This window comes from Carassius gibelio, chromosome B12, assembly GCF_023724105.1.
Source record: "Carassius gibelio isolate Cgi1373 ecotype wild population from Czech Republic chromosome B12, carGib1.2-hapl.c, whole genome shotgun sequence".
Taxonomy (NCBI): Eukaryota; Metazoa; Chordata; class Actinopteri; order Cypriniformes; family Cyprinidae; genus Carassius; species Carassius gibelio.
Window position 1 is genome coordinate 4888590 of NC_068407.1, and position 72089 is coordinate 4960678.

The window sequence follows — 72089 nt, forward strand, 5'->3', positions numbered from 1 at the left end:
GGTTCATTTAATAGGTCATCGGGTTCATACAGTGGACATACGTTTATGTTTGTCTAACCCCATGATGTCTGGTATTTATGGAATGCTCTCCATCGTGACTGCATTGTCAGTAAACAGGTATTTTACTTGGATACAGGGTGTTAAAACACACCCCTAGACACAAACACACATTCTTATCATGAGCCAAAAACTCATGCAATGTCTGGTCTGAGCCATAACTGATCATGTGATCAATATGAATGATGCTTAATCAACTCTTAAACTGACAGACAACGTCCATTATGCCAATAATGCCATACCAACCAGAACATGTAACCCTGGGTTTAGCAAGCAGGGACATTAATCAACTCGAACAAATAGGTCATCTCCTGCTATGCTGAGGGCTTTGAGCCAGCACACCTCTACACGTCTCATCTAAACACACTGTGACATGAGCTCCAGAGATTTCCAGGTGTTCACCACCCATGACATCACTGTTTAAACCACAAAAGGAACTTTGAGATGGCAGAAGAGAAAAGAAAGCAGGAAAAAAGAACTTTGTCAAGAAAGATGGCAAAGAGTAATTAAGAGATTGAGTAAATACGTCTACAGACAAAGAAGGGGGCAAGGCTTATCTTAAAAATAAGGGAACTTTGTCATGGTATTAATTAACCAATTTTAATTAAAGCATACTGTTTACAAAAATATATCACTGCTAGATATTAACTATGCATTAACTATGCATTAACAATGAGGATGGAAAAAGTAGTAGTTTTTTTTCATGTTAAATATTGATGCATTTAAATTCATATACTCTATAATTAAAAAGTTTGGGGTCAGTAAGTTTTAAAATAATAATAATTTGAGAAAGAATGCATTAAAAATGTATCAAAGTATTTCTATTTTAAATAAATCATCTGTTCTTTTAAACTTTCTATACATCAATAAAAATAAAAAGTAACAGTTCCCACAAAAATTTCAAATAGCACAAAAGATTTCAACATTGCTAAGATTTTCTGTTTGTTTGTTTTTTCTTGAGCACCAAATAAGCTTATAAGAATGATTTCTGCAGGATCATGTGACACTGAAGACTGGAGTAATGGCTGCCAAAAATTCAGCTTTGCCATCACATGAATACATCACATTTTAACATATATTCACATCTGGTTTGATTTTGCACTCTTATTAACTAAAATTTTATTTTCATTGACTAAAATTAGATGCCCGTAAAGTAAAAGTAAAATTGATGAATATAGAAGAGAAGGAAGGAGAAAGAACACAATCAGCCAACAAAGTTTTATGTGAACATGCAAGAAACAATGAATTTGCTCCCCAAAGCCACCCTGTGCATATACCCAAACTTTCCCAAAATCCAGTGCTCGATCTGTCAGCCAAAGGCTTATTAAAATGTCACTGACCCTTAAACTGCATATTTATGCTGTGTTAACTGAGCTGATGCCAGAGAACTGCACACAGACTTATTGTCACTGAGCCTGGTTGAGTCAGACAGACTGTGGCAGTCAGAGATAAGCTTTATTGCACAATGTGTGCACAGGGTCCATTTGATTGATGCTTCTCCATTATTATTACACCAGTGCAAGGTAATACATTCTTGGGTGTCATAAAAGCCAGGGTCTAAATTAGTTGTGTCAAATTGTGGTGGGGGCCCCGTCTTTCCTATCGCGCCATCGAAATGAGGTGGCACTGACACGGCGATGATGGGGGGAACGAGGGCAACGTCAAACAGTGCTCAAAACACAGCTCACAGGATTTTTCTCATTAAATACTAGATATTTTCCCTCTCTTTCTATCTGTCTGTCTTTGTAGATCGGTGAATGTTTGCTGCCCGTGCTGTCAAAAAAAGACAGCGAAAGCAATTTGGAATGGGGGGTTCCACAGAAAAAAGCTCACTACTGCTAATCTCTAAAGACAACCAAGTATTCAACAAGAGGCTCACACTGGTGCTCAAGCTATCCTCCCTTCAAATTCCCAAGCAAACAAATGTGTAAATCATCCTGGATAATTAGTGTGTTCAAAGGGAAGGAGTCCATTCCCTGTCCCAGCTCTCCCTTTCTGTGCTCATTAGAAAAGATGCGGGAGGATGTTCCGGCTGGCCAGAGTCCTATTTTATCACCTGTTCGTCCCAGGGGTGGTAACATGAGCAGTCAGGTTACTGTACAGTTCTGTACAAGAGAGGGAGGCTCTTTCAATGGAAGCACAGGGAAAAAGGAATGCTTGCCATTTGAATCTTAAGAGAGGACAGGAAGGAAATAGAGGTGTGTGTATAGTTGTGTGTCAGAGTGAAAGACAGTGACAGAAACAGATATACGAAAGTGTGGGAGAGGTTTGGCTTTATGCCATATATTGTCATATTGATGTGTATGTCTGCTAGGTATGAGGAGGTTTTGGATATAAATGGGGACTGAAAAAGGCGCCATACATAATTACTGTGTATGTCCAGATGCTCCATTAATTTAATTCTCTGATCCCGTGATTTGGACACTTTGGATGGCTCACCTACTGTATGTATTACACAGGAAAAACTGTAAGAGAGAAGAACGAGAAAAACTACTAGTCAAAGCACTAGTCTGCAAAGCATTAAACAATTAAATGTACCATGTTTTACCATGTATATATTAATATGATTAGGGCTTCTTCAACTTAAATTCCATAGAAAATGGTAAGCATAGTCATGTTCTTTTTCTATGAATTGTTTCCTTATGATACAAAAGTGCATAAAAATGTTGAATTTGTTTTATAACCAATTATAACCAAATGACGAAAGCAGGACATCTGACCTGTTTAGAGAAAAAACAAACACTGCTTGATCTGTAAACACCTGTTAAAATCACTATATATTAATAAAGAAAAACACATACAAACATGCACAATCAGAGAACAAGAACAAAAAATTATCAAAAACAGAAACATCTGTTACAAAAATATAATAAGAAAAATAATAATATTAATAAAGCTTTAAATTGATCTTTTCTTTCTGGCTAGACTTAAAGAAACCAAATATTTATCTCTGCATACCTAAAGCATAATATTATGCAAATATTTTAACCCTGCCTAGCTCTTTTTAAAGGCCTATACATTAAATACACTGGTTAATAACTTAGATAAAATAAACATATGTTTTAATGATTTTGAGAGTGAACGAGGAACAAACTATTTGTCTCCCATTACTATTTTTAAACACAGATATCTTATCAGTCCGACCACACTCAAACACACAACCTATACCTCCTTTCTTGTGTAATGTGTGCCTTCAAATGCTTTATCAACCACCCCAGACCCCACCCAGAGTCCCTAAGTAGAGTCTGACGCCTTTGAGTCTTTGCCAGACTGTAATTTCTCGCTTAAAAACAATGCTCAATGAGACCAACAGGTCAGCACAATTTTTGCAGAGTATCAATTACACCGCTGTGTTAAAGCAAACCAAACAGAAAAGAAAAAAAAAAACTGTCTCCATCAGCGCCTCCCTTAACATACCACTTTAGAGACTAATAGAGCTATTCAGGCACTTGTGAAAACCTTTAAACGTGCTGGAGGCGTCTGATGTTGCACTCAAGTGTATTCTTAAATGGAGTCGCTCCTTTTGCAGTTGGGAACTTTTCTTCAATTACACTTTTTACTTTAGGGCTTCTAATTAGGATACTTTACAGTCTTTTTAGTAAAACGTTAGTCTTTTTAGAAAAATTTAATATTATAATACAATAAATGAGACAGACAAGCATAACCAACCATTTTAATTCAGTTTGGTTGCCCTTAAGAGACAAGCAAGACAAAAGCCAAAAGAGCAGCAACATGCACCATGTTGCTAACTCGTTCAACCTCTCCCCAGATGCAAAATCACTCTAATTTGTCATCACTCTTTGATTACGCAGTGTGGCTAACAAGGTAGGCTATCTGTCACACTCTGGCAAATATTAACAAGTCATGGATGGCAAAAATTTAATTATACAGTTTGGATCTTGTAAAAAATTCTAACTGTTTAAATGAGAGCTCTGCTTATGTCCTGGTTAATAGCATTAGGCTAGAAGCTGACATTAACAAATAGTCTTCATTACATATTTTCAGAGTGACCGGGTCAGATCTTCCTGCATGTAAGTATCAGTGGGAAATTAAGGATGAAAAATGCTACAGTATTTGATTGCAAATGATAACTGATTATCTATCAAAAACTAGCATACAAATATCCTTTTGCTCTCACTCAGTTAAAAATAAATAAATAAATAAATATTTTATTACATTCTGTATTTTAGTTTGATTGCTAGGAATCTGGCTTTCAGGCTTGATTAGAAAGCAGTCTGAGCTCCATTTTTCTCCTTTTTGAGTTTTCCCACACTTTTCTTACCCTCTTTTTTGACATGTATGACATCTATTTGAGGTACTGTTACATCCAGCTGTCGTGACTGTCAAAGGCTCATGCAAAAAGTCGAAGGCAGGGTTTCCACACTCTATCAAATTAAGGAAGATGAACCGTTTTTGGAATGGATGCAGGTAATGTGTACTCAGGTGGCTAAACTGAACGCCAACATTCTCTATAAAAGTTTAAGCTCTAACCCAGAAATTTCAACATGATGGGATAAACTGGGTGCAAAACCAAAACTAATTTTATCATCTATCCCTAGAGTGCCTCAGACGGAACCTTGGACAGTCATACTGTAGAAGAGAAAAAAATGAATAAAAACCATTGTTACACACAGTGCTCCCCACCTCATCAATAACCTCTTGTACACTTGAAAACAGGTACGAGTGCACATCATAACAGGTTCCACCTACGCAGAAGCTTTCAGTGGCTTTCTCCAGCTCTTCTCTTTGGTGTTGTGGACAAGGCAAGAGAAGGGAGATCTCTCCAGCTTTTGTCTTCAAGCTTTGCAGACCCTTTGAGAGAAATCAAAGAACCTGTCAATCTGGAGATTTTAGAATGGAGTGTGCCATCATTTGCGGTATTTTCATTTAACATTTACATTCCAACATACATTCCAACACCGAGAAGAATGACATCTGGCTCGGCTCAAAATAATTTGTGAGGAATGTAGTAAATCCAAGAGTTGGAATTCACTTTAAATTGCCACGTGATAAGCTTTTAAGAAAAAAAAAAAAGAATAATGATAATAATAAAAAATAACAAAACTATATACAGCAAGCAATTAAAATTGAAGAAGAAGAAGAAATTCTGGCTGAGAATCTGACTGACATATAATAATAATACAATAAAACAATCTCACTGACAACTACTATTTTTTATCTTTTATTTAAATATATATTTTTATATTCCATCTAAACATGACTTAAAATTCATGAAGGTGAGTCACACGTTTGTATTGCTTTTTAATGAACGGTTACTCTCTGACCTTTAATGAGCTGCAAGAGTTTGTTTAGGTTTCTACACTTCTGATATCACATATGCTTCTGGTCCCACAGCAGAGTATAACAGGGAGGTCGGGAACACGGCTGACATTTGTTTATGTAAGAAAGCAATCCATCTAATGACTGAGTCATCTTCTCAAAGGGCCTCTGGTAGAGGAGAGCTGAGATGAGAATCACACGGGGAGGTTGCGAGACTCATCTCCAGAGCCAGGCCCATTAGTGTGATCAATGTGAAAGAGAGAGAGAGAAAGAGACAGTCTGACCAGAGCATTGTATTAGAGTGATATACACAGGAAATTTAACAAGTTTCAGTATCATATCTATCGGCTGGAATCTCTATTTTGTGGACTGGATTTGTGGAAGTCATGTATCACGTTTCCATAAGTCCATTTGAAGTGTTTAAGTCTCTTCTCATATTTTTAAACTATATTATTTGTGTTATACATGCAATAGTCATTCTCTATGGATGACCTCCATGCAGCTCTTGTCTCTCTGTCTTAGCACTGCCTCTCAAACCTTCTCCAAGTTGGGTTAAGTCTTGCTGCCTCTTAGAGGTAGGAATGTGTGACACACTAAATCACACACACAGTTAATCACATTCACACTTAATTAGAAATTCAAAATCTGATTAATAAACACTGTCACGCTTTTTCTCTAAATCTATTTTACATTGAGGGTCTATTGTTGGCACTCACAAAGGTATAAAATTTGATGTAAATAAGCCTTGGCTGGTTCTTTGCAATCAATCTTGATCTAAACATTTAAGCAGCATTTCAATTCTGACTCTTAATTCCACTAAGAGCATGATTTATTTGCATTTCCGCAGTCGTGAATGAACATTCTTCCTCTTCAGTACCGGAAAAACACTTTGCTTGCACGGCTGAACCACAGATGTGTTCATGTATCTAAATACATTTCCTAACCATTTGCTAAGACTTTGCATGTATAAATGCTCCCAGCCAATCCTGTATTAAAGGACAAGTAAAAGTTATATTCAAATATATCATGTAGATAGATTATTATGCTTTATATGTCCAACTATCTATCTGGACATCATGAAATCAGAGTTTTACTGGACAGTTACCTCACATGCCCTTCTGTTTCAGTATTGAACTACATTACCTGCCCAGTATTTTTTCAATAGCACTGGCTGTAAAGATGCTGAGATGTCCCAAATCCACACATAAAGCTGTCCAGAGAAAGCTACAGCAAGCTTTTCAGGGCAGCAAACCATGGGGGCTCAGGATTCACATTTCCGATACATAGTCTTCTTGTCTTGAGGTTACGCTTTGCTGACCATAAACACATTGAGATCCTATTAACAAAAACAAGGAAAAGAATGATAAAAGCTGTTCATCTAATAAAAAACAACTGCATTTTGATTTCAAAATGGATATATCTGAACTCTCTAAACAAATGACAGTGGATACTTGCAATAATTTGTTGTAAATTCTTGAGCCTGTTTTATATTTCAGTACACTTTAACTATCCAGGGTAAATATAACAGAGATAAAAGAGGGTTATCTATTATTTGTATATATGCTCTTATATTTTTTATTCAAACCAAATGCACGGTATAATTACGCTCTGAGATTTCCTCTTCAGTGTTACTCAAGAGAACAAAAAACCACATACTTCTACAAAAGTTGCAGTAACAAAACTGCAAGGACAAACCCAAAAATACATAAACACTGGCACGGTATTGTGCAATGAAGTTCTCTCAGCCTGCGTTTTAAATTTCATTGGACTGGCCTGTCCACTCAGAAACAGCGTTTCCGCACATTCCTTTATCATGAAACCGATAATGGTGGTGCAAAAACATTTGACCCAGGGGGCATCACAGGGGGACGGCCCCGGCTATGGTTGTTGCCTCTCCTTTCTCCCGGGATGGACGAAAAGGCCAGGGTGTGATTTGTTAAATGCGAGTCAGCCCTTGCATTGTGTCCTCATCATGGGGACATCTGGCACAAGCAAGCCGGTGTTTTGACCGAGGTCTCCATCTCTATTCTGAAGCAGTGGGCTGTACCACATTGAAACACTCCTTTGGCTTTCTCATGGTAATGATGCAAACTACAGGAGCAGATGTGAAACATTTGGTTCTGTTCTTGTTCACTTGTAAAGAAGTAATGTGCTGCTTTTACTTTCATTTCACCACGCTGTGTTCTTCTCCTTATTAAAAACGAAAGAGAATACGGTAACAACGGGGGGGAAAAAATGACAGTCGTCCTTGGTGGCCTGAAGTGCGCTGAGGTCCGAGTGTAATCGGAGGTGGAAGAATGACGGATTAAGGGAAAAGCAAAAGAAGAGCCAAATGTTCTGTCAGTGATGTATCTGTAAGGACATAAAAGATAAATAGTGGTGAAAACTGTGAGGGAATGAACACCAAATTCTTTCTCACTCTCTTATCCATCCGAACAAATGAATAAGTGCACACACAGTGCACAATGTAGATTTGGAGATAATGCTTATAGATTTAGTCATGCAGTAATGCATGTCTGAAATAATCTTATTAAACCATCACCATGACTGTGTAAACACACAGTTGCACAAGAGATCAAACAACGTATCAGTTTCATACTAAATTTTTCCTCTATTCAGTGGCTTATCATATGTTTAGAATTAGCTTAAAATTCTATATAATATTTCCAAACAAAACGGCCAAGCATTTTGGCCTGACTTAAGTAAGGGATTCACTGTAAAATAATGTTTACTATCTACAATATTATAGGGTTGACTGGAGAGGCATTTGAGTCTTAGCAGTGGATTTACTTTTTCCATTTATTTTGTGAATATGGTGATTATTATGAACCTACAAACCATATCTTGATTTCTCTAAAACCACCTTGCGTAAACTACAAACCTGCATTTGTTCGGTTGTGGCCACGGGCGCTCAATGTGACATTTGCTTTGAACACGAGCGTGACCGTTCCTCAGCCGAACTGACAGGTGGGCGGAGTCTGCCCAGCCTATCCTGCATCCTATTGGTTACTAGCATGCAAATTACATGCGCTCTGGAAAGGTTTGTGGAACCTGATTGGACCGCGACATGTCAGTCACTTCAGGTGACGTCATTCTGAAGTTAGATGCAAGGCACACACGTGTGAGCTACTAGTGCTATGAACTATCAGAATTTCACAAATCATTTTAAGCAAAGGCTGGATTAAAAAAAAAATGAAAAGCTGATATTTTAAATTTTAAGAATCTATATATTTGGATTGAAAACAAACTAAAGAAATAATTCAAATGGACTCCTCCAACATAGTAATTTAAAATTCGCAGTAAAGTAATTCTCAGACTAGTAACTGTTTACATAACGACAAGGAGCTTTACATATGCGCAAGGATTTTTGGAGAGCGGCGCGTGCGAACACTAATCCACCTTTGATGCTCTCAAGCTCCAAACTCTGCCTTATTTTTTGATGGCAAGACGGAATAATGCCAGTATAGCATGGCTGTCTCTCCAACTCATGCCATCCGTGGACCGACATGGCATTTAGCCGCGTCTTTCTGGACCCTCCGTCCAAGAGCATCTCTAAGACCTTCGCGGTCATGTTGCTGTCTATAGTCACGTCTTTATACTTTCTCCACTGCCTCACGGAGCGATGCGGGACCTGTATACCCACAGAGAGAAGAGAAGCGGGTCCAGTGGAAGGATTTTATGCCTCGAAACTTAAAGATTTTGAGTCGCTGAGGAGAAAGAGACTTCTTCAGAAATGGACCGTAATGAGGCACCACAGCTTGATCCACCAGCTCGAAAGTGTCCGTGAAGAGGGTTTATCTCTTATTGATGCTGACAGACACGTTTTGCAGGCTCACGTAAAGATATCAAACTCTCTGGATATAGATTTGGAGACGGGAGAATCGTATTTTGATTCAGGTAAACTAAGTGCGTTAGGTGAGGGCAGTAAGAAGCTGCCTCAGGCGATTATCATCGGGGTGAAGAAAGGCGGGACGCGCGCGCTGCTGGAGTTTCTGCGCGTGCATCCAGATATTCGCGCGGTCGGAGCCGAGCCGCACTTCTTCGACCGTAACTATGACAACGGAATGGACTGGTACAGGTAAGTTACATTTCATTATGATGATGTGGCTTATTAACACAAAAGCTTGAAAAGACATTCGTCATTATTATTACATATTTATCACATAGCTGGTGACCTTGGAGAAGAAATCTTAAAATAATTAATAAACTATTATATCTTACAAGAGACAATTTATAAAAGGACTTTGATCTTAAATATGAAGTAATGTAATAATGTATTGTAGCCTATAAAATAATATTATCAATAATAATTTATTTGTAGTTGTATTATTATTTAATTTTGCTGTATGGAAGGTCAACAAGTAATAAAAAAAAGAACAGTACACACAAACCAGATCTAAATGTTAGTCTACTCTGTAAAACATATATTTGATAAGATTAATAATAAAAAGAAAAAGAAAACAATATGTGTGGAATTTACAGTTTTGTTCATTTAAACAAATGTAAATTATATAAATAAAAACATGCAAATCTAAAAATGCAAATAAAACCATCCCTTTTGATTGAATAATACTATATTAGCAGATCCCATGTTCTCACATTAAATAAAATTCTCATTTGGAAAGTATCTCTAGAACTTTTTGGTACTTTGAACTGCAGAAAATCAAAGGGGTGAACACAAGATAAAAAGTATCCTCACAATATTACATAATGCACATAGACGTTTAGGGTCAATAATTTTTTAATTAAATTTAATTTAAGAAAAAGTGTAAAGTGCAAGAAGTCGTTTTTTACTCACTAGAAGATTAAGAAAAAAAAAAAAAAAAACCTTTAGCAGAAAGATTTGTATTGCCATCAAACTTTTTTTTTTTACTACTTTTTATAATTGTTTTAAGATTTTATTAACTTTTTACATAAGGAATGAAAATTTAATGATACAATCTATTACACTGAGTCTGTGGAAGTGAGACACACACATTAAGAATTTAAGAAAAACAATCTTAAGTGTATTTTTGTTGTGCTTTTATGTGCATATTTTCTGCATCTATGTGGGTGAGTGTGTGTGTGGTTCATTCACACATCTTCAGGCTGCTGTTCGAGTTTAACAGCAGCTTGTCTTTTGCTGCTCAGAGTAATGGGGCATATCAGACATCACAGCTCTGTTATTAAGAGGGATTATGGCCATAATGAAAGGTTACCTGTCTGTCTCCGCAGGCATATTTCACCACCAGATTTAGTTAACATACCGGGTCATGCAAAAGTGCAAAGGCAAACTTAGTCCTAATGCTATCTTTCCTGCCCCTCTCTTCTCCTCTGATAAATTTCCAGACTTTCTTTTGTCGAAAATATAGATGAAAAGAAACAAATAAATACAGAAATCCTTTAAAAACACTTACTCGCTTTATCATTGTGCAGTCTCTCTTTTCAGCATCACTCTTTCACACCATCCTATTCATGCTTTGTGCTTCGTTATATCCATGAGGATCCCATCCATCCAAGAGTTGCCAGGATTCTTGGGAATGTGACACAAGGCTAGAAAAAACAGGCCTGGTAGTTGTAAACCCCCCATCGTTTAGAAAGGAAGGGCCCTTAATTTAAAATGGGTAAACAAAAAAACAATAACTGCAACATTAAAATGATTTGCTTGAATAACAGCATGTGTCAGATAACTCATCCATTTACAGTATGTCTGCATGTCTGTGTACTTTTTTTTTTAAACACTGCGGCAAATGTGTTTAAAAGTGTGGCCCATCAGGAAAAAAATGAACTAAAAGTGAGTGGAATAACTAAGCTAGCTGAAAATGTTAGAAGAAGCGTGATTTACTAAAGCTAAAACACAACTGTGGATGGGTTTCAACTTTCTACAAGACAGGAAAAAATAAAGAAATAAACTAAGCGGCCAATGTTTTTCTCTCACTCTCTTTTCTCAAACGAGCTGAAAGACATTTCCTGAATATATGCACAAGGCGTGACAGTTTGATGGATCTGTGCAAATGTCTTAAAAATAAAGAAAACAAACATAAAATTACTTTTGCGGCATAAATTCTCACCCTTTGTAAAACCCTCTGGGAATAATTGCGTTCTCCCGACCGCTGAAGTTATGAATGGGCTCTGTTTTTTTTTTCCCTCCTTGCACTAATCACTGTGTCCAATTTGGTGGAATTATGTGACTCTTTTCAGACTAGGCTGTGAATGTTTAAACACAGAGACTTCCATCTGCAGGGATGAAGGTCCTTTGTGTGTCGTAATGGCTGATACGGAGACTGTGAAGGAGTCACACAACTTTGCTTCTCTGTGGGAATGTGAGACGTCTGTGTGTGTTTTGTCAATTAAGTTGCTCGTGTCCAGTTGGTCGTATTGGTGGCTCAAAATGGCTGAAGAAAAATCTGAAAATCAAAATGTGCTATGCATTTTCTATACTGTTTTCAGAAGTTTGTCAAAGAACTAAAAGAAAAAGTAATTGTAATGATACCGGACTGCATCTGTGCTACTACAAATGTCAGTGTTGTGGTTTCTTGTCAAACATTACTCACCCATCTGCAGTCAACATCGCAACAGTGAAATCAGACACACAGCCAGAACATCTGTGAGAGGTAAAACATAGTATAAGATTATATAATATTATGAAAAGCAGGCTTTTTCTTTGGGCTACCAAAGCACCCCTTTTTAAATTATTGACAGTTCATCGGCTCACTGTCAGCTAAAACAAAACGGTCTTGTGCTGAGAAAATGCCACTTAAACCCCAATGCTTTTGTTATGGAAATCTGTTCTGCGAGTCCAAAAAGAGATCATTTAAAAGGCTTGATGTAATGGGAGGTCTTTGCTTAAATGAAAGCGTGTTACAATCAGGGCTTCTAAAATGACCCTTCCTGAAACCTGTTGTGTCCAGGGGTGTGTGTGTAATTGATTAAATGGCTAGTTGAACTACACGTCAGAATTGGACCATCATCTGTCATAAAATCATGAAGCCTTTCCCACTGGTCTCCAATACCTGACTTATCCAGTAGATACTGTATTCCATAATTCCCAGTTGAGGAAGAGGAGACACTTTAAAGAGTGTGTGTGTAATATAGTAAACTTTCCAGTCACATTTTACCTTAGTCTACTGTTCAAAAGTTTTAGGTTGGTAAGATTTTTTTCCAAGGCTGCATTTATTTGACCAAATAAAATATACTGTACAGTAAAACAGTAATAGTGTGAAATATAGTATTAACATTTAAATTAAGTTTTCTATTTGAATATAGTTTAATAAGTAATGTATTCATGTGATGGCACAGCTGAATTTTTATAAATGTTGAAAACATTGTGCTATTTAATTGTATTTTTTTTTTTAATCTTTTTATGAAACAAAGTAACATAGTGGTAACATAATGTAAAAATCTTTTGATAAATTCAATGCATCCTTTCTAAATAAATCGATTAACTTTTAAAATTATTATTATTACTATTATTTGAACGGTTGTACATTTATTAAGATTTACAATGTATTGACAACTAATGCAGGGCCCAAAACCAAATGAACAATTACACCACATTCAAAGTGTGGAACAAACACTGTAACATCACCAAATAAAGTTGCGATACAACATCTTTGAAATATTACTTTGTTTTTGGTATTGCACTAATAGTCATACGAACTGAATTAGTTTTGTTCATAAATTATTTGGGCCACTTTACTTGTGGTAAATTTGTATACTTCCTTTTAATTATAGCATTGTTTCATATACAAGGGAATTAAGTAATTACACATCTGGAGAGCCTGTGCGCTTATGTTTCTTTGCACTCTTCCCCTTTTGTAGCCCCTGCGGTGAGGGCTTCTCTCAAGTGGATTCAAGGAACGCATATCAAAGCATAGCCACTCAAACTACATTAAAACCTCTTTAAAATTCAAGCTGGAAAATGTGGAAAAATCCTAGTCCACACATCTGAAGACATTTTTTAAGGACTCCTCATTTTTCTCCTTAAACTATCCTAAGCTGAAGTTTGCATTCTGCAAATAAACTAATTTGCAAAAGCTCCAAATGTCTCTGAACATTAATAGTATTCAAAGCAACAAACTTTGACTTGTAAAGATGGTTTGTGATTAAGTGGGAAGTAGGCTCTAAAACTCACCTCTGTTTGGAGCTATAGACATCTCTCATTACAGGTGTTGTGGAGAAGTTTTTGGAGGACCTGTGAAGAGGCTGGCTGGCCATTTGGCAGAGGGTAGTGTGAACTTTGTTGGAATAAGGGGAATGTTCTTGAGCGATGCATGGCACAGACCCCGTTTCATGTAGACAGAACATGGTGTTCGCTTCACACTGGCAGACGCAGCCTGTGGTTTATAGTGCAGTGGCAAAGTTCCTGGGAAAATAAAACCCCCGTGTTAGTGGAAATACGGACAGATTCACATGAGTACAGTAAAAACTGACAGTCAGTAACATCTTAATTTGCGTTCAACACACTATTTAACATTTGGGTTGGTGAAATATTTCAAAGAGTCATCGGAGTCTATCATGATCGCGTTAGCATTCAGATAAAAAAGCATTAGCATTAGCATTTAAAAAAATAAAGGTTCCTTTAAAAAGCTTTAACATCCATGGCACCTTCCTATAAAAGGTTATTTATAGTGGAAAATGGATCTTCAGATTATTAAAGTGTATTAAATAAAAAAGTTCATACAAAAAAAAAAAAAAAAATAATAATAATAATTAGTAATTCATAATATAGGTCAAATACCAGTATGCTACTATTAATATATATAAGAATTAAATCAGCATTCATCATTTGCAAGGAATTATCAAAGCTCCACAAGTAAATGATAATTAAATCATTAATTAACTGCATACATTCTATAACCGATAAACCCAAACAGAAGATTCACATATTTAAGCTGACCAAAAGTTGTATGCATGTAAAAAAAAAAAAAAAAAAAAAAATGTTAAGTGGAAAAATGCACACGCTCAAAACTGCTAGTGTGCTAGTTTAGCATCTTATATAAATACCAACAAGATCAAAAATGTTTTTTGCTGAACTTAAGGTGCAAGAAAAACACAATGGAGCTTTATTATTAGAACACTATTATTAGGAGTCCTATGCAGTCGCTCACCTGCTCGCACACACACCTGCATGTGCTTTAGACTATTATAAAGTTTTCTACCTGAGCCAGCCTTGGGGCAGGTTGTACTGTAATGTTGTACTGCTAGGATGACATAAGCCAGCTGGGACATGAGATCACACTGAACAAAGAGACCCCTTTGCGTGTGTAGAGGCCTTTGATCTGGTTTGGCTAGGGGCTCCGCTGTGACATGTTCGCTCAAGTTACCGCAAATACACTGAGAAACGCTATCATCTCGCTCTGCAATTCTTACTCAGTTCTTCAGACAGTTAAACAGCATAATTACAATCTTCCAAACACTTTTCGATAACTGCAGGTATGCTGATCACATTTCGCTCAAAGCTTTTCCTTGACAACTACACTGTTACCAGTGTAAAATTGCACATGTAATCATACTCCTTTACTGAAATGGACTAAAAGTGGACTTTGTTTATTTTGTAAAGCAAGATGCCAACGACTAAAGCTCAAGCCAAGTTAGAGCCTTGTGATTTACAATGAGACACTGAGAGTATAAATGTGCTTGTTTGCGTGTGTGTACAGACGTGGGTCACTGGAAGGTTCAGACCTTTTATGTAGGTCATGTTTGGAGGTGAGAGGGGTCAGTAACTGGATCTGAAAAGTGAAGGACTTCAGGAGGGTGAAAATTAACATCGGGGTACAACTGTGTGAGGGAACTCGAGAGGTCTCTTAACTCTTGTTGAGGGAATGTGTGAGCATGCAATCTGATATACACAGATAGACTATGGCTGGTTACGGCCAACTACCTCATGATGAAACAGACATTGCGATATATATGTTGTGATGAATCATATTGTCATAATTGAGTCGAGATTAAAACCGTGCCAAGCAGGAGAAAACTCCTTTCAGATTTGGTTCACTTTTGAACGCTAATTTCAATATGAACAATTATGACATGATTCTTCATGAACTGAAGTGAACTGTAGGAAAACATTTCAATTAAAATAATAATACCTTTTCAAATTAAAAACTAAACTTTTTAAAAACAACTATTTACATGAGATTTTAAAATTGAGATTTTGGGTTTTTCTCACACACTTAGCATATTGAAAAGAAATATGTTAAATATGTTTGAATGCCAAGTGAAATCTTGATAATGGGCAAAAATAAGTAGATTTTTATTTATTTTTTATCATAAAAGTTTTCCCTAATTAAAGAGAAAAATTAAGAATTTTAATTCAAAAGTGTTGCCTGTTAAGCATAAGGTTGTTCATATACATACACTTGACAAATATTATACCTTATATAGTTTTGTCATTACTTGAACTCTAGAAAATTATAGAAATGTAAAAATAAACAGATAAATAAAGACTAAAATAAGACTTTCATACAAGGACTTAACTAGGCAATATATTAGAAATTTCCTCACAACACACCCTGTATGCATTATTTTATGTACATTGTTGTACATACACACATATATAATATACTATAATAGAATAGAATAGAATGGACTGGAAATCTGTCCAGGGTGTTTTTCCCATCTATGATCATATAGACAACAAGCAGTTGCAGGAAATGGATGGATAATATAATATAATATAATTTAATATAATATAATATAATATAATATAATATAATATAATATAATATAATATAATATAATATAATATAATATAATATAATACAATATAATATAATATTAATGCACAAAAAAATATAAACCTAGTGATACAAAGACCTGAAGTATAAATGCATTTATATTTACTATGTATTTATTTATTTATTTATTTATTTATTTAAGAAAGCCTTATACATAAACAGTACTACCACATATTGTATACCCTCACACTCACACACAAACATGCACACATACACACTTACAACAAGTGTCTTATGACTTTCTCTACAGAACACACATTGTGTTAACCCCCTCAAACATACACACGCAAACACTCTTAAGCAGCTGATCCCCAGAGCTGTTTGGGGGGCCAGGGCACAGTGCTGGCTGTCAACAGCTGCCTGAAAGGCATTCTGGGAATCCAGCCCCAGTGGGCACTGAGAAGAGCGAGCAGGTGTAGACTGCTCCCCAGACACCTTCACACACACACCCACCCACCAACCTGATGCCATTATCTGCTACAGCTCCCTCACAACCTGAACACAGCTCAGCAGGACAAGCATTTGCATCGCTCAACACTAAGGTGAGCACAAGCAGGTTTGGATGAAATGGAATAGATGATTTGCAGGTCACAGAGAGCAACTCTAAAGGGTGAGAGATGTTGGCCATGAGAGTGACCCGCGTGCAGACACAGATGGGAATGCAAGGGATCGGTTACTCACAAGTCGGGTGTCACCACTTGTTTATGTTGTTCGATTTGTGCAAGCTTTGATCATGCAAAAACAGCTAGGGACTATTTTTAACTACAGAGTTGGTGTCTAGGTAGCCTCAGCCTCAGCCAATGTCTGATGCATACGGCACACGTGGAAACAAAAAGGTGGAAACACTTTGGTGGAGTTTCAAAGTCGTTTTTGGATTGGTTGAATTATACAGGATTTTCGGGAGACGTGTGTGTCGCGCTCTTTTCAGTATATTTTACAAAATTATTCTTGCAAACACAGCTGCCAAAATTATGATTATAAAATTATGATGTAACTGTATTTTCTTACAATGTACGAAGTAATAAAAGTTTGGAATAGCATGAGGCTGAGTAAATGACAATAGAATTTTAAATCTGGGTTAAATCATCTCTTTAAATGTTTACATCTGCAAAGATTCAGACTTACAAAGTGACTGCTTTCAGTTATTCATTTTACGTGACATGAGAAACAGTTACTCATGTGATCTACCTTCTAAAACAGTTGGATACTCATGGAAAACCTGTAGCCAACTAACAACCAAAAGTACTGCATGGTCACATGACAACCTTCTACAATTGAATCTGATCCTTTAACACATGTGAATTACTGTATATCCATAAGCAAGCTACAGGAGACAAGAAGTCTTGATAGCATACGTTAACAGCAGCTGCGTTTGCTTAATCTTGTTTTGCCAATAAAGACGTCTCTTGAATATTTCCATCTAAGTGGAGGCGTTTTATTGCCACAAAATCATGAAACCTCCACAGATAAACACAGCAATTTATTCAACGAGCTCTTAAGGGCATGTCTGTGAATGTAAATTTTTGTTTATTTGCTCTGGGCATTGTGGAACCACACTGGTTGATGGTTTTGTATATTTTACATCAAACTAACCCGGAGCGGTTCTCAATGTATCAACCGAAGCAGATCAAAATTTCAGCGCTCACAGCAATTTAGTGTCATTTCACCTTCCTGTACACAGATTCCTCGCTCTTTCTCTTGAAAAACCTTGAAAGTTGTAGCAAAGTGTTATCCTGTCAGAAAGAAGTTGAAATAGTATACCAAGCACTTGGCAGTAGAAGTGCATGTGGGTTTATGTCCGTGCAGAGCCTGCAGGAACAATGCAAAAGGAGTCTGACAATATAAAGGAGCCGCTGATGTCTGTGAACTAGACCCAGCAGCGCTGAACAAAACTACCCGCAAAAAACAACTACAATAGATCAATCCTGCAAAAGACTGCATGCAAGCTAAGCTGTCGCTACAACGAGCCAAAAGACGGTACCGAGAACCAACACAAAGAGAGAGCGAGAGGGGTGTTGTGGGTAAATGAGGCATGGCAAGAGCACATACGTGTTACGGGCCTCAATGGGGCGGAATGGTGGAATAAACCCTCTCTGTCGCATGATGGATTTCACTTTTCCAGTGCACCGGCAACAGCTTTATCATAGGAAAGGGAGACATCAATTTTCCACCCTAAGACAGACAGAGAGAGACAAAGCGTAGTTCCTTTTCCATTCTGAAATAACTGTTAAAATGGTTTAAATGAGCAAAAATCAACACTTTCCCAGCATGATGATATTAATATTTGTTGATTTAGATTGCTTCCATTGTCCTCATTTGGAAGTCGCTTTAGTGTCTGCTAAATGACTAAATGTAAAATGAAAACGTAATAAGTAACATTTATTATTTATCAACTTGAAATGCAAACCCATTATAAGCACTTATTCCATTCATGAATCCAGCACAAATTCCTCTTTTAAAAAGCATAAGTCTTTCTTGCGTTTTTGGCATACTTTGTTCACATTTGAAATATTATAAGAGCTCTTTAAAATTATAGGTTTTCGCTAGTGTTGATGTGGTTCCTATTGTTAGGTCTTTAACGCTGTGGGTGTCCTGAGAGCTGCTGTGTGTAATGTGTGTGTTATCTTTCCATGTGACCCGTGCCAGCAGTACAAACCATGCCAGTCCTGTGGTGTCCCTATGCCACTGTGAATCAGACAGAAAACAAGACAGAAAGAGTGGGGAGAGAGAAAAATATTTGTGTGTGTGTCAGCCCAGTTTAACCCATTCTCCCTTCTTGTGCACTTTTGCCAGACCTGCATGCTCTGAAAGGAAAATAGAGAACCCAGACAATCAAATGAAAACATCTATAAGAAGTCTATTCACAACTCATTTAAGACATTGATGGTGCATTCATATAATATCATAATTACTGTAATAAGGACTTTCCAAACTGTAAAAAAAAAACATTTAATTATTTGTCTCAGCATTACATTATTCTACTTGACAGTTCATCATATAAATCAATTAAAATTACAGCTGTTCTAAAAGATGAAGAAAGATATGTAGTGACCTCAACATGTACTGTATTATATTTTTTATAGCTGATGTTACCTAATGTGCTTTCTTATTTCTTCAATATTGAATAGTGAATATATTTAATGTACTATTTTTTTTTTATTTCCATTTATGCACACAGCAGACCCTTTTATTCAAAGTGACTTACAAAAGAGACACACACAGTAAGTCGTTTATCACAGATGCAACAATATTCATTGTACACAATGACAACGAAAATGGCATAATAGAGATAAAATAAACTAAAAATATAGGAGTAATTACTGGGCTAAGCACTACAGAAGTAAGCGTCAGACCAACTGCAGCAATGAGTAATTAAAACCATTTGAAGATGATTTTAGTCAAAATGGCTGAAAATCATAAATACAACCACTAATAATTTGATTAAGTGGCTTATCACTTTTGAGCAATAGGTGGTGATGTTATAAAACTCTCAGACATATTTGAAAGATTCTATGCAGCTAACTTTAGATATTTCACACACTTTTGAACTCCAGTGTTTAGTTGATCCTGATAAGCGCTCGTCATTAAAGTTGTAAATACTACGTTTTGTTTTTTCTTTCGTGAGGAAAAACAGAAAAGAAATTCACAGTCACTCAGAAACTGGTGACTGTGAATGAATCAGCAGAGCTTGTACGAGCTTTTGCCATCTCTGAATCATTCTCTGACGTTTTCCAAATGTCAAAATTGGATTCCGCATCTATCTGTGCATGATGGTGTCCAATGCTTCCGGCGAGCGGAGCTTCTCAAAGTTGGGAATAATCAAAGGAGAGCTGGATGGGTCTCTCTAAGTGACATCCCAATTCGTCGGGAATTGGGAACTAGCAATTCTGAAGGCAAACTCCAAGTTGCCATAATTACGATAATTCTAACAACTCCAGAAAACCGTATTAATTGAGTATTAGCTAATACTATCAATTAACACAAATTAGCTATCTCTTATATCCATAAGACAAGCCTTGTCATAATTCTGCTGTATTTCCCAATCACATGCAACAGAATCAACACTATGTGCACATATTGATTTTATTCTTAGCCAGTGATGTGTTTCTTGTTCACGGCAGATTGTTTTGACTGTAAAAATGAATTTGGGAAATGTATCATGGGATTTTCTGTCTAATCAAGTGTTAGAGAAACATGCAAGAAGACCCATGTACACCACAGCCCCTGTAAAAGACACTTGAGAGTTGGCAGTCTCAGCCAAACTGGGCTGATCTCCCACACAAACATGCAAAACGGAGAAAAAGAGAGATGTCTGTGGTAAAGAAAGACATCAAACCTTACGTGCGAATGCTAGACGCTCTGTATTAATCCTTATTCTTGCGGTGAAATCTCTCAGGTGGCCACAGACTCTGTAAACATACAAGCACTGTTAAGTACTGTACAGAATGCAATAAACCATGTTTAGGTGTTTAAGGTGTTAGTCTGAATATCATAATCCCAACCACAATATCCGTAGATTTATGACACAAAATTATCAGGTTGGGATGTTCCAACATTCTTTCCGTTGTTCTTAAATATTCCGCAATACGTTTCAAAAGATGATCCCTGTTGTGATTTAAAGTCTCATAATTCCCCACACACTTTTCACTGGACTGATCCAATAGATGTTCTTTTGCAAATAATTTACCATCTAAACCTAAAACTTGAGCCGTCTATGTTCTTAGCATATGTTTATTGAATTCATTCATCCTCTTTATGAATATACATTCAGCCAGATGCAAGCTTGCCCTTACTAGTTGTTACGGCAAGCAGACGAATCAGTCCTCAGGAGAGAGTGACCTTCTCTGGCACCGGAGCGCTGACGAATGAAGCCCACTGGCAGAGCTTGGCTCTTTTGCATAAAGATAGAGTGTAGGCCTCTGAACGGCCTGTGATGGATACTGTAACCACAGACTCCTCTGACGAGGTCCAGTAATTTAATGAGTCCCAAACTGAACACCTCTAATTGCTAATGGAACCAGCCCTGAGTTGCCATTAAACAGTCTGGAGGAACTTTGACAGAATGCAGTGTCTAAGTGATGGAGGAGAGGCACACCTTTGCTTGTTTTGCTTTCTTGTTCATGAAAAATTAAGGATTTATGGGGCATCAATTAGGTTGGCAATAAAGTTAAAAAAGGTTCTGTATTTGTTGAGAAACAGAGCTAGCAGGACGATACCAAAGGGAAGGATTAAATTAAATTAATGCATTTAGCAAACACTTTTATCCAAAGCGACTTATATATATATATATATATATATATATATATATATATATATATATATATATTGCATTCACAGAGTAATTTCTAGCCTGAGAAAAAATTATATGCTGTATACTATAAATGCCCATTACTTTTTTTTAAAATGACCTTTTAATATTTAATTAATTTCCATGAGTTTTCCAGTCACACTTTTGGAATTTCTGATATTTCCTGGTTTTCCAAGTATATAATTTCTAGTGCAATATTTTCTTGGGGTGTCTTAATGTTTTCAAGAGTGTTTCTGCAGTGTGGACAGAAATATTACTTGCATATTTAGCATGAAGTACTGTACTCAGGCATTTGAAAGTTTAAAGGGGTCACACAATGCTTTTTTAAAGATCATTATTTTGTGTATTTGGTGTAACAGAATATTTTGACATTCTTTAATGTTAAAAAAAGACATTATTTTTTTAAATACAGTAAATTATTGTAGGTCCTCTCTGTCTCACCTCTCTCAAACATGACGTTTTCTACAAAGTCCCTAAATCCGACAAGCGCAGTCTGCTCTGATTGGCCAATTGACCGAATGAATTGTGATTGGCAGAACACCGCAAGCACTCGTCAGAAATGTAGCGCCCCTTTCCATAATCGCAAGCTTCGTCTTTAAAATATATGTAAAGACAGTTAATAATGTCCTTAGTTTTACCATCAGTTTAAGTCTGCAAGGGGAACAGAGTCACGTGTCAGATAGTGATGAAGCTCGTATGTGTTTGCAGTACACAAGCCATGGACGGTTACAAACACACACACACAATGCGCAAAACTCCACATTTGAACAGTCAATAACAAATACTTAAACTAATAACAAAACATACGTGTTTGAATGAGTCATTTTAATAGGGCATGGCAGAGTCTGAACTTTGATAAAGAATATCTCTTTGGATTTGAGACTTCAGTATTTGCAACTTTACAACTCTTCTTCCTTCACCAAGTGTTTGTAACACTCCAAAGAGAAAGGAAAAACTTGAAATTGCATCATATGACATAAGATTAGATTTTTTAATGTTTTAAAAACTGGTCTTTTATGTTTACTGAGGCAGCATTTATCGATTAAAAATAATACGATTACAATTTTAATAACTATTTTCTATTTGAATATATTTAAAATTTAATTTATTCCTGGGATGGCAAAGCTAAATTTTCAGCAGTCATTATGCTGGTCTTCACTGCCACAAAATCCTGCAGAAATCATTCTAATATGCTGATTTAGTGCTCAAGAAAATCTAATTTATTTTCCTTAATGAATGAAAGTTTATTTTAACAAAAAACAGGTAAGACTTTAATATAGGGTCCAATTCACACTAATAACTAGTTGCTTATTAGCATGTCTATTATTAACATATTGGCTGTTTATTAGTGTTTATAAAGTACATATAATGCATGGCATCCATCATCCTACCCAATACCCTAAACTTAACAACTACCTTATAAACTATTAATAAGCAGCAAATAAGGAGTTAATTGAGGCAAAAGTCATAGTTAATGGTCAGTTAATAGTGAGAATTGAACCCTAAAATAAAGTGTGACCATATATATAATTGTAAAAATAAAATCAACGGCCAGTAACTTTTTGAACTACTAGCTGCATTAGATTGAAATGAATTCATTTCAAATGTATCATTTTTTCAGTGGAGTCAAACAAAAGTCAAACGGAAACCACTAACTTGTAGGACCTCACCTACAAGCCTTGAACATGTAATAACACTCAGACTAGTATAGTACTGTATATCTATGTCATTCTATTGAGAGTGAGTGTGACAGCATATTTCAAGAGATTGGACACATGAGACAGGAAGAGAGTCTTTTTAATGGCATCCTCCTGAAACAGGACACCCTGAGAACTGCGATGCCTCTGAGGTCCTTTAAATCTCTCATTCCTTCATCCTCTTGAGAGACACACCCTTCAGCTACTGTCCCAAGTAAGGATGTTTCCACTGTATCTGGTTAATTAAAGTAGTTAGTACTTGAAAAACATCTCGCTGGTTGAATGTTGACTCCAATTCACTGTTCAAGTGGTCTCAAAATGTATTTGGACATTTTAGTTACTTAAAAAGTATAAATGTCATTAACAAAATATCAAACCAAGTGGCACTTATTATTCAAAAATATTAAATTATACTTTCACTTTAAGAAAAAATAAATACTTTAGAAGTAGGTTAGGAATCATAAGTCAAAATAATAATCTGTTAGCCACTTGTTGTAAATCATCATGCTCTACTGCAGTGTTGAGAATGATCAGTTCCAGAGGCAGTGGTCTCTTCTTATCCACATTAGTTTATCAAATTCACAGAACTCAAGTTATATTTAGCTATAGTCTACTGGAAGTATACGTTACTCCTCATTTTATCTCTGTGGAGGAAGTTTTAAATCCTCCTTTTGTTCAGAGCAAGAGACCGTTGGGAAAACAGCTTGGGAGAGCGCTGTAGAGTAGTGGAGATTTATGTCCACTTTTTAAAAAAATCTCTTCATATCACTTCCTGTTTCCTCTCGCTGTTTACTGTACCCAGGCGGACCATTGTGGGAAATTTATTTAAATTTGCTTATCACCTTAATTGAGGTCTCCCAGAGTTTCCGCAACAACCATAATTCCATTACACAAACTATTTTGAGACATTTTATTAACTCAAATGAGGCTTCAAGCCCTCCCACCAAACCTAATGTCACTGAGCAGCACACAAACAATCCCACACATCAATGCTCTGACGTCTGTCCAGGTCAGACCATAGCCTTAACAACCTCCGCAACAAGATACTGGTGCTTCCAATCCCTACAACGATCACTAGAAAACCTCTGATCCTGACTCTTATTTTTCTAATTGATCAGATATATGTTTTATACATGTCCGGCAATAAAATGAGTGGGGAAAAATCTCATAGACTGAAATCCAGACTTGATGTGAGTTCTTCTGATCTATCCCAGTAAGCAACCACCCAGAATACCCTTGCAACGCCCTAGAAGCCGTCCAGAATACCTTCACACCACATACATCACACTATCATCGTGGCGGGGAGTTTTGCACAGATAAGAAAATCTGTAATACAGAATATTTCCTACCTGCTTCATTTCTTTTAACATCTGGAGAAATGTAAACCTCTCCTGGGTGTGTGAAGGAAGAAGGCTGTTCCGAGGGCATTGTTCGAAAATCTCAAAATGTGCTTAGCCTACTACACACCGTGAGACAGGAGATGATGTATTGTTAATACTGCAGTGTATTTCATTAGAGAGATAAGTGAAATATGTGCTGGGCTGGCTGTATTTTTCTCTGCTGATCTCAGAGACGACACATCTGTTTTCATCAGAGATTCAGTTATTCTGCAATAATCATTGGAATCTTTTTAATCTAATTATTCTTAATAATTTGGACGGCATTGCTGAGCAATGCATTTCGTTTTAAACAGGGACTGGAGAAATATAATACCACAGAGGATTAACTATGATTATTTGATGGAAATGTGCCATTTTAAATTCTTATACGTATATATAAACAGTCAAATCAAAGTTTTTTTTTTTTTTTTTTTTTTTTTTTTTGTGGTCTGCAGTTTTTATGGATATATGCAAAACCCATTGTCTTACTTTTCTATATTTATTATAAGTTAGATGTTGGGTAGGACACAGTATCTATAAGTTAAATTATATTAGTATGTAATATTGGTATTACAACAAAAATTCTTAAAAATGCTTTTGTTATCCAAAATAAATATTATATATATATATATATATATATATATATATATATATATATATATATATATATATATATATATATATATATATATATATATATATATATAATAAAATAAATAATAATAAATACATATTTAACGAGATTAGAAATGCCTTGGCAACTGAAATAAAAATTAGAATGCAAAACTAATTATATTATATTTATTTATTTATTTATATATATATTTATTATATATATATATTATGCTATATATTAACCTTATATTTTAACCTTACAAAGAGTGTGTAAATATTTTCTAAATGGCTTTCTCATGAGATGGGGTCAAATATGGCACTCTGCATCAGGCTGCACATAGGCAATTTAAATATGTGGAAATGTGTTGATGTGGAGAATGTGTAAATGTACATTTCTGGGTGCTCATTTACCTGTAAAGATGCTTTCACACACTGACACAAATACTCATGAGAGCTACTTTAAACTACAGCACTGGTAGTGTCGCTTTTGCATAATTGACAATTTTTTTTTTTTTTTTTTTATTGTTATTTTCTCCAACACACACAAAATGATTTTAATCTACTCACTTCTGCTGCTTCAAACTGCATAAATGACCAACTGCCTCCTCTGCAATTTTCATACGTCGAACTGCTCGTGATTGCTAATGTTTATGCAAATCAAATGGCATTATATATCAAGTGTTAAATCACTGAGAATATGAATGCAGCTAATACGCATTTTATTCTCTATATTTTGGAAAATGTTTTTTTTTTTTCTTGAGTGATGCTCATACAGTGAGCCCATCCTCATTATAATCCATTTTGATCTCTAATCGTTCTTTTCACGCCCCGTTTTTATTAATAGACTCTGTTTGGTATGTGTGGGGCATTTGTCTTTCAAGCATGGCCTCCTCACTCAATCTCTCTCTCTCGACTCCCCAAAAATTCACACATTATCTTCCTTCAGCACTCTCCCATTATGCTAATGCATTTTGAGGAGTGATTGCATCAGTATGAAAAAAATAGAGTAAAATCTCTCTGATTGATTAGGTGAGTTATCATATCAGGACGGCCCACCCCAACACCCCCGTATGCCATTATGGACGACACATAGACAACTGTTCATTTATAATCACTGCCATGATGAGTGTGCAGCTTATAGAGTCGAAAGTAAGAGTTATTTTTTGGAATAAGCACATTAGTTATAAGACAGATAACTCTGATTGTGAATAAATAAACCACAGAAAGAAGCATCAGCATGCACTTAAATGTAAGTTTGCGTTAAATTTACGAGTCTTTTGTTTAACAGGACACGCTCAATGAATATTGTGCTCGCCAACATTCAAAACTTTAATACTTCCATTGTTTTTCTTATTTGCAAAACTGGCTTATTTTCCAAATAGCCACTCTATCAAAAACCAATCTTTCCATTTTGTTCCAAGACAAAAGCCAAGTTCTCAATAGGTCTTTTGTTGAAGCCTTACAACAGCATCCTTCTGTAATCCATTCCTCATCTTCTCCTCTTCATTTAAATAACAGTGCCATACAGAATTGTTGACAGCTTTTCACAACACCCTCCTATCAGCAAGTGAACAATTTCTATTCAGTGGCATGGGTTTACCTTCACTGTAGGAAAAAGGAAGAGGTATTTCTAAATGTTTCTATTCTCCAAGGACAGATATTTCTTTTAATCTGGGTTCACCGCATACTTCTCGGTTCTGTTGAATCTGGGTTCGATCCCAGTCCAACCACAGCTCAGTTCAGACACCGTTACAAACCACAAAGGCTTTCTTCATCGTCCTGCTCATCTCTTCCCCTCTTTTTCAGTCTTCCTGCATATTAAACATACTAACACAACTGCCACAGATAGCTTTTGCTCTTTCATTTTATCGTCACGGTCACCTGTACCACATGATTCAGTCGCTGTTGGATTTGAACGAGGTGCACGCAGCTCCATTTCTTCCTTGGGCTATTTACTTAATGGCTAATGCAAAAAAGGCCTCCAAAATGGAAATGGCACATTAACCCACCCCTTTTTTCCCATTTTCTAGCCCTCCTGCCTTTCTTCGAACTCCTCGTTCGGATAAATTACCGTGCTAACACATTATTACGAAGCACATTACTTGTTCTGGCAAATATATAAGAGGAAAGGGAGATGAAATCCCATCAAATATTTAAAGCAACAGACTTCTAATCGACCAAATGATGACTAACACACTGATGGTTGTTTGTTTCTGCAAATGCTATACTGAACAAGAAGTCTATGAAGAAGGAATAGAAAGTATATGTAGCTGTATTTGGTTTAAGTGCTTGCAAGGTGTTAATGTTTCAGGTAAGTTTAATCAAATCAAATCATCAAATTCTATCATCAAATTGTTCATTTTCTTTGAGCTTTATGTTAAAATCAACGTGACCCGACACCATCTTTGTAGATGCTTAAATAGATATATGAAAGGAAAAAGTTATTCTTATTAGGTATCCAAATGCATGCAAGAAAGAAGACCAATTGTTATTCAGTATGCAAATATTGCCCATGGCACAGGTTAAACATTATGACATTTGGTTAAAATGCACTTGAGAACTAATGACATTATGAACCAATGAATGTCAGTGACGCCAACTGGCACCATAGACGACTTTTGCATGCTAAATGTGTACTTTTCGAATAAATAAATGTATTGAAATACAAATATGTATTTATATATTTATTATATGCAGCATCTGCAAAGTCTGTATGTTTGTGGTGCATCAATTTCAGACGTTTACTATGGTCCAAAACAAACCCCTAAGCAGAATGTTTAAGAAATAGCAGTCTAGCACTGCCTTGCTAGCACTGTAATGAGTTTATATGAAGCACGGGATAAAGTGGCATTTTTAAACATGCTAATCTGTGCTGAGGAGTCTGTATGATGGCAGGGAAGAGCTGTGAGCGGACTGCTGCTATGTCTCTTGCAGCTTGGCACCATGACAGGCGGAGCAGGATGGGAGTCTTTTGTGTTAGTAGAGCTCCAAATATAAGAGTCTTACAGAAAGAGAGAAAGAGAACTGATGAGGAACAGAGACTGAGTGAAGAACGACTCAAGTATAATCACATGGAAAGAGCTTTGGAAGAAGAGAGAGAGAGTGACAGTGAAGTGCAAGTTAGGCTGATTAAAGGGGTCCTATTATGCTTTTTCACTTTTTGAATTTGAGTTAGTGTGTATTGTGTATGCAACCCTAAACCTATTCTTACAGTAGGATAAATACAGTGTTGGTAGCATAATCTGATAGGTAACCTTATTTGTCAGAACACCGACTCAACAACATGATGTCTATCAGCCATTGGCAGTCTATCGACCCAAGCCTAGTTACCACTCTAATATGTCTTGCAATATCCGTGCGTGCAAAAGTTCTTGTTCAATATTCTCAGGTTCTGAAACCGGCTCAAAGTGATTTGGCAATATTGACACCATCCTTAACTATACTGGAGCAGAAGGAACTTGCTTCTTTGGCAAGGGGCGGGGCTGTACCGAAACACTGTCTAAGCTGTTCGCCAATCACAATGCACTGGGGCAGCTAACCAATCACATCACATTTTGTTTTTCGGGAGGTGGGCCTTCATCGTTTCTGGAACTAATCAAGCCAAGTCAAAAATATTGTAATAATGTAAATGATGTGAAAAATAATGCATTTTTCCAAGCATGTGAGCATGTTCTGGTACACCCCCAAAGCAAAATCAAGACTGTAAAAGAGCATATATATAAACAAGGAAGAAATAAAGATTATAGCTTACAGTAAGAGTAAGTTTAAGACAACCAGAGAGGGACTTAGAGAGAGAACAGACTCTGTGTAATCAGCTTTGCTCCTCACTCTTCCATAAAGTGCTTGATGGTTCATCCCTAAGCCTTTTTTTTTTCTTTATCATCTTCCATTTTCCCTACTTTCATCTCTTCCCAAACCGCACAACTCGGCCTCTGCCTCTTTTTAGCTTGTAGTTATTGGCCTAAATAGGTCAATAAAAGTGGTGCAGACACCAAATTCAGATATAAAAAGGAATTAAACCTCTGGCTCCTGTAGAAAAACCATGACCAGGTCGACCCTGCAAAGCTTCAGATTGTTTAAACAGGTTTCTTCTGTATGCTTTTTTATGTCCAAAATGAGCTAGACGATAATCATATATCTCAGCTACAATTAAAAAATGGCCTTGAATCAGTTTTCACTCAGAAACTGTTGGTAATTACACGAATAAATTGTGCGTTTTTGTGGCAGTAGGACTGAAATAGTATTTTCTTTTCTCATACTTCAATTCGCATTCAGACATTACATTGTGAGAACAGACAACGTCTACTAATAAAATAATGATAAAATATTATTTTTAAAGGAATATTTACAAGACAAATTACCAGAAAAACTGAATTTGACAAAACTTTCATAGGGCAAGTTTTTGCATTGGTTTTATACGATTGTCTTATATTAGATCATAGAACATATAATATTTGTGTTCTTCATTGTCCCTGTCCTGATTTAAAGACAGCCAAACAGGTTTTGTTGCCTTAAGAGCAGAACAATGGCTGCCTTCATACAGCTGCTGTTTGACAGGATCTCATATTTTGGGAGGACCAGGTGCCGGGAATCGAGTTGGGATTTCCCTTTTGCACGCCACTGGTAGTGTGTGAGTGTGCACCCATGTGCCATGGGCTGGCCCTGTTTGCATTCACTCAAGTGTAACCCCACATTATTAGTTATTAAGTCATACTTACATCAGCTTTTATTACTTTGGTTTCTCCAAAGCAGCTAACACAAGTGATCCGGGAGTGAACTTAGATGCAAATGGTGACATCAGTCTATTTCGACAGATTTAAAAATCCAGATGATAAATGAGCCTTGTGCACTGATTTCACAGCCACAGGGCATTGGTTTCAGAACCTCTGGTCCATACTAGACAAGCAATGAGAGCACAATGTCTAATTTATAGCCCTGTTACCAGAGTCACACACAAAAGAGAAGAGTTTGAGCACAGAGCAGCTTGTTCGTGTCATCTTCACCTGGTTTGATTTATAGTGGCTCTGATGATTTTCTCTCTTTGGGAGAATGCTGCTCCATGTCCACTGGTCTAACTCTAAGAATGGGGACTAGAAATGGCAAAATAACCTTTTTGCAAGTTTCGTTCTTGGTGTTCGGGATACAAATGAGGAACCGTGAAGCAGGAGATTTTGGTTACAATAGTCTTTGATTTAAACTAATTTTGTAATGTCTTTCTTAATAGACGACTATAGATGTCGACTATAGATTAAAGACACAGTCCCCCCCCCCCCCCCCCCCAAAAAAAAATAATAATCTTCTACTCGCCCAAATTGTCATTCAAAACCTATATGATTTTCTTTCTTCTGTGGAATATAAAAGGAAGAAAGAAAGTTAAAAGAACAAAATAATAATTTATAAAGAAGGTTTTTCCATGCAGTTGCAATGGGGTTCTAATCGTTCAAGCTTCAAAAAGAACTCAAATCACAATAAAACTATTATATACCATTTTAAAAGCAGTCTATTTGACTAAAATATACTCTGAGTATCTGGAAGCCATACGATAGCTTTGTGTATAAAACACGCCAAAATTGTAGGAAAACATTTAAATGTAAAATACATGAACAAATCACTAAGTCAGATTTTTTCAATTAAGCAGTTCACAAAAATATCCTGAATGATTCATTCAAGATGACTGATCCAGTTCTTGGGTTCAAATCACTGACTCAATGATCAGCTCATGGTGGTTACCAGCTCAATGGAAGTCAATATTATAAGTGAATAATGAAATACATTTAGGTCTGTATTTCATAGAAAACTACTGTATGATTGTTATTTACAGCAGCAGAAGTTTATGCAAGCTCTTTCTCATACCTCATATTTTCCCCTAAAACAGCAAGAATGGACTTTGCAAAAAAATGTCATTTTGGCTCCATTCTGAGATTTCCAAGAATTTAAAATTGATAAGCAATGAAGTAACATTTTACAAAGGTATTGAACCAGAGTTGGAACTCTAATAAAGGAAGAGTATGATCCTTTACATACTGTATCTACAGACAAAAGGGGTCAAAACCCACCAGCAATGATATTAGAGCCCTCCTGAAGAACACAAATGGGGTAAAATACTAAGCAAAACATCACAGTATTGCCTAGAGCACAACTTGAACTAGCAGTCAGCGCAGGTCTCTCACCCACAGTGTTGCAACTAACAGGAAGGATTCTGACATGTGGAGCGAATCCTCTGAGCCTCTGTTATAATCGAGAACATATGCAGGCATACTTGAGGTCTGAAAGTCATTGAGAAGAAGCAAGTACCTGCAGATTTCACTGTAGGAGTGCCAGACTAATGATACAGTGAGCATCACCACAGCATGGCTGCCATATGTGTTGGGTTTTGATCACCTCAGCTGTAGAAGATACAGAAGAACATAATGTGGTCACAGCATGTGTGTTTCTGGTTCAGCATGATTTTAGTGCAGAGTAGAATAAAAAGAAGCATGCATGTGGGAATTTATGAATATGTTTTTTGCTAATGAATTCAACATTTAGTCCTGATAACAGCTCTGTATTCACAGTAAAACAGGTAATATTCTATAGTGTGTTCTCTATGTAAAACTGATATTTCAAAACAGTGATTAGAACCGATGCTAATATCGCAAACAAAAACTAAATGAAAACCTTACAAAGAAAAGCTAATATAAATGTGTAAAATGTAAGTAAAATAAAACTAATTTTCATGAATCCAAAAAGTAACAAAAAAAATGAATGTTGGTTTTTCATAAATAATGAAGTTTTCAAATGTACATCTTACATTTTTATAATTAAACTGAATGAAAATAACACAAGATTGTTTGGAACCAGTGATAATATTGTTAATAAAAAATAATAAAAAGTAATATAACTGGGGCGGGGGGGTGGGATGAATTACTATTTTTTTATGAATCCAAAAAGTTACTAAAAAGTAAATGAACAGAGATTCACCTCGCCATCAGTGAACATGAAACATTCACAAATGCTACTTGAATTATACTGTATTGTATAACAGTAAAATGTTAAAACTAAAATAAAAACAAAAACTATCAAAACTCAAAATCTAATACTATAATACAAATGAAAAAATGCTTAAACTAAAAAAAATCCCAGAGTGTAAACCAAAACTACACTACACTGAAAGGACGAACTGAAAATAAAATAAAAACTGAATTCAATAATAACCCTCTCTGAAACTGAATAGAATCACTATTTTGGCCGATTACATTGCACAAGTTGAGGTTAACATTTATTGAGCGGCATGCACAAACAATCACTCAATCGAATTTAAGAAGCTTTCTGTTTTGAGCCTGAACAGACAATCTTTATAGATTTTTCCAGAGGTCGACATAATACAGCAAATCTTCTACAACCTGACCTTTCAGTTCAAGATATTTTGCTCCAGCAAAATAATCCAGGGACCTTTAATGTCGGGAACTACCAAGTGAGCCTGTGCCCAAGTCACTGAGCAAAAACAAAGACATTTCCACTTTTTGAGACATTTGTTCCGTAATTATATTAGATATAGCTATAACAAATCCTATTTTCACTCTCTCTCTCTGTATACATACACACCTGGACCTCATTAATAAAGTTAAAAATCCAATATATTACTTTAGTAAGTACTGCAAAATCAAGCAGGCCATTGCTGCTGATGGAGTGATTGTTGTTTTGCGGAGGTCAAGTTTCTTTGTTATTTTTTTCCTTATGTGGTTCTTACTGAGGGATTTTTAATAGGTCTGGAGTAACAGACGTCTAATCGTCTCCAGCTTCCTCCTGAGGGATCGTATCCACGCCTGGCAGAAAGAATGAACCTGGCACAAAATCATTGCCTCTTAACGGAGGGCTTAAATGGAAGAGGATATACTAAAGAACAAGCTGTTTAAAGCTAACTAATCTCTGCACAGCTCAGCAATCAAACACACAGCCATTTCTTTTTCTTCATAAACTACTCAGTGCTGACTCTTAATAAACATATGGTGTCCTGCAAGTGAAACTGAGATTAAATAAAACACTTTCACTTGACATGTACCTCACAGATGCAGGTCTACTAAAAAAAACCTGTTCCAGTCACATTTCTACATTTCCAGACACATTTCCAAAGTAGTTGTGATGCAGCACCGCTTGAGTTTTAAGCTGATCTGCAGGTAATACAAAGCCTCAGAAATAAGCTTGGCGTTAAGTTGTGTCTTATCACTCTCAAGCCCTAGAGTTTGCTGAAAAATAAGAGAAAGAATGTGTAAGACAGGGAGAAAAAGATAAAAGAGAAAAGTGTCTGTGGCTGACTGCAACTGAAACCAGTGGGTCAGAAAGACATTAAAAAGTAATCCAGATTCCATGTTGAAGTGTAGTTCAAATTTACACTAAAACTTTTAGCATCAGCCTACAACACACACACACACACACACACACACACTGTATGCAGATCCCCGGTCACCACAGCCACACTTGGATACACGTATGCAAAGATTAATTTTGCATTTCATTTGGCATATTGACCAGGGATGTAGAATCCATTGCAATACTAAGTCCGCGTAGCATAGTAGGACATTGTAGTATACATAGTTGTAAATAAAACAGAGATTATTGGTGGGTAAGTTTGAACAAATCTTTCTACTTGCCTTTCTTTGTAATTATTTGTTAAAAATTTCTGATTGAAATTAGTTTCAAATTTATATATACTTTTACATTATATTTATATATTTAGGGCTGTCAAATCGAGTAATAACAGTTTATATTTACATATTGTGTAAACTGTGTATATTTATATGTAATATATGTATAACATATACATAAAAATATACATTATACACACACACACACACACACACACACACACATACTGTATACATGTAAATATTTCTCAAATATATACATAAATATACACAGTACAGACATATATATCATGTATGCAATATATATACATATATACATATGTGTGTGTGTGTGTGTGTGTGTGTGTGTGTGTGTGTGTGTGTGTGTGTGTGTGTGTGTGTGCAATATATAATATTCAAAGTGATCACTGCTAAAATTTGAGACATTACTGAACAATCTTAAAAGAAAAGGCCAAATAAATTGAAAAGAATAAAAAACAACTGTAGTTCTACTACTACTACTATTATTTTCTCTATTATTATTATTGTTGTCGTCGTTGTTGTTGTTATTATTGTATTTTGCTTTTTTTATATACAATTTTTCATAGTCCAATCACATAATGAATAAAAAAGATAGATTAAAAATCACAGATGTAATTTCTCTGATCATTCCTGAAATGGAAGGACGAGTTAAGCGTACAGTGTTCCAAACAGTGCGGAATGTTGCTCATTTTGGAAAATGTAGGGTATTCTATGCATACCATATAGAGTATGCATACTACAGTATATACTACACCAATATTAAACACACACATGCGCGCGTGCTTCGACAGTTCTTCAACGGCACACACTCACACTAATGCGTGAACTGCTTCTCTAGTAACCGTCTGTTTCTGCGACGGCAGCGGGGTGGGGGATCAGGACTATAAATCCACAAATGTCTTCAGCCACACTCAGCTCATTTCAAGCATTCACTTTTCAATCCACAGCCCAGTTTAGCTGCCAAGAGGATCAGAGGAGCAGTCAGGGTTTTCCTTCAAAGCAAATGCAACATTAAAGTTTCCCATTTGGTAACGGAAGGCAATAAGAAGAGGAAGAAGAGGTTCTGCATGTCTGTCTGTGTGTGTGTGTGTGTATTTTAACTGGTGGAATGTAAAAGCATGTTCATCCTCTGATGGCAGAGAGTGTTTTCTTTCTGTCTTTCATTCCACCCCATCTTTCTCTACAGTCAGAGCGGGTGAATTATTCACAAGAAGGTTGCCACAGAGATACTGCTTATTTTTCCTCTCTTACACAATAAACTTGGGAGTTACTCGAGGCACAGAGAGACATGGACTGAGAGAGCAACAGAGGAAGTTGTGCTGTGCTTAAAATGCTGCTGATATATTTATAAGAACAGACTGTAAAGCTAACTCTATTAAATTTTTACTAAATTGTGCAAAGGCAGTTGCTATAGTAAGGGAGAAAAGAAAAACACCTGCAACACACCACAATAACAGCCTACCGTACTTCCTGTAGAAAGATTTATTTGTTCAAAATGAGGTTGAATAAATAGCATTCAACATAGTATTTTTTGTAGACATACTAAGTAAATTTGTGCTTCCCCTTCATTCCTGTTATAGTGAAAGTGAAGCGGCTCAGTGAAAACTTTTTTTTATCGGTGTACATTTTCCCTTGCACTGGCCCAGTTTGACTGTGGTTTGAATAAAGTACAGTGTGTGTGTGTGTGTGTGTGTGTGTGTGCGTGTGTGCGTGTGCGTGTGTGTGTGCGTGTGTGTCAGGTCTGGAAACTTTGCATGAATGCCTAAATTAGATTTTATTGGATTATGGTAGGAGTTTAAATCACTGACTGAATTAATGCCATAAGGTACCAGTAAAAATCTTTGAGTGTACATTCTTGAATCTGTCATGAAATGAACTATTTGTTTAAAATTTAATCTCCCATATTTAGTCTCTATGAGAAATATGTCCCTGCAGTTTTGTCCAGTTTATTCGCTTTATGAAATGAAATACAGGAAACCTTTCTGCAGATTTCCTTGCAGCTATAAATCCTAGAGTTTGAATTCCAACGCTTTTTGCTAATTTTGCACTTTTCTAAACACAGATTGAATTACCTTATTTTTGGATGGCCATGTTATTCTCCATTGTTTATTTATTATAATTTATAATTTTATGAATATATTTACATTTAAATTTATTATTTTAAAAGGTGTAAAATAAAAATTGTTTTAAATGGCATGATTGTTTACAAAATATTTTATGATTTATTATTACTTATGCATTTTTTTATTTGTCAATACTGCTTAACAACTTTAAATCATTGGTTAAATAATGCTTAATTTGGTTATATATATATATATATATATATATATATATATATATATATATATATATATATATATATATATATATATAAATATATAAAGATAGATAGATAGATAGATAGATAGATAGATAGATAGATAGATAGATTCTTTTTTTAACAATCATTGTTTACAAATAAATATTTTATATTATTACTATATTTTTTTAATAAATAGTGACATGAACACTGATTCAAAGTGGTCTCGAAGTGTACGAGTATCACTCTTACAATAATAAACAGAAAAACATACACAATTATGCAATTAGTAGAAATCTATTTATAAAAAAAGTGGATTGAATGTAGAAGTGGATAGAGTGAATAAGATCATATGTACAGTCAAGTTAGTGCTGTGACAAGTTCCAGTTAGTTTAACACAGTAATGCAGTTATGTCATTTAGTAGACATTATATACAAATATTTGACTGTAGAATGCTGTGACTGACCAATCCGAATCAAGTGTTCCAGAGAGCTGTGCAATGGTAATGATACAACGTCTTCTGTCACTCTAATGCAATCTAAAATGCCTTTCTCAACAGCCAGAGCTTTCTTGATGGTTGAGTGGAAACAACACATATGATTTCCAGCACTCATCTGCTCTGCGGTCCATCAGCAGTGATTAGCCCTCGCACGATCGTCAGAGACTGCAACCTTGAGTCACTTCAGGACAGGTGAACCATCGCAGCTTCGTAAAGCACTGGCTGACGGGGTCACAAAGTCAGACAGTTGTAGTTAATTCATGTTATTTCAAAACACACAGACTTACACACAGACTGTGACGGTCGTTGTAAATCACAGACGCACTCTTTTGACCTCCACTGGAGTTCAGCGGTGAGGAAAAGAGAAAGAGACTGTCTGGCCAAAGGCTAGAAATATTGAGCCAATTAGATGACAATTATCTGCTGTGGTTGCCAGCGTGGAGTTGTGGAAGATATTTATGGGTGTTTTACCTCTCTAAGGGGAGACATGAATCTACGGCGATGTGGCCCCTGTACCCTCGTGCTTTTTCGGGAATACCGCCCGTTTGACTCGCCGTGCCCCCTGTCTGTCCCTGTAGGCCAAACTTGCGCTACAAGAGGAAGACGTAAATCTGGTCTGATATGAAGAGAGACGCTTGGCGGCAGTTCATTTGCATTAAACACAAATGGAGCAGAATGCTTTAAGAACAGGTTGAATGAATTTGTGTAATCTGCCATAGTGCCATTTTAAATGATTTAGGCCTATATTTTTCATGCAGCTTTTAATATAATATTATAAAAATATTGATTTTTAATTAGCTTGATATCGAGCTTGAATTTCACATCAAGATCCAATATATACATAATTGTCCTACCTTTGGCTTTCTTTTTTCTGTGGGGCACAATATCCAGTGTTATTTCAGTATCATTGTGAGACTTATACTTTTTATTAATATTTAAAATTAATTGTATTTTATATGTTAAGTTTTAATTTTAGTAAAAAAAATAATTTGTTTGCAGTTGTTTTTTATGTCTATATATATATATATATATTTTATTTATTTATTTATTTTTTTTTTTTCAGTTTTAGTTTTAGCTATTTTAGTACATCAAGTTAAAGTACATTAAAATGAGTACATTAAAAAATTCTGCGGAACACAATATCCAGTGTAATTTTAGTATCATTGTGAGACTATTATAGTTTTTATTAATATTTAAAATTAAAATGTATTTTATATGTTCAGTTTTAATTTTAGTTAATTTTGTTTGGAGTTGTTTTTTGTTTTTGGTCATTTTTAGTAGTTTTTGTTGTAGTTTCTTTAAGCCTATATTATTAATATTATTTTATTACTGTTTTAATTTGAGCTATTTTTAGTACACCAAGTTAAAGTACATTAAAACGAGTAGAAACAAAATATGGTTTTAATTTTAATAAACTATAATAACCCTCTCAAACTTACTATTTCTGCTTATGCATTCATCCAATAAGCAAGTCATTTGACCAGATTATTGAGTCTGTTCTGAAACTTCAGTCTGAAAGAATGATTACGTGATTATTATGTTAAGCAGATTAATTGATTATTTGACAAGATTTGATTCAAACAATTAAATCATGAACTTCTATTAGGAACTAAGTCATAATATTTATATTATCCTTTATAATTGTAACAGCACTGAAAAGGACATTACTCGAAATGTGTTTTTGTGTTTTACAATAGAAAACCTTACTTCAAACCTAACACAGGTTTGAAGTAAATTATGGCAGATTTTTTTGGGCCAAACTGTCCCTTAGGTCTGAATTCGAAACAAAGCATTTGACAGATATTCTTCAGTTGGATCACTACATGTCGGATCCGGCAATGAACCGGATGTGTTTAATGGCGGAGGCTTTCTGCCTGTATTAAATGGCTGGATGTGTGTACAGGGAGTCATGTTCTTACAGCGTGAAGAAGACATCAAACGTTGCTCTGAAAGGACTGTAAATCATTTGTGCTCGGAGGCAAAGCTACTTCAAGTGTTACATCATTTGTACCGCCAATAAACATCTGTTAGAAAAAGCCTCACTTTCCCTTGCCAGAGAATGGAGAAAAATATTCCTTCTCTAGCACCCTCCCTTTTATACTGTCCCTCAGAGAACGGTGAAGCTGTGAAAGCTGTCCATCATATGTTCTCTTTTCTCTTTCACTCTGTCTTCCCAGATCTCCACTGTATTCCCTCTCGCACTCTCGCTGATATCATTTGAGACTTACAAGCACACAAGAGTTTGTTTAACTTATAAACTCTCTACGGGCTCTAATGTCTGAGAAATGGCCTCGTGCTGTGACAGAAAGAAGATTTATTCTGACTGCTGGTCTGTTTCAAACAGTCGCATCCCAAAAGAAGATTCTTTCAAAAGAAGGGTCTTTTTTGTGCTTCGTATTTAAAGGGTTAGTGCAGCCTAAAAGGAATATCTGATCATCATTTATTAAAGTCGTTCCCAAACCTGGATGAATTTCTTTCTTTCTTGGAACACAAATGGAGAAGGGTAGCAGTCTCAGGTGTTCTTTTCCATATAATGAAAGAATGAAACTGACGCACTGTTGAGCTAGACAAGAAAATAAATAAAATAAAATAAAGAATTTCCATACCAATTGTTTTTACTAATTTGTGGGATGGTGGTAGCTGGACTTTCCTTTGGGCTCTTTGTAAAAACACAGCACAACTGTTTTGCCTTGACAACAAGATGATGCAACTTATTAAATATGAATGCCAAGTTTGGACCAAGCTCATGTCAATTTTATACAAAAGGCAATGTTATGCATTTTGGCATGGACGTAGATGTCCCTGATGGCCCTACAACCTCACAGGTGGAGCTCATATTGCCTTTGTTTTTTTAAAATTGTATTGAATTCTTTAAAAAGCTCCATGAATTATATATGTTGCGCCTTTGTATTTTGGTATTAGAATGTACTGTATCTTCATGGCATAGTTAGAAACATTTAGTAGTTCATTTATGTAGGTCAATGAACCAGTCGAACAGACTATTCATAAGCATGCTATAATAACCAACTGAACAAACAAATGTTGAAGTTGTCGAGAAGTTGTCAGGCCATGTATCAGTAAAAATGAAATTTCTCCTGTCAGCCTTTATGCTGTGCTCCTAGCGCATGCTCTTCAATAGCACACACAAATATTGCAGCGTGCGCTGTAGCCTCTATTATTTCAGATTATAGTGAGAATGAAACTACAAGCATGTGTGTCAGTTTTGCCTTACATTCAGCAGCGGCAGCTCTTAAAGCAATAGCAGCCAAATAAGCCGATTACCCAGCTGCTGTGATGTCTGTTAAACAAAACAAAAAGAGGGATTCAATAACTTTTGTAGCTTTAAGGATTCATTTTTATTTAGGTTAGAATTTAGTCATGATAACTTTATTCAACTTCTGTAAATGAACTATTTTCTGAAGCGCACAGGTAAATATGACATTTATTATAATGGGTTTATGTGAAGATTGTTTTAAAGGGATACTCCGAAAGCTTTGTTCGTCTCCGGAACACAATTTAAGATATTTTGGATGAAAACCGGTAGGCTTGAGACGGTCCTCTGTGTCTCTCCAAATCAGCGTAGCGGCATTTCGACAAATCTGAGCTGTGCACAGATGGTGTATGCTATTCTGTATCAGCCATGCCACAAGGATATGCTTTTTTATTTGCGTATTTATGCTTTGGTTTGAAAGCAAACTACACATCGGCACAGCGCAGAGCACACGCCATCTGCTTACAGATCAGATTGGCCAAAATGCCGCAATGCTGATTTGTAGAGAGCTTTCAAGTATACTGTAATGTTGAATGGCTATTCAATGGTCAAATATTAGCAATAAAGAACAATTTCCTAGACACATTAGAAGCATTGGTATCAGTTATACTCGCCTCGGGTCTTTGTTGTTTTATGTTTTTTATATGTGTTATTATAGCAATATAAAAGTATATTTAAAAACGTTAATGTTATGTGGGATTAACTGAAGTTAACCGCTACAAACTCAGACCTCATTAGATTAATTTATTTTTAACTATCAGCATTGTTGCATGAGCAAAACACTTTTACTTCTAGATTACTTTTGGGGGCTGATCCTGTTAAAAACATACTAAAAGTCACTTAAAACATCAGCTAAATGGAAAAACAAGTAATATGCAAAAAAGTGTTGCTATGTGTTACATCACTAGTTTAATCTGCCTTCCGGAAACTTCTTCCGTCTGTGGGAGTGCTACAAACCTGACTCAATCAGCAACCTGTGGTGTTCACTTGAGCGAAACGGCCCAGCTGCAGAGCACATAAACACTAGCTGCCACATGCTGGAATGTCACTGGGCTCTTGTTTTTATCAGGAGGCATGAATTTGTGCCGGCATGTGACATGAAATACAATTGGCAATGAAAAATAAGGGCAATTATCAGAGCGACCTGAAGGGCTATCTAAAGCCGCTGACCCTCAGCCCGCTAATGCCATTACGGCCCATAAACCGCCATTGGGGTTGAGGGAGGCCATTTTGTCAGGGCCTAAACCCTCAAGAGGAGGGAGATAAATAATTGAAGGCTGCATTCTGCACTTGGGCTGAATTTGAAGTGAACGGGCCTTATGAGGCTCTAAATGGTGGAGTGGAGTGCTGTAAATCATTAATCCACTGCTTTTATCCTCTTTGGTTCAGGTCAGTGTCCTGAAGGCACTAGAGAGCAGTGGGAAGATAGAGTGAGAGCGGCATGGACAAACAGATTAGACTCTTTTCTTCTTCTTTAAGATACGACACAGTTAGAAAGCAAAGCACAAGAGAAAAATCACATGGAAAGTATTACAACTGCCCTTGCTGACTTGTAATGGAAACGAGATGAACAGCTATTTTTCCTAAGAGAAAGACTATCATAAAAGCCAGCATAAGCAGAAACTTATTTTGGTGTTTTTGTCATATGACACTGCATGTCTATTTGCAGTTTTTCTCAAAGTAATTTGTCTTGTCAGTAACTCTGCTACAAAAGAAGAGAAACCCATATTAAAGCAGAGAGGGTCTAGGGTCATGTGGTGTTGGGGTCAGTGCTTGATGGTCTAATGGAGTCTCGATTGGCACTAAGAGCCTGTGAGAAAAGCATTCATCCTCTCAGAAATGAACAGAGGTCAATCATGAGAACAACTCGGAGTGTTGAATGCTGTTTTGGAGTGAGAGCAAAAAGCTTTAGATAAAGTCTACCAGTTAAACAACTGACCAAAAAAGTAGCAAAATGACAAAAAAGGTGCATCATGACAATATACTATAAATATATTGTTTTGACTGTAATGCTTTGATCAAACAAATGCAGTTTTGGTGAGCATAACAAATTTCTGAAATGAATGATGCTGAAAATTCAGCATTGCCATCATGAATAAACTAAATTACAAAAAAACTACATTTTAAATTTTAATTTACCGTATTTTCCTGACTATAAGTCGCTCTTTTTTTCATAGTTTGGCTCGTCCTGCGACTTATAGTCAGGTGCGACTTATTTATCGAAATGAATTTGACATTAACCAAGAGAAATGAACCAAGAGAAAACATTACCGTCTATTACCGCTAGAGGGCGCTCTATGCTGCTCAGTGCTCCTGTAGTCTACACTGAGAACATAGAGCGCCCTCTCGCGGCTGTAGACGGTAATGTTTTCTCTTGGTTCTTGGTTCTAAATATATGCAACTTATAGTCCAGTGCGACTTATATATGTTTTTTTCCTCATCATGACGTATTTTTGGACTGATGCGACTTATACTCAGGTGCGACTTATAGTCCGAAAAATACAGTAAATACATTTGTGTGGATAAAGAGACTCATCAAACAAAAATCATAATTATTCCAAACTTTTAACAAGTTGTACATGTACTGTAACTGCTGCAATAATTACATCAACTTATCTTTCTCTTATCTTTCTCTCTCTTTCTCCATAGAGACCTAATGCCTAAGACTCTTGATGGCCAGATCACCATGGAGAAAACACCAAGCTACTTTGTGACCCGCGAGGCTCCGGCCCGGATCTACGCCATGTGCCGCGACACCAAGCTGATCGTGGTGGTCCGGGACCCTGTCACTCGAGCCATCTCTGACTACACACAGACACTGTCCAAGAAGCCTGACATTCCTACTTTTGAGAGCCTGACGTTCAAAAACAGGACTACAGGGTTGATCGACACCTCGTGGAGCGCCATTCAGATCGGCATCTACGCCAAACACCTGGACAACTGGCTGCAGTTCTTCCCCATGAGCCAGATCTTGTTCGTGAGTGGAGAGCGGCTGATCAGTGACCCGGCCGGAGAGCTGGGCCGCGTGCAGGACTTCTTGGGGCTCAAGAGGATCATCACTGACAAACACTTCTACTTCAACCAGACCAAGGGCTTCCCTTGTCTCAAAAAGGCAGAGGGCAGCAGCAAGCCCCATTGCCTTGGTAAAACCAAAGGCCGGACCCATCCAAACATTCACCCTGAGGTCGTGCAGAGACTTAGAGACTTCTACAGGCCTTTCAACATGAAGTTCTACCAAATGACTGGCAGAAAATTTGGTTGGGATGACTGACAGTAGACCCTGGATTTTGAAACAATGAAGAAATACCTTACTGTGACCTCACCAGCAACAAAACTATGATAACCCCAAAAGTGGTCCAATCTGGTTGTGGTAAACGATAGAAAAGTCCACATCCAACTCAAGTTAGGCACAGAACACTATGAACAAATGTCAAAAAAAAAAACAGAGTAAATGTCCTCAAACTGCTATTACAGTTCCAGATTCTATTCAGTTTCAGATTCAAAAATCACATTTTGAACTTTTATATCTTCATCAGGCAAAAAGTTGAGGATTATACATTTCCTTTGTTGATTAAAATAATACTCTTTTACCCAATCAGACTTTAGCTGTATTTCTCATTTAAACAGCCATATATTGTAATGTAAGAGGACCTAAAAGAGACACCTGAAAGCTGAAGAGATCCACTCTTGAACTATGCATTTGGATGTTGAACTGTGAATTATCCACTGTGTGTGGACTTGGAGATCAGATCAGTTCATTTGCCATATTTAATGTAGAAAGACTAGCTGCTTATATACCTTTACAATTATTTGGAAGAAAAGAGCAAAAGAATAAAAATAAGCATATTTTTTTTACATTTATTTATTTAAAATATGTACTCATATACAGTTTAACTATTTTTAACTATCTTCACTAAACACCTCCCCTCACCTTTTTTTTTTTTTTTTTTTTTTTTGCACGTTGAGGGTGGGTGACTTCTTTTGTCTTTTGAACCATATATAACACAATGTCTTTTCTAAAATGTTTCATGCGGTCTGAAGTTTAAATGAGCACATTTAAATGTTTACCATCCTATTCACTGAGAGCAATGTTTTCTCAAAAATGTTTCTTATATTAATGGATCAAATACAATAATAGGATGGCCAAAGCATTAAACATGCAGAACATGACGTAAGTTCCCCCCACGTTTGGGTTTTTGGTTTTACAGAACAAATGAATGAAAGTACAATTTGTGATTTGACTGGATGGCAAGCTTTTAAGAGTCCATTTAAAGTTGTATCTCTATGTGTTTGTGTGTGTTTGTGTGTGTGTGTGAGAGAGAGAGAGAGAGTGAGTACGAGAAAGACACTGTTACAAAACAGCAGTGCCTCTAAAAGACATTCAGTCAGTGTTTCTCCATTTAAAGGTGATTCGTGCAATTGTACAATGTTAAAATGCTTTAAAATTACACATTTAAATGAGCCATCAATAGGCAATTTTTTGGCTCAGAAAGTTCAAGGTGCGTGAACCTGTTTGGAAACTTAAAAGTGGTAATTTTTTTGCACTACATGTATCACCTTTAGTTTCAGTGTGAGTGAATTTATTGTTTTCCTTTGCAATATTATCAGTGACATTATGCTTTTATAATTCTGTTTATTTAATTTGAATAATGAATTTTATAAAGCACATTTTTAATAAAAACATCATTTTTAAAAATTATTTTCAGACTGTGATTGTATTTGATTAAAGGAATGGTTCACCCAAAAATAAACATTTATTTTCACCTTCATCCATCCATGTAGATGAGTTTGTTTCTTCATGGATAGATTCGGGGATATTTAGCATTACAACAATGAATGGATGACATCAGAAAGAAAAAAATAATAATAATAATCCACAAGTAATCCTCACCACTCCAGTCCACTTTAATGTAAAATTAAAGTAAAAAAACAAACAAAAGTCGTTTTAATTTTAAACTGTTGCTTCTGATTAAAATACAAGACTTTTATACATAACTCTAAAAAATCCATCCCTGTTGTCCTCACACATCAAAATCCACCAAAATGCTTATTGTAAAACCATTTTGGACTGTCTTTTGCTTGTAAACGATTCTTGATATTTCTGTGCATATTTCTCTCCTGATCCAGATAAAATTACTTTTTCACTGGATTTTTTTTTTCTTAATGATTTTTTTTTTTTACACAGCTTTTTTTCTTTTTTTTTTTTTTTTTAACTTTTCAAGCTGTCAATTGATGAATTGGTGTCATTATTTCAAGATGTTTTAAACAGCTGTTTGGACTCTCATTCTGATGGCACCCATTGACTACAGAGGATCCATTAGTGATGTAATGCTAAATTTCTCTGAATCTTTTCTGATAAAGAAACAAACTCATCTTTATCTTTTATGGCCTGAGGGTGAGTACATTTTCAGCAAATGTTCATTTTTGGATGAACTATTCCTTTAATAATAACTTGCATACAGAGCATTTTAGTCTAGAATTATTACACTCAGTTCATGCGGCATAGATCAAATTCAGATTTTAATTTGAAAAAAAAATAAATAAATACGGAGTGTGTTGTGGCTCCAGAAAGGCTCAAGACCATGGCAGCAGACAGCAGCCCTCATCCTCCACTGGATGCAGTCCTATCTGTCCTGCTCCATCCAGCCTCATTGTCTTAGCTTATCTCAGTCTCTCGTCCAAGCCAGGCAGTTGCAGGATGCTCCAAGGCCCCCAGAAGATGCTCCTCATTGTGGGTTTATTATATTCTGGATTGTGCAGAAGCCTGTCGGGAGTTTGCTTTTCTAATTTGGCTGGTTAAGGACTGTTTGTTGAGCACCACTGGAAACGGAGACGGCAAGACATGGACAAAATGGATATTTGCATGGCAACTGCAGAAACCTCTTGAGGAGGAATTGGATTTTTAACCCAACCTTTCTCTCTCTTGTTCTCTCTCTCTCTCTCTCTCTCTCTCTCTCTCTCTCTCTCTCTCTCTCAGTTTATCACATGCAAATTTCTCCCCGCTTTAAGGCTCTTGACAGCCACCAGCTCTCCGCCAATCCCTCGTTCCTTGGCTTTCGTTTGTTTTCGTTTTCATCTCTGGCCTCCGTGCTCCCTCGAGTCCCGTCGATCCACTCGGTATGTTTGTTTTAAAAGAGACTTTGCAGTCAGGCTGGAATCTGACAGTGTTCATTATGAACTTAAACAGTGTGTTAACCTGACTTGCATCGAAATTAAATTCCACAGGTTGGGTTTCTTACAGACTGTATTCCAGCTGTTCGGCTCAACCACATCACAATCCTAATCAAGGACATCTATATAAAGCTGTCGAATTTAAGGATTGAGAACTTTCTAATGAGCCCACAAGCACTTAAACACATGCAATAATCCATACATCAAAATAAGCATCCATCACTGTAAATTTACAATGCTTTGCATGATGTAAAATCTTCTCAAATAACTCAGGTCACTTACTGCTTCGTAACTATACTGTTTTCAAAATTACATTTGGTTTATTTAATATTACATTTTACTTTCCATAATTAATTCAGCCCAAAATTATTACATTTTAAACTCCAAACTGTAAGGGATAGTTTTAGCCTTATTTCAGTTTTTGCAAACTTCACACTTTTGAAATGTTAAAATTAAAGATCTGAATTTGTTTCAACTGACTTAAGGCTGGAATATACCACACAAATTTCTAAATCTGAACAGATTTGAAAATACTAGGCATCATATGCTTGCCGACTTTGTAAATAATGGTTACAGAGAAAAACTTGACAACATACTGCACACAAAACAACATCTACTAACTCTGACTAAAACCTGCAGACTGGGTCTGAGACTCGCCAATTAGCGTTGATGCGTCCAAGCTAAAAAACAAAACAAAAAACAAGGCAAAAATCTGGGCAAAGGATGTTCCTGCCTTTCAACTGCTGTTAGTCAGATTTTAAAAGCTGACCGTTCTAAGAGTGATGTCATGTTTGAATTTCAATTGGTCTTTTTGCTTATATATCTTATATATCTTATATACCTATTTGCATACAGGATTTTGAATGTTCTTGAATCTCTTGAAGCATCTAAGCTGCATTTACATAGTAAAGACAGTGGATATGAAAGCAAGGCCTGACCCACAAACACACACACAAGAGACTGTCAGGAGGGTCTGCACAAACTCAACACTGGGAGGGTGAAGACACCTGTGTGTACTCACTTGTACACAATGACCCTCTTTCAGTCTTCTGTTAACCCTGATAACACACTCATCCTGCCTCCACAACAGCTTGTGTTCTGCAATAGGACAGAGAGAGAAAAAGAGAGAAAGAAAATGACACAGACAGCAGTATTAATTATAGTATTATAGCAGCATCAAAAATGAACTTTTTAGTGGAAATATTTGAGCATGGTGCTTTTTTCAACCTTTTTAGAAATGTATAGTTTAAAAAAATTATACACGTATATCACACAGTGTATTTCAGAATTCTGTTAATTTAATAAATTTTAAATATAACAATTTAGACTGTTGCCTATAAAAATCCAAAACAACAAATCAAATCAAAAAAAGTCACTACAGGATCTGTAGAGGAGCTAATGAAATGCTCAAATTAAATATATAAAAAAAAAAGTTTAATGTTTTAAATACGCTGATCCTGGTAAAGTAGCAAAGGGCTGATCAAAATCTAGGTAAAATAAGGAAGAGGTATTTGAGACAGGTAAATGCATCCAGCACAGATGTTGTGTGCATGGTTCGGTAAAAAGGTCATGCAATGTAAATGAGAATGTGGAGGGGATCAATGGTCACCTTTGATGCTGTAGTGATGGTGGTCTCTACAACTGACTCACACATGCAACTTTTCTGACATTATATCGTGCATAAACACACGCACCCAGAGAGCAGTCAGCCCTGCGGTTGGCCATCAAGGCGATCTGCACTTTGTTTTCGCTGGATCTCAGAAGCTATGCTTAATCTTCATAATCGTCTGAGCAAACACAATTCAAAAGAACAGTCTAAAGCCTGTATTAATAAAAGAGCTTTTCAGCCCCGCGTCTCGGATGGGTTTTTAAATGGTTTTGTTTCATGTTCATGTGGATGTACAGTCCAGACAAAGAGCGAGTGATTTTTTAAATGAGGCAGAGCTCAAGGCCAAACGTCCTGGGTAAACATATCAAAATCTACATTTAATAGACCCATTTGTCGCTGTCATGAAACAGACTAGTTCTTTTCAAGATCTGATTAAGAGGTGTTTTATGAACAGATGCCACTCTGACTGGAAATATGTTGTGTACAGAGCAAGTTCTTTTCAAGTGCCAGTCTGGAAATAAAGAACAAAATTGGCCAATTTGAGAGCAGGAGACTGTCCCATTATAACACTTGGGATATTAACACATCTGTTCAGAAGGAAAACAGCAGCACCACTTCAGAAGACTTCATGTTCCTCTTAACTCTCAAAGAAAGTTGCAGCTTTCTTAGGAAACATTAATAAAGATTTCTAGCCAAAGCCCAAGTGTATTTCTACTGTACCCCAAGGCCCCTCCCACTATTGTTTGATTGACAGTAGTGTTTGTGGTTCAGTACACTATTGTTTCACCGCTGAAGCAGATGTCTCCTAAGTGATTAGGTGTTTTGTTGTTTAATGTAATGTTAACATCTGAGCTGCTGAAGACGCAGTGGATTACCTTTTGTTCCTGAAGGGAATGAGGCTCCTGATCTCCCTAAATACATCTATCTTTGCACAACTTATGCGTGGTCCAGCTTCACCTCCAGAAGAATTGTGTTAAATAACGTTTTTTAATGAATCTTTGCAAATCGCCTTTCCTGATAAAGTTCTAGTTAACGAGTTTCACAATAATTGTGGCTAAAGTTTAAAGTTTCTCTCAGAAAGCGGCTCGGAAGAGTGGGGCGGTGTCAGCAGAGCTCATTTGCATTTAAAGCGACATGCAATAAAACGACTGCTCTGCTCTGAAAAGCTCTGAAAAGCTCTGAAAAGAACTGTTTTTGACAGGGTAAAAATGGTGTTGTTTTACACTACCACTGAGAAATTTTAATCAAAATGTGTTACATACTGTTCATTAAGACCCTAAAGAATCATATCAACTTTGTGGAAAATGGCCATACGCTGACTGCTTTAATATATAAAAGGGACTATTATAAGGACTGTTCCACAGGCACATATGTAATGAATGTTATGGTTCTATGGAAACTATGGAAAATGTATAATATATGAAAAACACATTCCCTTTGTAACTGCACACTAGTCAATATTTGAAGTGTCGACAAAATTTTTTATCAAAGTTGACCTAAACCCAAAATGTGTTCTTGTCTTAGGACAACTTTGATGAACTTTTCTGACACACTTCAAATGCTGACTACTGTATCTTACAAACTTATCCTTAAAAAATAGTACCCTGAATGTGAGAGGTTTCTCTTGTACACACACACACACAGAGAGAGAGAGAATAAATATATTTAGTTTTGAAAATTTGGTCAATTTTTACAGGATTAAATATAAATCACACAAGAAAGGTTATCAGAAAGCAGATATTTCAAACTGAACTCTAGAAAAACAGTTGTGACACTGATTTATTGCAATAATTGACTTTTATCGGGAGGTCCTCTTACACTTGTGAACACGATAAAACCGTATCATCCTATTGAAACCAACGAACACGAAACACTCGGTCAGATACTCCATCAAATATACATGCTGATAAATGGCCCGTCCTTGTGATAGGGACAGTAAGAAAGCGCAGAGGCGTGAGACGAGTGTGACCATCTTGTTTCTTGGTGGCCCGCAACAAACGGCTCTGAATAAGTAATAAACGAGTTTGTCTATTCAGTGAGTTTATAAATTAATGAAAAGCTCAGTGTTTACCCTGTCCTCATTATAAAGGGCAGAAGCCGAAAACACTACAACACACAGAGCACATCGTATTCACACACACACACGCATGAAACCGCACACTCACACACTTGAACAACACAGCTCAGTCAAGCAAAGCAAGTGATGATGAAGATTATAAATAATTAACGCCGTCCGAGTGCCAAAGTGCCATGCTAAGAGATGACATGCAAACAGACGGGGGGCACAGTCAGCGACTTGAGCGGGAATTATTCATGACCCCGGCACGCCATGCGGGCGGCTGGATCAAGAAGCACTGGGAGTGATGGACAGGGTGTCACCTAAATAGTGTGCTTGTTTGCCATCCCAGTCAACATCACAAAGGACCACACTCACTGAAGAGCAGAAGAACAGTCTGGAAATGCAGTCTGCTCTGGATTTATTGGGTTCTGTGCGCTGGTGTGCCGACACTTTCTGCCAGGGTGCTGCTGGATGAATCAAGCTGCGCTCAGGAAGCCTGTATGTTGTTATGATGGAAATTGTGGAGAGTACATAAATTCTGCTCGTGCAAGAAAAGGCCAAAGGGCAGGAATTAACCTCCGTTGGGAAGGTGAAACAGACCACTGGAAAATTTCGGAGAGCGTCAGGGTGATTGAAATAGAGAGAGACAGAGAACAATGCCTGATCGGCTCATAAGGAATAAGGACGTCCAACAATCTATATTTACTTTCCAGCCTACTCTTATCACAGCATGAGTTTCCTACTCCTATTTCATCCCATAGGAAAGAAAAAGCACAAATGAGCTATTTTAAATGACTACAGTGGTGCACCGCAACCCAGAAAACACAATTACTTAATTTTAAACAATAAAAAGAAACAATAGAAATAATAAGAAGTAGCAAACCTCCAAGTTATGTTAGCATGAGCTATAGAACTGAGTACATGTAGAGTAAATATCTACATGTTATTAAAGTCTGATTTATATGCATGTAAGCAAGGTACAATAAATATGTAAATATCATAAACTTGCACTATTAATATTTTGATCAGCACATAATAAAAAATAATTATTAGAAATTGGGAGGCAGTTTCCTGACATCTAATGCTAAATTAAATATAACTGAGCATCAATGATTTCTGAAGGACCATGTGACACTAAAGACTGAAGTAATGGCTGCTGAAAATTCAGCTTTGCATTACACAGAAACAAATTTCATCTTAAAATATAATGCTTTAAAAAACATGTAAATATGACAGTAATACTTTACACTATTAGTAAAGTATTGACTATGTTTACTGTATATTAAATGCAGCCTTGGTAAGCATAAGATACTTAAAAAACTATTAAAAAATATTTTCAGCAGCCATTACTCTATTCTTCAGTTTCAAGGGATCCTTCAGAAATCATTTTAATATGCTGATAATTATTTTTTAATGAGTGCACATCAAAGTATTAATAACTGTGAAACATGCTGTTCACATACATTTTGTATCTGTATACTCTTATTTTAAACTACCATCGTATTTGTTTCTACTGTACATTTACTCTAAAGAATTTAAGGAGAAACATCTGAGAAAAACATGATTTTAATAGAAGAAAAACAAATGAAGAAAATCTCACTTTTCTCCATAATGTGTCATGCAAAAACTTCCTCGTTTATTTTTTGTTTCTTCAGCCATGCCATATGTGCTGCTGTGAAGTTCAGTGAGTCTATAAGACCAAGTTACAGCCTTATAAATATGCAGTTTGTTATTTTTCACAGTAGTTGGCTTTCTCAAGGTCTCGATGTGATTAATGCATCTTAAACCTGACGACAGTGTAAACAGGTTATATTACGTCTGAGCCAATGCTGAGCCAGACAAGTTCACACAGACATTCCATGTTTGGCTTTAGTATGACATGAAATGTGCCATTGTTTGCTTGAGGCACCTTTTCCTGAGACATGTACGTATGTTACTGTACATATTTATGGAATTTATAATGGAATAAGGCCTATTACAGACAAACTGGCTGGCAATTTGAAAAACTACAGAAAGACATCAATTACACAGCTGTATTTGCTCAGGTGACTGACCTCTTGGTAAACAAAGCCTATGTTGTAGCACTTAACTAATGTGCTGTATATAAAATAGCCTGTTAAACTAATTTTTAGTGGTCTGCTTCATCTTAGAACATTGCATGATTAATTATGTGCAAATAAATCAAACAAAAACCAACATTTACTGTAGCCCGTCATTGGCTAGGGTGATATAGGGAATATGATCCAGGTAAGTGTGGTGGCATCTATGTGTGTCTACTAGGGTCAGGTAACAGAGTCCAGGTGGCAAACCAGGAGCACCCTGAGGACATGCTTGAGAGCTTTGTTTTGCATTTCTAATCTCTGGTTCCCTTTCTCTCTTGTTAGTGTCACCTGATCCAAGATGAGGTGAAAAGGAGGATCGGATCAACACAGTGGAGTCCTTTTAATTAGCAGCAACGCTGGGATCCGCTCGAGAGGAGCCGGTGAAAGACGAGCATCACCAGCACAGGCTGCACAGTAAATTCTCTGTGCTTGGCATTTTATCAAGGTCAGATCCAATTGCAGCTTTTAATCAAACACTGAGCTAAGTCAGACAGGCAAACGTCATATACCAGCAAACAGAGTCCAGAGGGCAAGACAAGAGAAAAATAAAAAAACAGGCAAAAGAACAAGGCTGGCAGCAAACTAGCAGAGGAGAGATAAATGGGCAAGGATCAAGACAAGGCGAGGGACAGCACTGGGAAACAGGAAACTAGGAAGCACTTGGCTAGGCTAAACAATACTGAGCATAGGTGTTTCTCAATGTCAAGGAAGGATCCTCGGAAGCCAGTATTTCGAGGATGTTACGTCATCGACATCCGTCGAAGGACTATTCCAATGTCGAGGATCCTTGGAATTTCAACCAAGGACTGAGTCCTTCGTTCGAAGAATATCCCATACACAGGAAAGGATGCATATGTGTATCCTTCGCGCTCTTCGTGCTCTCAAATCACCCACAATCCAATGCGCGCAGCTTTGCTATCTAACGTTAGTTCAAAAATTAAAAAATGCCGAACGTTAACGTAGTCGGAGCGTTAACAGTTTTTATTTACGTTACCAAACATTTGTTATAACTGTAGTAAATATAAGTAAAGTTTGATGTTTAAATGCCAGTACAAATTACTACCGTATTGATATGGTAAATTATATAAATACAAATGGTTAACTGAACCGGACCTGTCATTTAACAATTGGTTGCGTCAATGGCATTTATTTTATAAATAACTAGTTAAGTTGTCCAAAGTAATTTAATGATACCATTCACAGCGTTATTCAAACTGACCTTTTCACTGACATAATGATGCAATTACGTACACTTGCTAGCCTGTTCCATTTACGTGTTCTCCGTATGCTAAAGAGGACTCTCACCTAGCCTCTGAAGTAAGTGACTTGGAAGGATCAGTCCTACCAAGGGACTATCCTTGACATTGAGAAACGCCTCATGTGTATGTGAGAGCAACATTTAAAGTGTTATTGGAAACAGGTGAGTGTGTAATCAGAGGGGATCTTGGGAAATGGAGTACTGGGTGAATGTCTGAGTGGCGTGTGTATGGAAGTTCATAGACTGGATTCGTTACAACAATACTCTCATACAATAGTCTCATCAGTGAAAAAAAGTCTTGTGTTTCAGGTAAAATAATTGTATTTGTCTTAATGTCTTGTGTGCTATTCCTACGCGCACCGACGCAAAATGCTGCGCACTTGTATAAATGCAAGAGTGTGATGACTGGAGATTTTCGTTTGATTATAGATCACATTTTTTATTTTATTTTTTCCTTCTATAAACCTAAACTTTATTTCTTCAAAACACTTTGAATATGGAATGAGCTGCATGGGAAAAAATTATGTTTGTAAAAAGATTGAAAAAGTTTACAGTTTATTAAATTGACAAGTATTGTTTTTGATAACTTCTTCTTTTGTGATCCAAAACAAAATAAGGTAGCATAATATAGCTTTAGAACAGCATCAAGTTGACTAACTACTGGTCAAAGCACTAAATCCGCTCCTGTTCACCTGTTCACATTCTTTCAATTTAATAATAATAACAATAATAGACGTGGTTTCTCTCAGCTTCCTCCAGCTCTGAAATCATTAAATTATTTTAAAAATAAATAAATAAAAAAGTAAGAGAAACATATTCAAGATATGAAAAATAAAAATTTTATGGAAAAACAGATAAAGACAGTCAGTAATGTTGGCTGGGTGTGTTATTTTTCAGAGAAAATAAATGTTTTGAATCAATTAGTTTGACATTTAGCATGGAGCAGGCATGCCGTCGCTTTTAACCTCTAGGTTACAGAACGCCTGTATTTGTTCAAGCCCTCTCTCTAGCCCACATTACTGAAATATTGCTTCTCATTATGAGCAACACACCATGGCTTCTTTCAACGGCGGAAGTCTGACACGCCCGCTGGGCCTTTGGCTCTCCATCTCCCCAGTTTAGCAGTCCGACCACACTTACATCCCAAATCCAGCCCCAACTACAGTACACCACAACACATGGGACCACCATGACAAATGAGTCACTGGAGCAGAAACAAATGCCAACAAAATACAAATGAGGCCTCTCTTGAGATCTAGAGGTGAGGTGTGCTCACCTATCACCACATGAATACAGTAGTTCAGGGAGACTTGCTCTTGGCATTAGGTCACCGAACAGACGCACAGGTTCTCATAAAAGAGGTTAGAGGTCAAGTTTGTGTTTTGATGGAGTCCTCTCTCTGGATTTTCTCAGGCAGTGGTTCAGAATAGGAGTTTGACTTCGCCTCAGGGCCGTTTGGGGAACGGGGATCCAGGATGACGGCCAAACGAGACATCGATAAGAATCATGACAGAAACAGGGTTGTGTTAAGTCACTCAGCAAGTTGTACGAGTAGATTTTAAAGATGAATAATGGTAAAAGAACGAGCAATACATCAACACATTTCTCAGTTTGTCCAAAAACCTTACGCCAGCACTGTCAGTAGGACACAAACGAAAATAACTGGACCTTCCTTGGTCCTGGTGGAGCCTGTGGGACGTCTGAAACGATGATTATTTCAGCCGATTCAATCACAGTTATATCTCTTCATGCCAGAGCAGGTTATATGGCCCATATTAAAAGATCTTTATTTCCTGGTTTCAGATGGTGTCCTCTCCAGCACACCATGGAAATCGAGTTTCATGCCAAAAAAAAAGCAGCGGCAGCAGCAAGCCCTTAAAATCTCTACCCAGCCTCCACTGACATACAGACTTCCCTTTGAGGACTAACCAGACAAAACGAGGGAGGATTGGCTCTTCGTAAGAGTTATGGAAGTCCTGATCCCATTACTCGCCCCTTGAAGAATGTATATGTGTGGCTCGAGCGCTTTTAACCTTTCGCTGCTCCTGGCTCTGGATCACTAGGGCAGTCCAGCGCCTTTTTAAAGCGTTGCTTTTTGTCAACCTGATGGGCCATCCTCCTAAAGAGCATCTGTATTTCAGGGGGCTTCAGTTGGGAAGTAGTATATCCTCATTTTGAGAGCACTAGCCTCTGGACACATAGAGCAATCTTTAAGCTGAAGAGCACCGGAAATGATATAAGTGCTGTCAGTATCTAAGTATAAGATGTGGGAGGGAAATCACAGTAACAGTTGAGGAAAAGACACAAGGTTAATCAGTCATTGACAGAGGTCTGTATTGTTCAAGACAAACTGGCTTGTTGGAAAAGATGAGTCTTGAGTTACATCAAAAGGTTGCATTTGGTTTCAGTGTACAAATCCTTTTTTTTTTTTTTTTTACTTGCAAATGGGTTTGTATGCAAAATGAACAAGGTGAGTAAGAATGGAAAGTGGACACTCCCTGGCTGGTTAAAGGAACATTCCACTTTTTTTTTAAATAGGAGAGTTCAAAAATGGGCCTAGAGTTAAACAGCTGAGTTTTACAATTTTTAAATCTTCGATCTTCGGCTCGGTCGGTAGCACTTTTAGCTTAGCTTAGCATAGATAATTGACTCTGTTTAGACTGTTAGAATCTCGCTCAAAAATGACCAAAAAGTTTCTATATTTTTTATGTGCAATGATATCATGCAGAGCCTGAAAATAGTCCCCAGCTAGTTTGTGTAGTTGCAGCAATAGCAGAGTTGCCGGGGACTATTTTCAGGCGCTGCATAATATCACTGTGCCTGCTGCACACATGGTACTGCAGCAAAGTTCCTTGATTATTACGCCGGAATGAGAGTATAGTTTCTAGACATTGGCCTAGAAAATATAAAAATATATACAAATATAGAAACTCTTTGGTCATTTTTGAGCGAGATGCTACTGCTCTAATCAGATTCAATGATATATGCTAAGCTAAGCTAAAAAGTGCTACCGCCAGACCCAGAGATAAGCTGAATGCATTTGAAAATGTTAAACTCAACGGTTTAAATCTAGGGGACTTGGAAAATGAGCCTGTTTTTTTTTAAGTCAGTGTCCCTTTAATGCTAGCAAAGAAGTCTTATGGAAACAGCATCCGAAGTATAAAATATTTATTCCAGTTGTTAAGACCAATTAAAAAGTCAAAGACCCGATGTGACGCACTGCTGTAAAAGTTTGAATTTGAGCTCTGACCTAGCACCAGATTTGGACTTATTCTTCATAAAGTATCTTTATCCCCCTTTTGATGAGACAGGTGCAGGAGTGATGTGAATGTAAAATACATTCTTGAAACCATGTGCATATGCCAAAAGTACTCGACAGATGCCAAGAAATGGATTCCTGCTGTATGTGAACAACAGATGCTGGATAAGCAATGCTTCAGTAATGTGTCTGTTTGCACAAAGCCACTAAATGATTAACATGAGTGGATGCATTGAGAAGCAAAATATTAAACTTTAAAATATTAAATAAAAAATACAAAGGAGAATAAATACAGCAAAAATGAAGAACAAAAACTTGCATGCATTGATTGACAAGTTAAAAACTGGATATAAAAAGTACTGTACATGAACAATTTTACAAATAAAAATGGAAAATGAGATGGAATTCAACAGAGCATATCAATGGACCAACTTCCAGTTATTTGGAGCTGTACAATATAATGTAAAATATGAAGTTTCCCAAAGTTTAAAAAGAAAGGATGTCTAGACATGGTCTAATGTGTTATATTTGGTCTGTTTTTCCATCAGTTTAGTGATAAAGACTCATAGAGGTTTAGCCTCATAGACATCAACCCTTTAATTTATGTAAAACTAATTGTTTAGTTAATCCCTGTTGTTATGGAATATTCCAGTCCTGAATATCATAAATCATCCAATTCATAATTTCATCAGGTGAGACTATGGCTCCTGACCAGTGCATGGACAGCTATTGGGGACCACAGACAGCAGGTCTTTAAAGATTTTATGAACTGGCAAGTTAGCATTGCCACACAAAATGGCTAATGTGTCACAAATTTATAGCTTTTTGGATTAAATTGGCCAAATCGCAATAAAAAGCTGTATATCGGTTGCAAACCGCCAAATGCATCTTTTTAAAATACAGATCCAAAGTCACTAATGACTTCCAGGAAAACAGAGGGGGAAAAAATCATGGAACATTATATTCAGACGCATACATTCTCGTAATGCTGTGGTAATGTACGGAAAAAATGTTGTAAATTTGACTCTATAGTTCATGCTCTTGGGGTTCCAGGGCTCAGAACATTTCATGCGGTTCTAGATTGTTAATTTTAATACAGGGAGGGAAAAGTCTAAAGGTAAAGTGTGGAACACTATCAAATCTTGGTCAATGAATCATCAGAATGGATTTTTAAGAAGGGCATTCTATTCCAATGCCTACGCATGATCTTGTACAAATTAGATGCCAAAAGAATGTACCATTAAATGTACTGAAATCTGTTAAACCTCCGTCGATAAAGCTTTGCTGCTCCGATTTCAAAATGTACAAGCTCAAAAGACATTTTCGTGTTGTAGCTGTAGCGCTTTACTTCTACCAGTGGTTACAGAAAATCTGAGAGCCATCATGACACTGTATTTTCGTCTGAGTGCCGATGTTGTGATGCATTCCAACAACTTGTTCAAATCCCTGCATTCTCAGCTCGTAAATCGCAAAGTGTTGACTGGTTTACTGGTAAGGTTTCTGTGGCGACAAGTTCCTAGGTGATGGTTTGGTACTCTTGGGGTCTACAGAGCGTTTTATGAATGACCGTGGCTGTTTAGAGTTGATCCAGTGGCTTAGAAAAAGGCCCAACAGCACAGCTTGGGAACAGCTGTAGAAACATTTTCTCAGCCTGTTTTTTTTGCTCACCGATTCAAAGAGTTATTAGCAGCTCCACTATGAACCTTCAACAGGCACGGCGGAATGGATTCCTCTGACGGGGACAAAAAGAAATATTTGGAATATAATGAATAGAACTCACAGTAAGGAGCACGTATTCAATTCACACCAGGGGCTCGGTTTGTCTTTAGATCTCCCCTCCAAAACCATTCCCCAGTCTCATCATAATGGATTTATGATCAATAATCTCATCAATCTGTTATACATCAACTGCAGTCATGTCTGTGTTCTAAATGCCTAAGATAGCGGGTCAGCTGAGAGACGATGTCAGACATGCTCAGTACATACTGTTGAAAGAACGCAGATGTTAGGGGTGGAAGAGAATGAACACTTGACATAGCCAAATGTACAACTTTTTGTGCACAAATGGAAAAAACACACACACAGGGGTATTTTGACTTTTAGCAGACCAAGTTATTTGCTACAAGCTTATTAGTCAATACCACAAAACGAGACAAACCATTTACAGGAATAAGGATGAATAGTCAAAAAGACATGACTTTACTGAAAATATACGAAAACATGATTATGAGTTGTGTACCCAATCTTAAAATTGAAGGAAAAATAAATAATAAAACGTAAAGGTTAAAATGGCAATGCTCAATATGACAGCTGTACAAATGAAAGCCCCTGAAATATATATATATATATATATATATATATATATATATATATATATATATATATATATATATATATATATATATATATATGTATATATATATATATATATATATATATATATATATATATATATATATGTATATGTATATATATATATATATATATATATATATATATATATATATATATATATATTATTCAAATATATTATTTTCAGTGATTAATATAGAATATTGAACATGTTAAAAATAAATAATAGATTTTATAAAGAATTTATGAATAAATGTATAAATAAATATTCTAAAAACACCTTTTAATGTATAAATAAATATTAAAAATATATAAGAATAAATCTTAAATACAAAAAGATATTACAGCATAGATTACAGAAAACCATTTTTTTTTTGCATGCAATATACACACACATATTAATGTAAATATATTACACATTTACTATTTACAATTTATAGAATAATTAGCCACAAGACATCCAATACAGCTAACCAGCTCAAAAAATATGGTGCGCTCATGAGCAATGCTAACAGACCTCTCTTGAGGTCTCTATCCCCATGTGTTGTTTCACTAACAGCTCAAACTTACTCAAAAACATGTGAAAAGGTCATGAAACCTCACAATTTCACATGCACTCTTTCTTTCTGCTTCTGGAAGCTTTTGGTGCAGCCGTGAATTTTTTTTATATATTTTTTTGGCAGCGTTCGACTCTCAGCAGGAACGCTACAACAGATGTGTTGATGCTGATGCTCTCTCTCATTCTCAGTCATTCGTTTTCTCATTCCTCTTTCTTAGTTACTGAAAGAAAACCCTCTAGAACAGTCCAAGCAACAGGGGGTCTGTGTGCAAATATGATAAGAGCAAACAAAGATTGCCAAAACAAGAAACAAAGAAAGAGCGAAACAGAAATAGAATCATGGGAAAACAAAAGTGAGAAAAAGAGGTTGAATGAAAGGGTGGATTAAGGGACTAAGAGAACGAATAGTGCACTAGATAAAAGGGCAAGCAGCAGCAGAAGTGATGGATGAATGAGTCTGGTTGTGTGGATGAGTGGAAAGAGGTTTGGATGTGGGATGGCATGGATTTCCGAGCAGGTTGCGGGGCTGGTCCTGGCAGACGAATACAAGCCGTTTGTTAACAGCGAAGCATTAACGACCTCCACGGTCCTCTCCAAAAAACATGAACGAGCTTTAATCAAACCGTGCCTGTGTTACAGATGTAGGGCCTCTCCAAAAAAGGAGGAGGAAGAAGGGGGCCGGGCGCAGGTTTGGGCTCGGCCAGTTGTGGTTTCTGGGATGCAGAGGTGGGAAGCTGCGAAAACAATTTGGGCATCTGTGTGTGGAGCACATGTGGAGGAAATGGGAGAACATGCTGATTATTTGAAGCGTGGGGAGAGATGGAGAGAGCATGGAGAACAAACACAGACCTGGAATGAGTTTTGGCTGGTACTGATTGGATGGCAAATATTAGGAAAATCATAATATATTGGGCAGAATTTCTGAATATCTGAACGACAGTGTAATGCCAGTAATTAGTCAACATTGCTTTGTTTCAATGTACACTACAAATCATTTCTCAAAAAATAAATAAATAAATAAATAAATGTTTTTGTGAATTTTTCAACAAAGAAACTTTTAGTTAAATATGAATTGAGCCAGTGTATTAAAAAAAAGTTTTTCTGTCACCTAGATAAATCAGTAAAATAAATCAAATAAGTTTACAAATATTTAAATTGTAAAAACATAATTAAATTGTTTACAAATAAATGTTAAAACCAATACTTTTCAAACATTTTTTTATAAACTGTAAAAAAACATTAAATGTTAAAATAGATAAACTGTTAATTAAATAATCTTTACTAAACCATACATACATTTTGAATTTTATAAATTACGTTTTATATTCAGTGGTCAACTAGTTTGAGCATACCAGCTCTAACTACAAAATGAGTGTTGCTTTCAGCAGGAAACACTAAGAAAGACAGCAAAAGACAAATCCAGTTGCTTAAGTATCAGCTGGTTGTACCCACAAAACTGAGCTAAATGACTGAACTCTGAGTGAGACTACTGCATTATGTACTCTGTCATTTCCCTTAGTAGTGCACTGAAATAAAAAAAGAAGGTATGCGATGGTTTTAATGGTTGATTAATGAGACCTGCCTGCCGGCTACATCTGTGTCGCATTAACCTGTTTGCTGAATCATACCGGTTCCTGTTTATAGTGACTTGTCTAAATAAACCAGGCAGTGTAGCTAATGAAATCAGTGCTCTTCTGCTCCAGCGGGAGCACACATTTACGCATCCAGAGCAGCTGTTCCAATGCACTACAGCTATCTCTGCACTACACCTGTTAGTTTAACCTGGATGGACGTTTCTGGGGCAGAGAGGTTTAGTTATACTGTAGAAGGCCCACGATGGTCTCACAAAATGATTCAGGTTCAGAGTTTGGAAATTTACTAATTGCATGAGAATATTATTAACAAGGTAAATGTTACAGGTGCTAAATTAAAAAATAAAATAAAAATACAATTTAATAAAACAAATAAAATAAAATACATCCGAAAAGAGAATCTATATGGAGACTTCTGCTTACATAAAGGATGATATGATGCTAAACCACCCAAGGCATTCAACAAGATTTAAACCATGCAAGCCATGGCAGTGTCACAGATGAATCAAAAACAAATCAAACAATAAAACACTTTTCATTCAAAAAGAAAAAAAAAAAATCCTTGAAAAAAAATATTGGAAAGGTGTCAAGGCCCCAGTGAGTCAAATTAGACTCAAATAAGAAAACAAAACAAACATAAAAGCAGACAACGGGGTGAAATTATATTACCAAGTTTCCTGCAAAGAGCAAAAAATGGCAACAAAAACAAAGACATCAAGAGGACATGAGAGAAAAATGTGTGTGGAGCTTCCTGCCACCAGCTATTACAATAACAATCTCTCTGCTTCCAAAGCAGGATGCTGGACTTCATGCTGAACCTTCAAATCAATGCAGCTTCTTGCAATAATTAGGTTGATCGCTCATAATTTGCTACTCATATCCGATCCAGATCCAAGCCAGAATGTCACACTATGGAAAGGTTAAACTACTGGCCCCCAACCAGTTTTTCTCTGCCAAACAATACACTTACTTTGACCACCAGGGAAATCTGGTCAGTGACTGGTCCAGTCAGTGCTTAGGCACATTCAGGAGCTCCTTGAGGGAGTATGTCAAGTTCAGTGCTCAAAGGAACATGTTTTCTTTCCTGACAAACTGTTTTGTGAATGACCGCAACGCATTTCTCCTTCTTGCTATCTCTTGCTCTTTCCCTATCGTTTCTTTGTCTCTCATCCCCCAACTCTTGTTCCTTCTCTCCCTGCAAATGGGAATCTGTTCCAAGACTTTGGCTTATGAAGAAAGGGAAGCTCCTCTGTTTAATTGGCAATCTCCCTGCAAAGCAGCTTTTTTTTATTACAAGCTGGTAGACAGATATCATGCATTAAAATGCCCGCAGAACACCAAGGCCAGACTAGAAGCAGAGCATGATGGGAGGTATAGCTTGCTAAAGCACTGACCGTAATGTTGTCACCAAGAGATTTTCCCCTTGAAGAACAGCCATTCTTCAGTATGAGGTTATGGCTGAAAGTTACAGTACAGATCCCAAGGTGTGTGACAGGGTGTTTTCTGATGGAAAAATGAGAAAATAAGGGAAAATGGAAACAGTCAGGGGTTCAAGGTGCTGGCTAGCCTCTACTTCACATTATATGGTTTCCTTTGTGGTGGCGGGACTGTCACTCTTAGTGATTGAAAGGTCTAGTACCGTGCTCCCAAAGCAAACAGCAATAGAAGTCCGTGGTCCCACGAGTTTTAAAATAAAGAGGAATTTCATTCTCTTCCTTGAATATGATGATAATATACCACTTTGGATAATAATCTCCAGCCTACGTTTACCCTTGAAATTGTGTCACACTAATAGAAACTATTTAAAGGCCATGTTCTTTGGTTGTGGTCCAGTCTTTAAAAAAACAAACCTCAAATCTCTATATTTTAAATTATTAAAAAATCTGACCATTTTAAAAGTGTCAAGATATGTGCCAGTGCTATTATGCAAACGTTTACATTTTATCAATATGAAAAAGCATTTTAACAGATGAATATTGTCTCAGAGTTCTTAAAAGTCCAACTGACAATAGCACGTTATTTAGTACAATTAACAGATTTATAAAAACATTTCAAAAAAGATATTTCAACAAATATAGAATTATGTTTGTGCTCAAGTTCCTCAAAAATGTTCCTATATCATAGCAATTCAAGTCTGAACTAGAACCTAAATGCCAAGTATAATGTCTAAAGTGACATTAAAATTGAAGTATTTTATGGTAAGGAAGATGACTCAATAGCAAAAATGTGTACTATTTTGAGTAAACTATTTAAAAGTAAAACTATCACTTTAAACACTAATTTAGTTAATTTAGTCATTAAAACATTACGTACAGTTTAGAATTTAATCTTTACAATTAACAGTGATTTTTTTTTTTTTATTAGTAGTGTTTTTAAAGAACGGAACATTAGGTGACAGCAAAGATGATCTAAACCTAAAAACAACATATATATTTATTTATATGTATATATATATAAATATATATATATATATATATATAGTTTCTTTTTTCTTTTTTTCTTTTTTATAAAGATTGGCCAATATGTTTTTCATATTGACACATTTATACAAACAAAACAGTCATAGAGGTGGAACATAAATATGAATCCTGTGTGAACGACCATCAGTGATGCTTCTCCAATTAAAAAAGATGTAGAACTGAGAGAAAAAGTAAAGAGAGACAACAGACAGGAAGAAACTTAGAATGTTCTCACTCAGTTTTAACATTTAAAACACACAACCTAAAAGAAATAAAATATAAAAGTTGTTTGCCAGATTGTTGTTCACCTGCTTTTGCTTTTAGAGCTCTAATAACAGTTTCTGAACCATTTTGCCATGGAGCGGTTGACTTAACAGAAATGTTTTTAACAGACAGTTGGAGATTTTCAGGTTCATTAGGTTGACCAAGAGCCAGTATTCTTGTGTCAATAACACTGAAAGCTCTATTGATTTGTAAAAAAAAAAAAAAAAAAAAGGAGTGGGTTTCACAGATATGGTGCTTATAGTTTTAGGAGGCTTTTCTAAAAATTGTCCAGCAAATCTGATGAGCTGTAAGTGCTCTTCAGTGAGCAGTAAGTGGTTCCTGCCATTACCTGGAAAAAGTCCTTCTGCTGAGAGCTGAAGTGGAAACACTTTGTTTTAGAAACTTCACAGTGGTAGAATCCATTGCTCCATTAAAACTACACCAGTATGTTCTAGAACTGACTCCACTGAGATATGTAACCTGCAAACACCTGTATACAAAAATAACTAAAAGATCCTGCACACACAAGACAGTCACCTAACTCACCTTAATGATCTAGATATTGTTTTAACATCCAGATGTTGATTTCTGAATTCTGTTTTGTTTCACTTAAGGATAATCGCTGTCTCAGATGTTTGTCCTAAAATTCATTATCTTTATTTTAGTTGAAACAAAACTAATCAGAGAACAGTTCGTTACATTTTTTAGATCACTTCACCAGGAGACATAAGGGAGACTACTAAAATACTTCTGAGAGATATCAGAGAGATGGCACTTCAGCAATCCATCATTCAATAAAATAAAAAAAAATCTAATATTTTCAAAAACACTGGGGACTAAATAACACTGAATCTTCAATGTATGAAAAGAAGATGATTCCAAAATAACTTCTTCTGGGTTTCACAGAAGAAAGGAGTCATCCAGATTTGAAGGACATGAGGGTAAGTGCATGACAGAATTTTCAGTTTTAAGTAGACTGTCCCTTAAGTAGACTATTGAAATATTGTCTGTCATTTTTGTAGACTCACAGAATTACTGGAATAAATTCACATATTTCATTTCTTTTTCTCTCTTGTTGTTGATGCATGACTGAATAAAGTGTTCTGCAGTCTGCTAAATTGAAATTGCAGTTGTTCGTCTAGCCTCTCTGTCTTTAGCCAAACGTTGCGGTTTGTTTAGGAGGCGGGGGGTGGGGGTGGAGGGATGCAGGAAGAGAGGGAGATTTGGAATTGTTTGGATGATGAGACTCTCAATCTCAGCCTGTGAGCAGAGCTTGAAAGCACACGATTCCCATGCACAGCTGGATCCATGTTCTGCGGTTATGACAGGAAAAGTGTGCAATCGAAAAGAACATAGTCTAGGAATGCCAGACCTTGAAATGCCTGTTCACATATTTATTCTGTTTTAGATGCACCAAATTAGAAATGAAGGGGTGAACTACCCCACATCAATCGGCCAGTACTACATCAAGTTCATCTTTTTTAGATGAACAAACTAATACTTCCTGCTGGTTTGAATAAAACACTGACTCTTTTGAAGATTATATAGATTATATTATATTAAGATTATATATTATTATAATTATTATTATTAACAACGTTGAAATCAGCTGCTTAATGTTTTTGTAAAAAGATCATAGAGTGAATGTTCAAAAGAACAGGACTTATTTGAAACATTACAAAATCTTTATTGTTCCTTTTGATCAATTTGTATTTGTTTGGATCAATCAATGAATCTTTGCTATGTACAAGTTTTAAATTCAAAAAAGTATTGAACATCAACGTGTGAACATTAGTGCATAACAAATCAAATCCATAGCTTTTGATGCATACACCGAAACAGGAAGTGCTACAATGAATGCTTTCAAAAACCGCTTCGCTGATTGTAATAGATTTCATTTTCAAAGTGGGGACAAAGTGAAAGGCTGAGACTATAGAGCATTTGTGGAATTGTCTTGCTTTAATAGAGGTCTTTGGCATCAAACTAACAGGTACCTGCAAAATGAAACATTCATTTTAGTATTTTGACATTTAGTGTGCTTTGACATTCAGCCATTCAAACTGCTTTCAAAAGAACAAACCCCTCAGGTCATTCACAAATATGCAGTGATGGCTACAGCAACCCAGAGACCTTCAAAGTACAAAGTCCTTTACTTGAAAATCTCTGTAAAGCTCTAGAGAAGCTCCCAATTGACTCTTATTCACTGTCTGAGTCTTATGGCATTTTTATTACTCTGCTCTTCTCATGTGTGAGAACACCTGAAAAACATTAATGCACAGTACTCTCTCCCAATCTCTTTCTGTCTCTATGCATAGAGAGTGTTACATAATGCCTCAGCTGACAGTAACTGGAGCTGTCATGTTGATGTTTTCATGTCTGAATTACCTGAACGTGTGATCCATAAATGCACAGCTTTTGCATTACAGCAGCGGAGAACAGTGTGTTTGTGTTCTGCATTTGTTCTGTTTGTTTAATTAACTATTCATAGCAATGTTAAACTTTCACATGCAGTTTCGCAATATAGCAGAAAACCCTCAATGTACAGCACATGACTGGTATTAGGGATATGGCCAAACAAGAATAATAAAAATTAAAAAGCAGATGAAGAGCCTTAGATGTCCTTGAAAAAAAGAGAGAGCTTAAGATGACTCGAACCTTTTCCTCTCCTTAAATCAAATAGACACTTGAATGTGGCGATTAAAATATATCATTTAGGTCTGAAAGGGATATTCAGACACGTCAGGCTATGCTCTTTTACTTTCAAATGAGTGTAAATGTTTGTGTATAAGAGGGAGATTTTCTTTTGGTTAACAAACCACTAAGCAGACCAGTAGTTTAATTAAGACAAACTGGAGACTTTGTTTATGTGGCAGAAAGCAATATATTGTAAGCCAATTAAGCACCACAACATTACAATCAAAACTGTCTGTAACTAATTACTGGTTATCCCGAAACACTTCCCTTGTAATAATACATCCCCTGACACTGAGAAACATAATGTTACGTCTATTTAGATTAAAGCAGGTTCAATCATATGTTCAGTCAACTCAGCTACTGTCCTCCAGGTAAACATTAGCATATTAAAAGGATAGTTCACCCCAAAAATTAAAAACAATTATCATTCATTACGCACACTCATGTCATTCCAAACCCGTAAGACCTCCTTTCATCTTGGGAACACAAATTAAGTTATTTTTGATGGAATCTGTGACCTCTCTGACCCTCCATAGACAGCAATGATATTACCATAATCAACGCACTGAATCGTAGTAAGGACATCGATAAAATAGTCCTTGTAATTTTAATGCAAAGGACTTTTTGTGTGCAAAGAAAACAATAATAACATAATTTATTTAGCAATTCCTCTCCCAGAGTTACCGTCTTCCACCATTTTGGAGAGTACCCCAGAACGTAATCAACATAATCGGCATCGTTTACGTTCAGCATGCCTGCGCTTTCGAACACTGCAGTTGCATTGCTGTCTATGGAGAGTCAGAGAGCGCTCAGATTTTATAAAAATATCTTAATTTGTGTTCTCAAAATGAACAAAGGTCTTACAGTTTTGGAACGACATGAGGATGAGTAATTAATGACAGTAATTTTGAGTAATTTTTGGGTGAACTAATCCTTTAAGGTGTAAACATCAATTACTGTAACAAACAGCATATGATGTTATGCTCTAGGACTTCTTTTTTTAAATCAATCAACAGTAATAATTAATAGTACATGCACAGTGTCATGATACACAAAAGATAGTTTTGGTATCAACATTATAATGTACAGCATGAAAAATTCATTTTCATTTTGAGATTGGCTAAAGATTATTTTTATAAGTGTTAGAATATTATTGTTTTAAAATATTATGGTCAGATTTACAGTATGTATATATATATATATATATATATATATATATATATATATATATATATATATATATATATAAAACTTAACTTCTGGCCAGTAAAACAAGCAAGCATGTTATAAATAAATGCAATCATTCAAAAGATTTTTTACTTATTAATAGATTTTTTATTTATTTTTTTATTAACTTAGTTAAGTTGAATTTTGGTCAGATGTAGACGGAAGTAACTTAAATGTAAAAAAAAATGTATAGTAAATTAGCATACATACATAACAAAAAAATCTTTGCATCTCTAGCATGCATTTCTTTACATAAGGTGCAAGAGTGCAAAATCTAGTGTGAATGCAACTTCAGCTGCTTTTTTTATGCAAATGGGACGTTTATAAAAGAAACTTCCCAGAATATAATTCAGACAATGTCATAACAACAATAAGTGTAAATGGTCCCTTTCCAATCAACACAAACTACAGTAGAAACCACAGATCGGTTCACTATGAGATTAAAAGATAATCATCATCTCTCTCAATGCCAAGAATTACTTGAATTACAGAACTGCAGGTGATGAATGGACATGTTTAGCTTCAGCGTTGTATCGACATATTTTTCTCTCTATTCCACTGCACGGTCATTTGCATAGAGCAGGGGGTCTCCACATAGCTGTGGTCTTGCTGAAAAACACAGGGTGGTGCAGTTCTAAAGCCTTTGGGTTAAAGGTGGCCAAAGGCCAAGCTCAGGGTGGACCTCACACTGGCACAATGCCTGCAATATGCTGCACAGAGCCAGAGCATGTGGAAGTGCTTTAGGCCTGGGGAAGGAGCAGCCAGCCTCGCACAGAATCCCTCGCCGCAAAGACAGAGAAACTGAAAGCAAATTACTCTTCATTAGAGCCACACAGCCAGTTGCCAGGGACCCGAGCATGGAAAAACAACAGGCCTCAGAATTTATGATGAACGCATCATAAAGGAAGGAGGTTGACATGCAACATGCCACCTGCTGAACGCACTTTCAATTTTGTTTCGGATGAGAGAACGGTGGCCCTCATCACCGAAGATGAAGTACTTTTGCATCTGTGTGTGAACTGCACATTCTTCTACTTTATAGTTCTGTCTGTTACATCAAGAAACGCCAGTCGTAATTATGCCGATCTGAATTCATGTATTTCCAGCTCCCTGCAGAGGCGTTTTTAAAGCTAGCATTCTCTGTTCCTTCGCATTGGTATAAAAGCAAGCAAATTTTAATGTGCATATTGAAAGTATTACTCCTTAAACAGAACATCTTGTCCTTCAAGATCAAGTGACAAGACTGGGCCAAAACTGCATAAAAATCCGCTAAGTCCAATTGAAAAGATTTGCCGAAGCTTTCGCAGATGTTCTGAGGAATTATTTTATTTTTTTATTTTTTTTTGAGGGCCGCAGCGCTTTGGTAAATTGAATTGCTACAGATATGGTTTCGTAGAGGCCATTACCCTCTGAAATGTTCCAGTCTCGTCCGCGCCAGAGAGCAGAGACCCATTACGTACGCCGGCAGCACCCCTGGCCCTGATGACAGGCCTCAGCCACCCAGGGATATCATCAGCTCTAGTCCAGCATCTCTGCTGTCGTAATATCATCATCTCGGAGGCGTCATGATAACCATCATTTTCTCCTGCACAAAAGCCTCCACCTAGCCTCTAATGAAAACAGCCGTCTCTGAAATCTGTGTTCAGTCTGGTCTGCATTGTCGCTGAAACATTTTCATTATATTACACCCCACATAGTCATAATGACCCCCACATAGACAAAACAGGTCACAGAGCTACGATGTTGTCTGGAATTGGTTGTTATGGTGCTCTGGAAACCCGGTCCGAGGTGATGCTGATGGGGCGACTGGCTACCAGCAAAATCAAGCAGAGAACTCAAGTACTCTTGAGGGATTGCTCAAATCTTTTCATGTGTTTCACTCCGTTAATGCAATAAGAAAAATCCCTCAACTGACCGAGTTGCTCTAATACTTTAAAGATGTCTCAGTTTATGATGTAGTAAAACAAGTAATATATGAGATTGTAGCCTGAGCCAAGGCTGATGTATCTGGAGGACCTCCAGGTACCAAGTTGGACAACTCGGTAGCCAAAACACAAAGACTTCCATAACAACAACCTGGAAAGAGAGAAGGTGAAAGACAAAGAGAATAAAAAGCCACCAAAGTGCTTTTTAATGCATAGAAATGCATAGAAAAGACAAACCATCATTGTATTACTAATTAATTAATCAAATAACCTAACATTTTTAGAATCTATAAACCCAATGGCTAAACTATTTACTATTTACTAAACTATTTAAAGTGTTTTTTTTTTTGTTGTTGTTGTTTTTTTTTATCCAATGTCCACTTATCCAAAGTTTAATGAATTTCAGTAATGAAAAATGTCTAGATTAGAATGGGCATTTAAATAACACATGCAGAACACACACATTTCACACATAATATATGCATTCTTACAAAGTATTTTTGGTCATGTTCTCACCCCAGTGCAAAATAAGTTTAGAATCTTTCAGGGCCTTAAGTGTGAACAAAGGCACAGCATGTCACAGCCAGTAGAAGTCTCTTGCCATCACACTTTTGGATTCAAAGCGAGTGTGAAACGAAGTTGCCGCCATCTCTATCACCAACTGAAGTCTCTCATTCGGAGTTAGACAGTTGGGCCAAGATTCCCATGCTGAGTGTGACTGTCTGTCTGTGTGTCTGCTTGGTGTTCCCCCAGATCTATAATGGGATTTGAGACAGGGAATGGGCTTTTGTCCCAAACACTGTCTTCTGAATTTGATATATTTGTTTACAGACAAAAATAAATTAATAAATAAATACGATTAAAGATGGAGACCATAATGAAGTCTGCTTTTGCATCCCCCCTTTATAGTACATAATCTGTGGTCACTGACTAAGTAATTGTACTGTAACTACATCTACAAGGATTTCTGGTAGCAGCTTCGAGGTGGCAAGGCCTTGCCTCTGTTTTGTGGCAACTGAAGTGACAGAATACTTGTTTGCGATACGCCTCTCCCTGTAATTCTGTCCGCTCATCACCCAACCCTCTCGCCTCTGCCTTCCACATCATTTCCAAATCAAATGTGCAACATGAAGCCAGGGACAGAGTGAAAGCTTGCTCTGTGGTTGACAGTAAACAGCTCCACCGGCTATATTCAGCTCAAGTCTCGAGGTGTCACGACAGTCCCTAAAACATGTAGAAGCTGTCATTTTGAATTTGTCAGAGAGAACTGACTTAAGATTTCTTTACATTGCTGTTAAGGTCTTTCCCCTTCAGTCTGTTAGGAATGGTGATTCATTCACTGCTTCTGATTTCCAAATAAAATACATTATATATGAACAAATTGATTTTATCATAATCTTTTTTTTTTTTTTTTTTTTTGACAATTCAGATTGTATCCTGTAATACTACATTTAGATTTATTTAAATCTAACTTTGAACATCATCAGTACTGCAGTACTAAAACTGTTATTTTATCCCAGTTCATTTTCAGAATAAATAAATAAATGCCGTTATATATATATATATATATATATATATATATATATATATATATATATATATATATATATATATATATATATATATATATATATATATATATATATATATACACACACACACACACACACACACACACACACTTTAAGTCTTTATTGTAAAATAAGGCTTAATTTCTTATTTGAACATGAACTTGGATAAATCAATTAAAACAATAAATTATTGGGTTTTCCATTTTATGAATCATCACACGCTTCATTTACTGTAACCTGGCAAGATATTGACTGACTGACCACTTAATCGTTATAGGCTATAGCCTATCCATTTTTCATAAAATGCATTACGTCTTTATCCCTATATGATTACAAAAAGCCCACGTTTTAAAATCGCGTGAAATGGCGACAGTAGATGCCACAATATACAAAGCTTGATATTCGATATTAAATCTTTAAATATCAATGACACTATCGATAACGAAACACGCAAAATTCATTTTCCACCAGTGAAACAATCCCCCCCACAATACTTTATATTATTTTTCACTCTTACGTGAACAACGCTGCAAATGCAAAACAGAGGCTGCACGAGTCGGTGGAAATTACGCGATGACGTCACGTATATGCAAAACTAACATCTATTTCTTGAAAGATATAAAATAAATCAATAAACAAGCAATAAAAGTAATAAAAATCAATACAATTTAAATGCATTTTAGAATTAAACAATGCATATAAAAACAGTTCTTACAATCAACAAGAACTGCAAACCTCATGATGTTAGACTAGACTCTTGACAGCACTTCCCTGCTCTGTTATTCTGTTACTCTGAGCTGTGTATGAGACACAGCTGTCCCACTTCTGAGTGCCCTTGTTGGGCAGCACACCGGGACAGCAGATGCTACACTGGACTACTCATGCACACATTCCTGATCCTACATGATTGTCTGTAATTACCAGCTGTAAGCTAATAGCAGGGGGAATAAGGAGTCTATTGAGCTGTCAGTGGAGGCAAGCCGCTGACAAGCACAGGTACAGGCTGAGCGGCTGGAGGGAGGAGAGATCGCCAAAACCATACACTGACATCCTTTGACTGACCAGTACAGAGTGAGTGTCAATGCCTCATAGTGATAGATAGATAGATAGATAGATAGATAGATAGATAGATAGATAGATAGATAGATAGATAGATAGATAGATAGATAGATAGATAGATAGATAGATAGATAGATAGATAGATAGATAGATAGATAGA

General features: G+C 36.4%; 1 protein-coding gene across 1 annotated transcript; it reads left to right on the plus strand.

Annotated features, from left to right (window-relative positions):
- The first annotated feature begins 8511 nt into the window (after nucleotides 1-8511).
- On the plus strand, nucleotides 8512-44475 carry si:ch211-216b21.2 (heparan sulfate glucosamine 3-O-sulfotransferase 3A1). The gene is made up of 2 exons (XM_052570239.1): nucleotides 8512-9415; nucleotides 42419-44475. Exons 1-2 carry the CDS (start codon nucleotides 8844-8846, stop codon nucleotides 43038-43040), a joined length of 1194 nt encoding a protein of 397 aa, XP_052426199.1. The 5' UTR covers nucleotides 8512-8843; the 3' UTR covers nucleotides 43041-44475.
- Nucleotides 44476-72089: the final 27614 nt, after the last annotated feature.

Coding starts and splice junctions, on each gene's coding strand:
- si:ch211-216b21.2 (XM_052570239.1), top strand. CDS start 8,844: ATGGCATTTAGCCGCGTCTTTCTGGACCCTCCGTCCAAGAGCATCTCT. Junction 9,416..42,418: donor AACGGAATGGACTGGTACAG/GTAAGTTACATT, acceptor CTTTCTCCATAG/AGACCTAATGCCTAAGACTC.